We start from the raw sequence: 72,089 nt of genomic DNA, 5'->3' as shown, positions 1-72,089 counted from the left end.
TAGGAAGATACGCCATTTTCTTGTGGATACTGGTGTTTGCCTGTACGTGACAAGTTGAGTTATTAGAAGCCACGGTGATAGAAAATATTAAGGTTCCTCCATGTTCAGTTGCTTTAACTTTGGCCAAAATCCATGGTTGCCTTGGGAAGGAAATATTGAACCAAACGGGTGGAGAAGGGATAATCATTTTGCCGACTCTAGTCAATGTCGCACCCGACGGGTCTTCGCCTCTTTTGATTTGTAATTTGGAAAAGGGAAACCGACTAGTGAAGAAAGGTGCAAAGATTCGTTTGGAAATTAGGCTGCACTCCGCTTGTTAAGCACTGTATTACGAGGGTCATCCGGAAAGTAGTACCCGTTCGTGCCGCATGAAGTGCTGACGACGCGAGTAGCCGCTGGACGAGGTCAGATAGCTTCAGTGGCTTGTCTGCCTTCTCTGAGCCAAGTTGCGTGACGCTAGCATTGCCTGTGTTGTTTCTGTGATTGTTTACAATGTTTAAAAAAATTGAGAACGCCGCCAGTTGTGAAGTGAGGGCAGTGATTAAATTCCTCAATGCAAGAAACGTTCGCCCATGTGATATTCATCGCCAATTAAAGGAGGTGTATGGAGACAATGTAATGGACGAGTCGTCTGTTCGGCGGTGGTGTCGCAACTTCAACATGGGGAGGGGGAACACACACGACGATGAGCGTTCGGGGAGACCGTCTGTCATTACAGACCAACTGGTGAGCTCAGTTGACGAATTCGTGAGGAACGATCGGCGCGTCACAATTGATGACATCTGTGAGCATTTTCCCAATGTTTCTCGAACAATTGTTCATGAAATTGTTAAACACCATCTGCATTATGCAAAAATTTGTGCAAGATGGGTCCCTCGCATATCTCAATGAGCTGGCGGCGAAGGACTATGCAGCAGGAATACAGAAACTTGTCACACGTTATGACAAATGCCTTAATTTGCTTGGAGATTATGTTGAGAAGTAGTTTAAAGTATCCTCTTTCAAATAAAATTTTTTATGTTTGTTAATATTTACTTTTGTGTCTTTATTTCACGAACGGGTACTACTTTCCGGATGACCCTCGTAATTTAAATGACGCTAAGCCCGTAAAAAGACACCCATACCGAATTCACAAAGAGAATTCTCAAAGGAACGGTTCAGGAAATGCTCGATGAAGGAGTAATTGCATATTCTAATAGCCCATGGCCTTCACCACTAATTCTGGTTAGGAAAACACCCATAGATGGAGAACCTATAGGCCCTGTATTGACTATCGTGCCCTAAATAATATCACTAAATAGGAAGTATTTCCCCGACCGAATATGGACGAAACCTTTGACCAACTTGGCGGCGCTAAATATTTCAGTTGGTTACACTTGAGCCAAGGTTATTGGCAAGTAGAAATGGAGGAAAACAGCAGGGAGTAGTATACTGCGTTTAGTTCACCGGATGGAGACTTTGAGTGCAATAGAATGGCCTTCGGCCTTGGCGGAGCGCCTTCAACTTTTGTGCGCTTAATGACGACAGTGTTCGGAGAGCTTATCCACCGAGGAGTTCTTTTTTATCTCGATAATATTTTACGATTCGATACCACGATAGATGAACATATCGCGGGTCTGAGGGAGATATTTAGAAGACTAAGAGGAGCAAACTTGAAATTAAAACGTAAGAAATGTATTTTTTTAAATAAACGTGTGAAATTTCCGGGACACATTATTTTATACCAATCACATTGGGATGAAGAATTCAATTTCGCATTATTTGTGCACATGAATAGCAAACATGGGATAACAGGAATTTCTCCAGCTTATTTGGCGTAGGGAAGAGAGCTGCATATGCCTTGGGATTGCATACTTGAATTCTTACTCCCATGCTATTCTGAGGATCCCCCATATGGCGTTATCCTGATACATCTACATCAATACCCTGCGAGCCACCAAAAAGGTGTGCGGCACGGGGGGCAACACCAGGAGGAAAGGGTAAGGGATGAGGGGGTTAGGGTTTTTCAAATGGATGGGGAAAGGTGAGGGGAACCTGCAAAAAATATATATAAATAAATAATATATAAATACGTAGGCTTCAGATTCCTAATGCCAAAGCCACAGACTTAAATTCTATTAACACCGAAAAGGAGTATTTACGATGCCATCGAAATTTAGTTTTAACACCTATAAATTACGGTAAATTAGTGCTTCTCTGAAATAAGGTGCTTCCCCAGGCGCATTCACAAAAGCTTGCTTCAAGATGCATTGGCTCTTACAAGCGGGTAAGTGTTAGAAGCGCTGTCACATTTGATATTGAGGACGTGTAAGGATTCTGACCGCACACCACAGAAATTTGTTACCCGTACCACCTGATTCCGACCCTCCCCCCATAATCCTTGGGGATGAATCAGACGGTCGCGTCAATAAGGTTGATGACCACACGGGTATCCAGGAGGTAAAGACAGAAGGTTCGTCACCACCGAATGCGAGCGCCCCCGATCCGAACACAAGTCCCTCGTCCGTTCCAGTTCAACGCGATCCTGTGAACTACACGGAGAAGAGATACGGCTTGAGGCCGCTACCCGGGAGGAAGATACAATGACTCTCCGCTCTACTCGTTCTTGTGTCCTGCCATTTCTTTTTTTTTCGGTGGAGATATGGCCCGAGTTTTGCCTCGCAAGCTGGTGCGAAAAAGAGCAGTGCTGACGGAAAATATTTTAGACCTATTCGGTGATGATCCCCCATTTGACGGTCACCATCCCACCCCAGGGTTGAGCATCATCTCAATCAAGGAAGAGTGCCAGTACCCCCCCCCCTGCCCCAAGAAGAGGAACCCGAGAGATGGAATTTCCAAGGGTACAGCCATTCCCCACCTACTCAGGCCGATCCCTTTTGTCCGTCGCCCGTGCACCCGGGATCGGAAATATGCATCCCGTACACCAAGACCGCCAAAGTTCCGGAGAGAGAATGGACAACACACAAGAGGAAAGGATAGTAGTTTAGCAATCATACAACATCATAAAGGATAGGAACAGTGCGTTTCGTGGCACACATAGCCAGAAGAAGAGGCGACCCTAATAGGCGTAATTTCTCCTTTGGTGGGTGAAACAGCTCCCTGACGCATTCTCTTGGCCAAAGAATCGGGGCACTTGGTTGCATACAGCATCGCAGATCTCAGTGTAAATTAAGTTTCCTGGATAGCTGAAGTGGTTGAGAGTATCCGCCCGGCAAGTGGAAAGATCCGGAGTTCAAGTCCCGGTCTAGGAAATATTTTTACACTCGTGATTTGCCCGATTTCCCCCATCCACTGTGTTCGTACCTTCTGTGTTCCTCTCCCTTTTCCCTATATCTATTTATATGTGAATGATTATTTGTTCGCCGTTTGGCGGGATTTCGTGTTTGAATGTACAAATACATATAATATTTATACGGCACAATAGAAAACAAACAACATTGATAACACTTAAAAGGACATTCCCATAGTAGATTGTTTGAGCTTTCGGCATTCTCCGAGGCCTTCTTCAAGTAATCTTACTTGAAGATGGCCTCTGAGAAGGCCGAAAGCTCAAACAATCTAAAATGTGAGTGGCCTTTTAAGTGTTACTATTTTATTTGTGTTCTATTGTGCCGTCGTCATTCTTCGTCTGACTCTTGGAGTGAAAGGACGTGCTTCACCGACCTCTGGACCTTTTCCGCCGCTACCTGCAGAACCCCTTGCGACGCATGTAGAATAGCCACCTAGTCCTAGCTACATATTAAGAGTAGTGATAAGTAGTACATATTTATATATATATTTTAATAACCTCATTTTATTTCGTTCATGTAACATAAAGTGTTTTGCTTTATCGTTAGTTATACTATTACAAAGTTGATTGTTTCCCCGAATGTTGCTTTTTTGCCGTGATAGTTGATCGTTTGCTCCAGTAATTGTATTGTAGTTCTTATCTTAGATAACTGTTTTAACTTATATCTACTTTAGAATTTATACCGTTTGACTCTCTTAAAGTATTACATTAGCAATTTTCCTTACGTAGTAACGTCTTCGCGTTTTTTTGTTGTAGTAACATCGTTGTTCTAGTTGGCTTTACCCTTGCATATTATTTTTAGCGTATTTTTCTGGTGTTGATATTATTCAACTACCTTAACTTCGTGAATCAAATTCTTAATTCTTATGTAGGAGGGAATTTGCATTGAATTTAAGATAAATTATAAGTTAAGTGTTTAGAGTTGCCTGTGATTTGTATGTGTATTTACAGGGTTCGTCCGGAAAATAAGTGTACTGACTCCTGGGCTGGGCGCACCGCTCCAGGCGCGCCCAGCACCGCTCTGACGGATTGCGATTGGAGGGGGGTATGTTGGCAAGCGACGCTGAAAAAGGCAGTCGGCTCTGAGCTGTGGTGTAGTGAGGAGCTCTGTTAACGCGAACCTCCACGCTTCGACCCACGTCACGGTACGCGATGCCGAAGTTTTTGGAGCAGCGTTTTTTCATCAAATTTGCGGTAAAGCTTGGGAAATCGTCTACCGAAACTGTCGGTATGATTAACCAGGCTTACGGGGAGTCAGCCATGTCCAGAAACATGATCTTTCGGTGGCACAAGATGTTCGTGGAGGGCAGAGAAGAGGTCGACGACGAGTCTTCGAGAGCAACACGTGGCTGGGCGATTAGAGACCTACCCCGTGTCCCATCTCCCAACGAGGGAGTGTCTCACGTCCGTAGGTCGGACGATTGGAGGGTCGTCTCTCGGGGCAAGGGGAAGGTAACGCTGCGGCGTGGATTGGACTCTGCGGAGGCAGATACCATCCCCGTCTCCAACAGCTACCAGGTGCTGTCGGATGACAGCACCACCGTACCTGCAGCCCCTATCCCTACTCCGAGGGCACTGCCTAGGGTAAGACGTCAGGGAACGGGAAGGGAGGGAGTTGTAGTAATAGGTAGCTCGAATGTCCGTCGTGTAATGGTTCCATTGAGGGAAAGGGCGCGCCGCGTAGGCGCCGATCACCGGGTGACCGCCTGGTGTATACCAGGCGGAGGAGTCCCTCAGGTGACGAAGGCAATCGAGGCGGCGGTCAAAGGCACGAAGTGCTCTAGGCTGCAGGTCGTGGCCCATGTGGGCACCAACGACGTCACGGACCGTGGATCCGAGGAGGTCCTCCGTTCCCTTAGGGAACTGAGCTCCGAGGTGAAGCGCGTCCAGGGCGTCGAGGGGGTTCGGCTGGGACTAACGGTCTGCAGCATCGTTCCGAGGGAGGATCGCGGGTCTCTGGTTTGGAGCCGAGTGGAAGGCATAAACCAGAGACTATCGAGATTCTGCTCGGACATAGGAGCCTCCTTCGTCGACCTGAGGCCAACCCTCCGATCTTGCAGGACTCCCCTTAACCGATCTAAGGTCCATTACACGGCGGAAGCGGCGAATAAGGTAGCGGATAGGATACTCGACCACTGTAGGCCTTTTTTAGGATAAAGGGCAGGTCACTTAGTGGGTCAATAACATCTGGGGACAGCGCGTATAATATTATTAATAAAAATATAAAAGTCACCGACAACACTGACATTGATTTAGAAAGACATGTGACACGCACTTCCCCACAAAGGCGTCCTAAAAGACAGTCAGGCACAAATAAGGACGTTATTCAACATCAAAATAATTTAACTATACTTGTTATAAATTGCAGAAGCCTCAAGAACAAATCAGCGGATCTAGAACACTTAATCCAAACTCATTCCGCTGATATAGTATTAGGCACAGAGAGTTGGCTGTGCAATGACATAAACGACCAAGAAATTTTCACAATAGATTTCAAAGTTTACCGACACGATAGAGATACAAGACCCGGAGGAGGGGTTTTCGTGGCAGTTAAAAGTCATTTTGAAAGCAGGCAAGTTTCATTTGAAAATAATAACATAGAAAGTGTTTGGTGCACCTTAATACGGACCAATCAACCCAACATAAATTTATGCTCTTTCTACAGACCTCCAGAATTAGATTTGAAAACACTTCACACCCTCAACGATCAAATTTACAATTTTATACGTAAATATAATAACAGCATAAACATAATTGGTGGCGACTTTAATCTCCCTGGTATAGATTGGGACAACAATATCGTTAAATCTGGGACCCGCGATCGCGAATCTTGCAATTCCATGATAAAATTGGTTCAAAGAAACTCCCTCCATCAAGCAGTACGCATGCCCACCCGTGGAAAGAACATATTGGATCTATTTCTTACAAACACGCCTGAACGTACTATTAGTGTATCAACTGATGAGGGCTTGAGTGACCATAAAGCAATTAATGTCCACTTGGACATAGAAATAAAAATGATTGTTAAACCAAAAAGAAAAATTTATAATTACCATAAAGCAGACTTTGAATCTTTTGCCAATCAATTAAACTCTTCGCTACCCGAGTTCAAAACCCGCTTAAGTCATGTCAACGTGGAAGAAACTTGGACAGAATTTGTCAATATCATGCAAAAAGGAATCGTAGATTTCATACCTATAAAATACGTTAAAGCAAATCGCGACCCCAGGTGGTACAATAAAGACGTTAGAAAAGCCCTTCGAAAGCAAAGAATGCTACACTCTAGGGTAAAGAGGGCAGGCGTGAACACATCATCCCCTGAGAATAAACAATTATGGGACACATATAGATCCTCTAAAATTGAAACCAAAACAAAATTACGTAGCGCTTTACTGGACTTTAAACGCAAAGTACTTTGCGAGCACTTGGACACTGACCCCAAAGCTTTCTGGTCATATGTTAGGGAAGTAAATGGGAGTAAACAAACCGTGGTTTGCTTAAGGGATTGTAGCAATATAATTCATACAGACAGTGAGGGTAAAGCTAACATCCTAAATTCATTCTTCCAAAGCGTTTTCTCGAATGATGTTGCCACCGCATATCTCCAAGAAACAATACATACTCCACCCATGGAAAAAATAACAGTGGACCAACAAGGAATTCTACAATTGCTTAATGAGATTAAACCCAACAAATCCCCGGGTCCCGAAAATATACCAGTTAGGGTGATAAAACATTTAGCTCCAAACATTGCCCCGTACCTTGAGTTTATATTTAACAAATCCCTCACAGAGTGCAAAGTACCTAAGATTTGGAAAACCGCGCAAATAACGCCTATTTTTAAAAGTGGTGACAGGGAGGATCCCAGTAATTACAGACCTATATCTCTCACTTCTATCTGTTGTAAAATCTTAGAGCACAATTGTCAGTTCAATAATGAGACACCTTGACAATATTAACTTTTTAAGTGACAATCAACACGGATTCAGGAAAACCCGCTCCTGCGAGACCCAATTAGGATTATTTACACATGATTTACTTTTATCTGGTGAGAGAGGTAGGCAAGTGGATGCCATCTTCTTAGATTTTCAAAAGGCATTTGATAAGGTCCCACATGGTAAACTCATTCATAAATTAAAGGTCTCGGGTATAAACAAGGGCGCCATAAGTTGGGTTAAAGATTTTCTTTCAGAGCGGGAACAGAGGGTAGTCCTTGATGGCGCTAGTTCCGACAGCGTTGGGATCCGAGTGAAAAAGGCCTCATTCGGGAAATTGAGAAGGTTCAACGCCGGGCGGCCCGTTTTGTAAATTATTGTTACGATAAAACGCAAAGCGTCACCGAAATGCTCATGGATTTGGGGTGGGAATCATTGGAAGAGAGACGATTCAATGCAAGATTGAAATTATTAAAGAAATTCAGATCCACATGTTTCAGCACCGAGGTCTCGCAAATTATTCATACTCCTACAGACATTGGTCGCTTGGATCATGCATGTAAAATTCGGGAAATAGATGCCGGAACAAGCGGACTCAAGGACTCCTTCCCACGGACAATACGAGATAGCAACTGCAGGGTTATAGATAGCAAAAATTCCACTTGCCACCCTCAGCGACTAAAATATAATTCGTTCTACTTATATGCATGCTCTTCCACTAACCTTAGGTTTTTAGTTATAATAACCCATTCTTTCCGAATGACCTCATTCGTGTTCTGTTCATCTGTTTTTATGTTTCCCTTTCAATCCCTCGTCCCTCTCCGCGGGGGGAAATTCCTGCTACCTGCAACGTTGGGTCGCATTCCCTACCTTTTACAGTCTCTTCGGGGGGTAGAGTGTTTTGTGGTGCATGTTCAAGTGATGTTTCACATTCTTGGTTGTTGTGTCCTGGCTTGCGTGTTGTTGGATGGCTTTCGTGCTGCATCCGAGGGTGCAGTTGTTTGTTGATTTATGGTGTGTTTGCATGAGTGTTGGATGAAGGGATTTCTATCTATCTACATAATACCCCGCAAGCCACCGCGAGGGCGTGTGGGTCACCAACCGTAAAAAGGAAAAATACCCCATGCAAAACAACAACGTGGAAAATTACACCCACAGCAGCGCACCTACTCATGCAAAAATCCCTTCATCCAACACTCATGCAAACACATACCGCAAAACAACAAAAAACTGCCCCTCAGGATGCAGCACGAAAGCCAACCAACAACACGCGAGCCAGGACACAACAAGCAAGAATGGGAAACACCACCACCACATGAACATGCACCACAAAACACTCTACCCCCCGAGGAGACTGTAAAAGGCAGGGAATTTTGCATGAGTGTGTGCGCTACTGTGGGTGTAATTTTCAATGTTGTTGTTTTGCATGCGGTATTGTTCTTTTTCATGGTTGGTGACCTAACACCCCCCGCCACACGCCCTTTCGGCGGCTTGCGGGGTATTATGTAGATGTAAGAGTATCCATCTGAACTTTTAAACTCCTTGGATGTGCCTACCTTACCACCGCACAATTTACAGCTGAAGGTTGGCTCGGTGGCATGACGCTTCGAAACCTAAACCAAGCAAAACTATGCAATGGAACGCGTTTGGTGATAAAAAAAACAGCGATAATCAATGTGATTCACGTGACAATACTCAAAGGAAAATTCAAAGATGAAGAAGTTCTCATTCCGAGGATTCCCATGATCCCAACCCATATGCCCTTTGAGTTTAAACGAATTCAATTTCTAATTCATGCGCTATTTGTGATGACGAATCACAAGGCCAATTGTTGGGTGTTTTTGTGGTCTGAATCTAGAAAACCCATGTTTTGCTCATGGTCAATTATATGTGGCATGTTCACGTGTTGGTAAACCATCCGCTTCATTTGTTCTCTCGCATGATAAAAAAAACAAAAAATGTTGTATATCCGAAGGAACTTGACTCATCTACATCTACATCCCTCAAGAGAATAACCCGAATGTATGTATGAATAGATTGAATAAATAAAATGTCTTTCTGACAAGCCATTGTAATATTGATTTTTAAAGTTTTGTTGAATTTTTTTTCCTTACATTATTATATCAAGTCAAATATGATTAACATCGGTACAGCCGTTCTTGATTTATAAATAGTGTAACTAAACTATTCATTGATTGTACGGCGGTACGAAGTTCGCCGGGTCAGCTAGTATAATTTGATCTTCGGGTATTGATTCCAGATCTTTTCGTTCTAATGATCAATTAACACTACAAAGACCATCATAACGTCGTTCTCTATCTTTCGATTTGACGATCAAAATCGACAGCTAAACCGAATCCATATATACTAGAATATACACGTACTGAAATCAGATTGTTATAAGAGAAGCCTATCAAGTGAAGGAAGGCAACGTGCTTTCACCTTATCATCTCATATTCCCAGGACCCTTTCTATAAATCTGAAGTTTCTGTTACTTTTCCGCGGGTTTTCCGTGTATTACCCAAGAATCCAATTTCCAAGAGTCACACAAGTCTAAGATTTCACCAAGCGATAGCTGATTTGTAATCATCTCTATCTTCGCGACTGGTTTAGATCAATGGAATGATAGACTGAGGAAGAATCTCGGGGATGGCAAACGATCTGGTCATCCGTGGCCATCATTTTTACGCGCCAATCTCCTGTCTTTCACCTTTTTCGTTTCCAGTCGATATTCGCAGTCACTACTTGGCAAACAAGGACAGAAAAAAGGCATTTCCCACTCCAAAGAAATCCCACCGCACGTAACTCCGTCGACATTGTGACTCCGCATTACTGAAAATTACGACACGCAAAATGCCATGGAGCCAAGTCTCCCCTCGTCCATGATGCCACGGGGAAAGCGGACTGCACTCGCTCGAGCTAGGGAAAGGCGGGAAAATTTAAGGACATCGAGAGAGGGAGGGAGGGGCAGGCAAGCCTTACAAATGAAGTACTTTGTCGAAGGACATTCCTCGGCAGTGAGTCACTCTCTCTCCCTCCTGGGCACGACTCTAATACTCATCACTTTAAGGTGCTGCTTAATTTGGATCGTCACAGTTCGCCACCCCTTGACAATTCTTTGAGCCTTTTTTTGCTCCAAATAAACGCTTTTGAGTTACTGCCCCGTGACTCATGTGACCGCCCGCTTGAGTGTGGCTGGCAGTCTGCTAATCGCAATGGCTTAAAAGTTGCGGGTGTGGGCTCCCGAGGCGAGACGATTAGACACCGGAGACAGACAGATTAGAGACACTGAAAGGGAGTTTTCAAATAACACAGATCGATAATCATCAAGAGAGAAAACTTCAAGGAAGAAACCTGCAAGTCCAAGTCGATTGAAGTGATCCTATAACTTCTCCTTCGGAACTGGTTCCACTGGAGGCATGGAGTATAAGGGATAGTGCTAGGAAAAGGGGTTATATTAGGAAATGTGAGTGTTAGATATAAAGTGGGTTGTGGTGGTTTTTTTTTTAATTGGTTTTTTTTTAATATTTATTTTATTATCATTATTTATAACTTTTTTTTATTTTATTTATTTTTTTTCAATTATTTTTTTATTAGTATTTTTTTTATTTTTTATTTTTTTTTTGTTTTTTTTATTATTATTGTTATATTTTTATTATTATTATAGTTTTTTTTTTTTTAATACTTTTACATTTGGTTAAGGAATTAGGTTGGGTCAGGTGGAGTGAGGTGAGGGAGAACTGGAGCGCCTGGGCCTGGGTGGTTTGGTTGGTTAGTTGGTGACTTTCGCTTTCTGGTTTTGGGAAAGGTAATGTATGGTTGGTTCAGAGCAGGGTGGAGGGAGGTGGTTTGAGGAAATTTGGGAATTTTCTTTTTAGATGGAATATTAGGAGCGGATTTCAGGATTTGCTGGGGGTATTTGGCTTTACCTGGAGGTAGAGAGTCGGACCAGAGGGAGGAAATGAGAGGGTTCTTGGATATGCGGAGCGATCTGCTGTAACTCTTTGTGGCTCTCAGTATGAGGTCATTGACTGTGTACATGTTTAGTTCCTTCCTTATTGCGGTATTTGGAATAAACCACGGCGCGCCCGCTATGCGTCTTAGCAGCTTATTTAGCCACACTTGGATGCCTGCAATTGCAGTTTTTGGGGCATTTGCCCATACGGGGGATGCATAAAGGACCTGGGGTAAAAGAATTGACTGGAGAATTGATAGTTTGGAGGTTAAGGAAGTTCTGGATGTTCGGGAAAGTAGAGGTTGGAAGGAAAAGGTGGATCTACGGAGTTTCGCAAGTTTGGTAGTGACGTGGGGAGAAAAACTTAGCCTTTCATCGAGGGTGACTCCGAGAAAGCTTACGGTGGATTTTTGAGGGATGAGTTTAAGGTCAAGGGAAAGATAGGTGTGGGTGGTTTTGGAACGAGACCGGGAGAAGCAGAGTTTAGTACATTTTTCGGGGTTGACGGATAACTTCCATTCCTCAAGCCAGTCACCTATGAGGTAGAGATGGTCTTGAAGAGCATCGTCCGTTTTACTTGGCCACCAGCTTTGGGCCGCTATTGTGGTGTCATCAGCATATAAGAAGAGATGAGTGAGAGGGTGGGAGGGAAGATCATCTATAAATATATTAAATAGGAGGGGACTGAGCACAGCTCCCTGGGGAACACCCGTTAGCTGTTTTTGAAATGGGGAGTGGTAGGAGTGATGGAGGATAGAAAAGGTACGGTTACAGAGGAATGACTGAATAATTTTAATGAGGAATGGGGGAATATTTTTGCTATGTAATTTTAGTAGTAGGCCGTTGTGCCAAACCTTATCAAAGGCTTGGCTAATATCAAGAAATACCGCGGTTGTAATCATTTTCCTATTAAATCCTGATAGGATGAGTTCTGTGAGGCGATTGATTTGGTGAACTGTGGAGGTATGTGAGGCAAAGCCGAATTGTTCCTGCCTGAAAAGGGGGAACGGAAGGGATTTTAGTCTGGTTAGAATTATTTTTTCGAGGACTTTGCTGAAGGCGCAGGTAAGGGAAATGGGCCTGTAACTGTGGACGTCTGAGAGTGGTTTAACTGGTTTAGGGATCATGATGACATTGCTGCACTTCCAAGAAGAAGGGAAGTAGGAGGAGGCAAGGCAGGCATTGAAGATGTCAGTCAGGAGAGAGATACAAGAAATGGGGAGAAATTTAAGGGCTTTAGTGGGGATGTTATCGGGACCAGAGGAGCACTTGTTAGGCAGAGCAGCAATAATGGATTGCACTTCTTTTAGGGAACATGTCTGTGGTTCTGGAGAAGGTAAGTATAGTGTAGCGGACGCATAGATGTCCGCTTCAGATGTCGGTGAGTGGAGAGATGGAGAAGAAAAGGCACCTAGCATCCTTTCGAGGAAAGCTTCGCCTCTCTCGGTGTCAGTGGTTAGTTTCCTGTCTTGGTGTAAGAGTGGTGGAGTGGACTTGGTGATGTTTTTGAGGGCGCGTGTCATTTTCCAGAGGGAGTTGTCGTCTCGGTTGAGTGTAGTTATTTTGTTGTTCCACTGTGTGTTCTTATGTTTTTGTATTTCCCGTTTGACTGCTGCGTGTAGGCTGTTGTATTGCGTTTTTATGTGTGGCGATCTAGTCCTCTGAAATAATTTTCTTAGTCTGTTTCGGTCTGTTATTAGTGTTTTTATGTAAGTAGGGAGAGCGGATGATAGTAGAGGTGTGAGAATTGGGTTGTTGAGCGACTTATTGAGTGCGGAGTGAATGTGGTCAGATAGTACTTCTATGCTGTGATCTATGGACGGTTGATCAAGGGCTGTAAGGTATGTGTCAGGAAAGGCGGCTATTTTGCGTTGAAATTTGCCCCAGTTATGTGTGCGTGAGGTTATGGGAAGAGTATCTACGGTAGCAGTTTCGATGGAGTAGATTACGGGACGATGATCGGAAGAGTAATGGTGCAGGACTTTAGCAGGAATATGGAATGGGTAGTTGATGGATAAAGCAATGTCTAGTATGTCAGAGGTGTCAGTGCCAAGGTGTTGGGAGATGTGAGTATACTCGTTTGGTGTGTGAAGAGAGACGTCCAGGTCCTGACAGAACTTAAATAGTTCTCTGCCTTTGCAATTGGTGCTGCGACAGCCCCAGTTGCAGTGCTTACTGTTAAGATCGCCAATGATTATGGTGGGTGCAGTGGGGTGAGTTAGATGCTTGAGTGAAGAAATGGAGCTCTGTTTGGGGGGTATGTATACACTGAAGATGTTGACAGGACCAAGAAGTGTATGGAGTGAGATGCCAATGTGCTCGAGGTTTGAGGTTGTGTTAGGTAGGTGTGTGTGCTGAAGCGTGGATTTGATGCTGATGGCTACTCCTCCTTGCGGATGAGCGCCGTCAGCGACAGGGCGATCTAATCTGTATGAAGTGTAACCTGGGATGTATAGGGCGTGCTTGTGTGTAAGAAAGGTTTCGGACAGAGTGATTATGTCAGGTGAGTGCTTGGCAATGAGCAGGTGGAGTTCCGTGAGCTTGGCACGAATGCCATGGCAGTTCCAGGAGAGGACGGATAAGTGTGAAATTTTAGATCGTTGTGCTGCCATAGTTCAGAAGAGAAGAAGCTAAGGAGGAGAAGAAGTTAAGGAATAAAACCGCCCGTTCATGGGCCGGGGAACTGAGTAATTTTGCAAGAAATACGGTAGTTCTTTGAATTAATGCCGGCCAGTTAAAAAGAGGAGAGGAGGGATCAGAGGTGAGGTGTGAGGCAGGTATGTGAGTAGAAATAGGTTGAAGGGAGAGAGGGTGTGGTGTGTGGTCAATCAATTGGGGAAGTTGAGGATCAGGAAGCAGTGTGAGGGATGAAGGAATTGTTTTTGTGTCTTGAAATGAAGGAGGGGGGGGTATGACTTTAAGTCCTAGGATATCCTCGCCATAGTATGGAGGTGGCGGTGGCGGGGGTAGGTAGGATAGTTCTGGAGGAGGAGGGCAAATGAATGGAGTTACAGGGGCTGTAGATGATGGAGGTGGGGGAATAGGGGGGAATTCATCAATGTAGGGGTTAGTTTGAACCTTCCTATTACTGGCTGCAATTCTTTTGTCCCAGAAGTTTTCAGCGGGTGGGGGATGAGGGATAGTGCCAGGGTCAGGAGTAGGTAAAGGTTGGCCCAATTTCCGGGCCTTGGCTTCGAGAAATACTGGGCAGCCGCGATAAGTTGCTGCATGCTGACCGCCGCAGTTGCAGCAGTAGCTGGGACTGTCGGCGGGGAGCGGGCAATTAGATTTATAGTGATTGTTGCCGCATTTTCGGCATCTGAGTGGGAGGCGACAGTAGTTCTTAGTGTGGCCAAAGCGCTGGCATTGGACGCACTGTGCGGGATCGACGGAGGGAATGAACTCTTCAATTTTAATGTCAATACCGCAGTATGACTTGAGGTTAAGCAGATCGCTCTCTCGCGAAGGGTCCTCTAATGTGACTTTTAGATGGGTAAAGGAGGAGGCTTGGTGGAGGTCAGACTGCATTTTTACTATGCCTCTTAAGGTAAAGCCAGCTTCGTCCAGGTCTTTGGATACCTGTTCGGTCGAGGTGATGGGAGGTATGCCTTTTATTATGAAGGCTCGACGTCTTTCGGAGGGGATGGGATTGGTGAAATAGGAGAGGTGATTTGAATCTAGGAAGGATCTAATCTTACGGTGGTCGGATGGAGATTTCGGGTGGATATTTATATAGGAGTTATTGTAGGATATGCGAGGTTGGTAATTGGTTAGACGGGTAAGCTGGATAATGTACTTCTGATAGGATTGGGTTGCGGACAGGCGAATAGGCGGTAGGTTTTTGGTAGGACGAGATTCAAGTGGAAGGGTTGCGTCAGAAGGGATAGTGGGAACAGGGGAACAGGAAAATTTATTTTTCTTAGAAACTGTTTTCCAGCCATCTTCAGCAGCAGTTATCTGGGTCGCAGGCTCGGTGTCCAGCGGGATATTGCTGGAGGGTGACAATGTTCCGGAGGTAGGCGATGCGGGAGTGTTAATGGCCTGGGAATTAGAGGTGTCTTGGGCCGGTGCTTCATCGGCAGCTTCATTGGTTGCAGCTGGTCTTCCACACTCTGCTACGTCGTCTGGGGACGCGGGAGCTTGAAGGGCGATTTCCTTGCTGGGTACAGGAGCGGCCGCTCGAGGTTTAGTTTTCTTAGATGGTAGAGCTCTTTTGGGTTTGGGGTCTTCCTGTTGGAGACGCTTGGCAAGTCGGGTGACTATCTTCGGAGTTATGTCCGTAGGTTGAGAAGGATGAGGACCAGGGTTACAATCGTCATCGGAGGATGATGATTTGGAGTTGGCAGAGGAAGGGGAATTGTTGCAGGAGAACGAGGAAATTGAAGACGGGGAATCAGGGTTGTCAGGGTCGTCAGAGTCGTTTTTTCCCATAATGGGGGTCTGGGTGAGGGCAGAATCAAGGTAAGTATATAACCAAGGAGTTAGGTAGGTGGAAGTGGACTTGAGTAGGGCTATGTGTTACCCTAATAAGTGGACCCTTCGGTTCCACCAGGCGTGCAGTGGAGGTGCAAGCCCTCTGCCTGGTTTTCCCGAACAAGACGACCAGTGTGTGTCAGCAGCCGTGCACCATCCGGTGGTGAGAAGAGGGATCTAGTTAGCCCTCCCCACCGGACGTCACTACAACTGGATGGTTTATACCAGATATGCCGGAGCGTTGATGTAGCTAAGACGGCTTGGTCCTAGGAGGGTCGTACAGTGCGGGAGCGCTGGCTGCAGCTGAGGCGACTTGGTCCTGAAAAGGGCCGTCCACCTCACAGGATGTTCCAATTTTTGTAGTTCGCGGAGGTTGTTACTAGGAGAGCAGAGTTGTCCAGTAGGTGAGCGTCGGTGAGCAGAAGAGTACACAGCAGCGCACGGTGAGGTCAGGCAATGCTCGATTCTGGTACCGAAATTATTTCGGCAACCAAGAATCGGCGTCGTTGATTAGGGTTGAGCAAGAGGTGTAGTCGGTATTCAGGAGGTTGTACACGGCAGGAATGCGGAGTCTCAAAAGAAACCCAGTCTCGAGACGAATTTGGAGTCACGGGAGGGCTGGCTGCTACTGAGATGACTTGGTCCTTAAAAGGGCCGACCACTTCAGGAAGTAAAAATGTTCCAACAGTCCACAGGTGATAGTACACGGAGAGAAGAGTAGTCCAGGAGGTCCGGGTCGGTGTGCAGGAGAGTATGGAATAATCAAACAGGCGAGGTCAATGGTTGTCCAATACTGGTACCGAAGTATTTCCATCCAGGAATCAGCACTGTGAGAGAATAGTCCAAGAGGTCCAGGTCCGTAAGCGGGAGAGTAGAGTCAGTCAGTGGAGTGTCTAATCCCAGTATCCTAATCAGTGAAGTAGTCTAAGTATCCAGTCCAGTCCAGTATCAGAAGAAACCTGCAGCCACAGAGACATCGGGTAGTATAGCCCAGGTTGCAAGGCACCCGGGGCACCACTTTCTCACTCTCGGGTGGCGCTCTGCGCCTCATCATAAATAAAACGGTCGCCTCATTTCGGCTATCCGGGAAAATACTGACTGGGATTAAACATCTTCACTGGACTGACTGGACTGGACTGCTGGCTGGAAGAAGAGAGGCTGAGAAGGAGGAAACCTCACTAGAAGTGGATCGGAGCGGCGCATAATCCTGCTGTATTCCTGATACATACTTCAATATACTGACCGGACCGGATTTTGGACTTCTCTCCTGGTTGACCCTGCTTTCTCCTGGACTCCTCTAGACGCTTTGCACACTGACCTTGACCTCCTGGACACCTCTTCTCTCCTGGCACTGACCTCCGCACCTCACTGGACCTCTCTCCGTTTTGCAGCTGGACGGACCTTTTAAGGACCACCACTATCGATACCACCCACGTGGTTTTTCCGGCCCTTTTTAGGACCATGCAATTCATTGTCTACACCGCAGTTTAAGTACTACTGGTAATAGCACTAAGTGACTGAGGCACCCGGTGGGGAGGGCTAACTAGTCCCCTCTTCTCACCTCCGGGTGGTGCTCGCTCACTACACCACATTTTGGTCGTCTTGTCCGGGGAGACTTGGCAGAGGGCTTGCACCTCCACTGCACGCCTTGTCAAACCGGAGGGTCCACTTCTTAGGGCTGTACGTTAGGTCTCCGAACCCAAGATCATTGTTAAACCAAGATATAATACCCATCTCCCTGCCCGGCAATCACACTCCCCGGGATCAGCATGGGAAATAACGACCCGGATAACCCGGATTCTCCCTCATCAATATCCACCTTTTCCTCAGCCTCTCCTCCTGACTCACCACACTCCTTCCAATCCCCTCCGACTGATGAAGACTCTACGCAGGCATCCCTTCCTCAGCCCGAAACTGATCTGCACCCCACTCCCCAAATAGTCACCAGGCTGGCTAAAAGGCTGCACCAGGCAGAACCAGAGAACAATACTACAAGCAAACAGAAGAAAACGACTAAAACCCTTCGTAAGGCGATGATCCCCTCTTCTGATTCTCTCAACCCTGAAGCTGCTAAACCTCTGCCTACAAAGGACGACTCTGCGGTGGTGATACTTGACTGCCCCTTGGAGGTACGGCCCGACGACAACCCCACACGTCTGGAAAAAGCCGCTCGACCATCCAACGTTCCTGTAAAGCAACATACCAGCAATGACACAGCTGCTGCTGCCGTGATCTTGACTGCTGATACTGAACCCTTGGCCGCAGCAGGTGAAGAAGGCTGGACCACAGTTTCCAAGAAAAACAAGTTCTCTTCCCTACCCATCCCAACAATTCCTAACAACTCTACCTTACCTATTGAATCCCGCCCTACCAACAACCTCCCTCCTATCCGTCTATCTGCTTCGCAATCATACCAAAAATATATCCTCCAACTCTCCCGCTTGACCAATTACCAACCCAAAATTTCGTACAGTAACTCCTATATTCATATCCTTCCCAAATGCCCTAACGACCACCGGAAAATTCGCAAATTCCTTGATTCCAACAACCTGCCCTATTTTACTAATCCAACCCCAGCGGAAAGAAGGCGTGCCTTCATAATCAAAGGAATCCCGCCGATTACCCCAACTGAACAGGTCGCTAAAGACCTGGACGAAGCCGGCTTTACTCTTAGGGGAATACTGAAAATCCAATCAGGCCTACAATCCACTTCCACTTCCTTCACCCACCTCAAAGTATCCCTAGAAGACCCTTCCCGTGAGAGTGACCTGCTGGAACTAAAATCGTACTGTGGTATTGACATAAAAATTGAGGAGTTCATACCATCCACGGACCCTGCCCAGTGTGTACAATGCCAGAGGTTTGGCCATACAAGGAATTACTGTCGCCTTCCTGTACGCTGTAGAAAATGTGGTCAGAACCACCTTAAATCCAAATGCCCTCTCCCCATAGATAGCCCTAGTTACTGCTGCAACTGTGGTGGGCCACACGCCGCAACTTACCGTGGATGTCCCGCATTTTTAACTGCGAAAGCCCGGAAGTTAGGCCAACCCCTTCCTGAATCCTCCTTAGCTCCTATGCTCCCCCCCGCCCCACCTCCGGAAAACTTCTGGGACAAGAGGGCAGCTGTCAAACCCGCATTATCAAACTCACTCTTCTTGCGAAGCGACTTTCCCAGCCTCAATGACATACCTATTCCCCCTCCGCCCTCAACTACTTACCCAATCACCCCAACTATCTGCCCCCCACCTCCCCTTGATATTTCACTGCTCCCCCCTCCTCCACTTGCTCCCTTTGACCCTAGTATACTCTCGACACCCGTCATTCCCCCTCCCCCTCTCTTCCAAAATGCTTCTCCTAACCCTCCGTCGGGAACTCCCGTCACCTGTATTGATGACTCCCCACCTACTTCTCAACTCATATCCTTCCCTATGCCATTGCAGCCTGTTATCAGCAATTCATTCGCCCAGCATAATTTTCACTCGGACCTAGCCTCCCCCATCCCCGACTGGCCAGCACTTATTCAGAGGTTCACCTCATTTACGTCTCAAGTCAATAGTGCACCGACCCCCATTAAGCCCGTCTTACTATTGTCCTTGCTATCCTCCCTTACCTCTTTCATAATGAACAATGGCTGCCCCCAAAACGTGTAAAATTTATCACCTTTCTGTCCTTGCCTGGAACTGTAATGGAGCCCGCTCTAATCTCATCAACTTGCACTTGCTCATAGAAAAACATACTCCGGACATCATCACACTCTCCGAAACCAAGCTCACTCAGAAACACAACATTCACATCCCTGGCTACACTACATACAGACTTGACCGCGACAACACAAACAACACCAACCCGATGGGTGGCGTTTCGATTAGCATTAGATCCAGCCTTAATCACACTCAACTCCCACTAACTTCACCCAAACTCGAACACGTCGGCATATCCCTCCACACACATATAGGCCTTCTCAACATTTACAGTCTCTACATACCCCCTAAACAAGCAGTCATCTCCAACCTGAAAGACCTACTTCAGAGAACCATCCCAACCATACTTATAGGTGACTTAAACAGCAAACACACCAGTTGGGGCTGTCGCACTACCAACGAAAAAGGCAGAGCGCTTCTCAAGCTCTCGCAAGACCTAGACATCTCCATCCATGCCCCAAACGAACACACTCACATATCCGAACATCAGGGCACAGACACATCCGATATCCTCGACATAGCAGTATCCAACAACTACCCATTCCACATCCCAGCCACAGTCATACATCACTACTCCTCTGACCATCTGCCAGTTATATACTCAATCGAAACTGCATCAATAGCCTCTCTCCCCATATCCCCCAGAACCCACAACTGGCGTAAATTTGAAAAAAAGATTGCTGAAAAATTTATAGCTCCCCCACCCTCTCTATTAATTAACCAATCATCTATTGACCACTGCATTGAAATTCTGACAGAAGATATTAACTCAGCTCTAGACAACTCCCTCAATAACCCCGTCCTTCATCCCCTTCTTTCTGCGGCCTTACCTACTTACATCAGATCACTTATTACCGACAAAAACAGACTCAGGAAACTTTACCAAAAAACACGATCTCCCCACATCAAAGCACAATACAACACTCTACACACAGCGGTCAAATTTGAAATACAGAAACACAGAAACTCACAGTGGAACTGCAAGATAGCCACTCTCAACCGAAATGACAATTCACTCTGGAAAATGGCAAGGTCCCTCAGGAACACAACTAAAAAAACTCCACCTCTAATAGTAAACAACACCAGACTTACCACTGACTCCGAAAGAGGAGAGGCCTTCCTCAAGCGCATGTCAGACGCCTTCTCCTCTCCGCCTGCAACCTCATCTAACTCCGAAGCAACTGACTATGCAAATGCTGCCAAACTCATCCCTTCCCCTGAACCTCTGACTTGCACTGTTAAAGAAATCAGCCTCCTCATCTCTAAACTACCAAACAAGTGCTCCTCAGGCCCAGACAATATCCCAACTAAAGCCCTTAAATTACTGCCACTCCCCTGCATCTCATTCATAACGGACATATTTAACGCGTGCCTGGCCTCCTCCTACTTCCCGCTTTTATGGAAGAAAAGTAATGTAATAATGCTCCCCAAACCTGCCAAACCCCTCTCTGAAATCTCGAGCTACCGTCCTATTTCACTCACATGTGCCCTCAGCAAATTATTCGAAAAAGTCATTCTTAGCCGCCTGCAATCTCTCCCTTTCCCTCTATTCAGGCAAGAGCAATTTGGCTTTGCGCCCAACACCTCAACAGTACACCAGATTAATCGCCTCACCGAGCTTATCCAATCCGGCTTCAACAGCAAAATGGTTACAACTGCGGTTTTCCTGGACATCAGTCAGGCCTTCGACAAGGTCTGGCACGAAGGTCTCTTACTTAAGCTTGCCAAGAAAGACATTCCCCTCTACCTTATTAAAATCGTACAATCCTTTCTCAACAATCGCTCCTTCTCTATCCTGCACAACACCTACAAATCCCAATCCCAACCACAGCTGACAGGCGTCCCCCAGGGGGCGGTCCTAAGCCCAGTTCTCTTCAACATGTTTATTGACGACCTACCCTCTCACCCTCTAACACACATGTTCCTATATGCGGATGACACAACCATTGCTGCACAAAGTTGGTGGCCGTCTAAGACAGACGACGCCCTGCAAGACCACCTGCACTTGATAGGAGACTGGCTCGAAGAGTGGAAGCTTAACGTCAATCCTGACAAATGCGCTAAACTCTGCTTCTCACGCAACCCTCTTAAGATCACCCATACGTACCTCACCCTCAATCTCCGCATCATCCCCCAAAGAACATGTGCAACCTTCCTCGGCGTCAACTTAGATGAAAAATTATCCTTCTCCTCTCATGTCACTTCCAAACTAGCCAAACTCCGCTCAGCATCCTACGCTCTTCACCCCCTTCTCTCCAGATCTTCCAAAACCTCCCTAAACTCTAAACTTGCTATCCTCCATTCCATACTACTCCCCCTAGTCCTTTACGCGTCCCCCATATGGGCCACAGCACCTAAAGGAGCGATTGGCAAGATCGAGGTATGGCTAAACAAGTTGTCAAGACACATTGCAGGAGCCCCTTGGTATATTCCAAATACCCTCATTCATAAAGAGCTAAACATTCAATCGGTCAATGAGCTTATCCAAAAAGCACTTCATAGTTATAGCAGGTCCATCTCCAGCTCTAAAAACCCCCTCATATCTTCCCTATGGTCCTCATCCCTCCCAACTGGCAAAATTAAATACGCTCATCAACTCCTTAAGCCGCTTCCTAAAAAAACCCCGAAAAGAAAGGCACCCAAGTTTCCGCAAACCACCCTTCTCCATCCCACTCTTAATAAAAAATTTATCCCCTTCCCTAAAAGAAATAACCTAACAAGGAATTTGCAAACAACAAAAAAAAAGCGAACCGGTCCAGGCTCTCCTAACCTCCCTCACCTCATTCCACCCGATCCTACCTGATAAACAACAAGCAGATATTCACCAGCCCCTCCCGCAGCATATCCTTATCCGCCTTCCCTAACCTACTCTCTCTTCCTCCACATCTTCCTTGGAAAAAAAAAAAAAAAAAAAAAAAAATAATAATAATAATAAAAGCAGTATAATAAAAAAAAAATCAAAATCAAATAATAAAATATGTATTAAAAAAAAACAAAAAGAATATAAAAACATTTTAAAAAAAAATTATATATCAATAAAAAAAAAAAAATCTAATAAGCTAATAAATAAAATGCTCCTTCAACTATCACCTCATAAAAGCACTCCATGGCTCCAGTGGAACAAAGTTCCGAAGGAGTACTACAGGTTCACTACTCATTCCTGGTCCTGGTGGTTCGGCTATCCGGCGAAGCGCCCCCAGGGTGCATTGCACTTGCCGGTGAACCGGGTGGGTCCCCACGCTAGGCTTCCCCTTAAATAGTAATAATACTAAAAAGAAATACATAAGTACACCAGTGTATGACCACCACGATGTATCACCGGCTTTCTCCACGCCGGCTCCTTCCGCTGCCCAGCATTCCTGCTCTTCAGCGGTGATTCACTCGGCGCAGTGTATGAGTAGTAGTAGTTTTGAGGGGAGGCGACCGACAGCTGAGGTCATTTGCGCCATAGGGGATGGACAGGAGAGGATGAAGGGTGGAGAGAAACCTGGCGTCGGCATTAGCCTACTCTTAACGAAAGGCGCCAAGGGGTCCACAGTTTAACGTACCATCCGACGGACGGCGCACTCACTCAAAGTGCCCTCCACAAAGCACCTCAAGCAGGGATCGAGATACCTCTGAAAAATATTCAACACCGCCGGGATTTGAACCCGGGCCCTCAGGGTGGGAAGCCAGTACGCTAGCCCCCGCACCATCTCGATCCCCGCAGTGTATGACACCACGATGTTTCACCGGCTTTCTCCACGCCGGCTCCTTCCGCTGCCCAGCATTTCTGCTCTTCAGCGGTGATGCACTCGGCGAAACGCCCGGAATCCTGAGGGACTCCGTCAATATCGAACCTTTTCAAAGCATAAATGCCCGAAAAGGCCGAAAGGATGAAGTTCCCGAAGGACCCCGTCACTGTCGTACCATTTCGGAGCATGTGGCTCCGAAATGGCCGTTGGACTTTCTGCGTTTCGCCGGCGGCTGGTCTTCCTCGTTGCCGGTGCCCGCGCATGGACTTGGATGCTTATCCCACGGGAGAACCACAGCATCAGTGATGCTGCGGATTTCCCCGTGAGATGATGATGCCGCTCGATCCCGGAACATGGCCGTCCGCTCACGAAGGACAGCATCCAGTGGTGGTAATTTTCCGATTTCCCAAAGCGCCTCGTTCCCTGGTGTCCAACCAAGGCGCAGCGTCGCCCGCAGACTCTTCCTGTCCGCGGTGCACAGGATTCTTTCCGCCTTCTTGCCCATAACGCCGCACCACGCAGGCGCCGCGTACGTAAGGTTAGGGCGAAGCACCGCCGCGAAGAGTTGTAGCCGCTGGCGGAGAGGAAGGCACGGATGACCAAGTATGGGCGCGAGGAGATGTCGCCGTGATGCTGCAATCCCGGATGTCCGCTTGGCGTGGTTCACCATATTGAGGCGCTTATCGAGAAGTACGCCCAGGTAGAGAACGGATCTCTTCCAAGGAACTTCCGTGAGTCCGACGAGTATTTCGCCGGGCTCCTTCGGTCCCTTGGAAAAGACGATCGCCTGGGTTTTCTTCTCGTTGACGCCGACACAATAAATACGCCATAGCCCAGGGTGGGCTATCGTACCATTTCGGAGCAACATCGCGCTCCGAAAATCACTACGAAATGGCCGATTCGTCCCACTCGGCGAAGAAAGCCACCGATTTTTTTGACAAAACTCCGATGCCACCTCCCTTGCCGTTGCAAGGAATGTTTAAGAAGGTATATACATTCGGGATTCGGGCAACAGAAGATTCGCGCAAAGGACAAAACCATGAAAATGGTAAAACCGGCTCGGCCGGACAGAATCAGAGGCCAGAAAATTTAGAGAAAGAAGCATCTGTAATAACCATTAGCTCTTGCAAGCGAAACAATAAAATAGCGTCACCATCTCCTGCGACAGCCGCAGTCATTGCCGCCATTCAAAAGCGGCAAATTAGCAACAACAAAGAACAAACGGTCACTTTTGTAGGCACCTCCAACACAGCCGTTGAAATGAATAACACGGCCGCAAATAGCAATAACGAACAATTAAAAACGTCCACCTGTTCAGCGACAACCACTGGTACCCTCCCTCTCGCCGTACCGCTCAACACAGGCCCACATGCGCAAACACCGCATGGTCAAGGAGACGACGGCTTCACTGTCTCCTCCAGAAAAAAAAAGGTACCCCGTTAAAAAGGCGTAGAATCATAGACTCCCCGGACATCACTCACGTGAATAGGTTCACACCTATCGAATCTGCGGCTGGGGTGATGGAGACTCAGCCGACAGTGTCAAAATCTCCCAAAAATCCCAGCCATAACCGTCCACAATGTAAAAGGGTGGGTGGAATTGGCGAAGGAGTTGATGGCCAATCTGCTCTCACCGCCCAAATGCATCCTCAAAGGGTAGCAATTACTTGTGCCAGCGTAGAGGATTACATCAAAGCCAGACAAATCCTCAAAACCAGGGACTTAGAATACACGTCCTATCAGCTTCCAGCCAATAGACTAAATTGCATCAAAAATCTGGTGGGTGACGTAAATTCAAAAGACCTGGAATTAGAATTACATCAAATGGGATACAAAACAAAAAGTGCAGTACAACTCACCACCACAAAGCCAACTTACATGGATAGGGTAAACGGGAAAACTACTGGCATCAAGCGATTGGTGCCAGTATACCACGTAATTTTAACAAACGATCCACAACCAGGGGACCTTCTCAAAATTGAATATCTTTTGACCATGCGGGTGAACATATCAAAATTCACCAAACCTAAGGGCGTTGTACAGTACCACAAATGCCAGGGCTTCGGACATACAAAAAAATATTGTAATATTCGGCCCCGTTGCGTTAAGTGCGCCGGTCCACAGTTACCTTCCGAATGTGAAAAGAAAGATCGCAGTACGCCCGCGCGATACGTCAACTGCACAATGGAACACCCCGCCAATTATCGCGGATGTCCTGTTTTTAAATGGGAAAATCAGCGAAGATTGGCGAGAGAATAGCGCGACACAATTTCCCGAGGACCAGCCCAAGGGAAAACATTTATACCTGCCCCGGCTCCTGACAGGAATGCTTGGGCTCCACAAGCTCAAGGTCCTTTGCAGGACCAAACATCTTTTACCGCCACCAACCCATTTCCCTCTTTACCCCCTCCTAGAATCCCTCCTCCCCATGTTATCAACCCTCTTATGCCCGGCGGCGCTATTTCACAATCCTCTTTTTCCTCTAACAGTCACCTACCAAACCTCCCTGCTTCAGATTCCGTACACGGGGAACAGACACTGTTTGGATATTTCATGTCCATTCACAATCAGTTGGAATTGCAACGGCATACTCGGCCGCCAACGGGAATTCAAAAATTTTATAAGCTCTGGCAATTTCGATGTAGTCGCCCTTCAGGAGACGCATCTGACACCCAAACACAGATTCCACATACCCAACTATACCACATATCGGCGAGACCGTCCCACCGCTCGCGGTGGAGGCGTGCTCATCGCAGTAAAATCCTCTATTAAACACAAAGCACTGAAAGGATACGCCCTTAGTACATTAGAATGCGTCGGAATACGACTCCCAACTCCCATAGATGAACTTGAAATCTATTCCGTTTACCAACCTTGTGGTAAAACTATTGTTTCTGACGAAATTCGTCTCTTATTCCCGACTGACAGACGCGTCGTAGCCATCGGCGATTGGAATTGAAAACATACGGAATGGGGGTGCCGGTCCGCGAATAGTAATGGCCGGCGTTTGCATAACATTGTAAATTTCATCATGGTAGACGTCGAAGTGCCACGAACGGCGACGCACATTGATAGCCGTGGAGGGGAGGACATCCTCGATTTTTGCCTTAAAAAAAACTTACCTATTATAACGACTCCAACTGTACTACCCGATCTCTCCAGTGATCATTACCCGATTAAAGCCGACATTGCGACTGTCCCTTATGAGCAACCTCCTTCCACCCCTGTAAGAACGAACTGGAAACAGTTCGCCTCTCTTACAGAAGACGCCTTCTCAGCAATCCCCATCCCACGTTCCTCAGACCGGCAGGACATTGACACTCATGTCCTTGCCATCACAGAGGCAATGCGGGACGCGCATGCAATCGCATCGCTCCCGTATCCTCATCCACCTCCTCCTTCAAACGCCCTACCCGACGACATCCTACTGCTCATAAAACAGCGCAACAAGGCTCGAAGACAATGGGCGCGAACCAGGGATGGCGCCTATAAACGGCGCTATAACGTTTTCGCGTCCTGAGTCAAACGCGAGATTAAAAATCGGTTTAATGACCAGTGGAGAGACAAACTAGACAACCTCTCCTTCGACGACGGTTCCCTTTGGAAGGTTGCTAAGCAACTGACCCAAAAAGGCCGTCCTGACCAGCCCATCAGACACAATAACAACTTGTATTTCGACGCCAATGACAAGGCAGAAATTCTAGCCAACGCGTTCCAGGGAACCATGACTCTTAGAACCGACTGGCCAAGGACGGAGGAGGACGAAGAGGCTGGGGCTGCTGTAAGTAGCCTAAGTTTCCTTCCGACTCCGCCGTTCCAACCAGTCACTGAGACGGAGCTTAGAATGACTATTAAGTACTTAAACCCGAAAAAAGCCCCGGGTATTGATGACATTTCAAACAGGCAATTAAAGAACGCGCCACTGCCGGCCGTTCGTCATTTGCTGGGCTTATTTAACAACTATCTTTCCTCTTGCTATTTTCCAGATTCCTGGAAAATAGCAAAACTTTGCCTGCTTACTAAGCCAGGCAAAGACCCGACAATTCCTCTAAACCGCAGACCTATCTCTTTACTTTCCTCTATCTCAAAACTGTTTGAATCAATTTTGAAAGCCCGTCTAGACCTCTTCCTACGGACCAACAACCGGAACAAATGGCATTCCGGGAAGGACATTCTACTTCCCTTCAAATACTCAGACTAGCAGAGTATATCAGCCACGGTATGCAGAACAACCAACACATTGCGGTGTTGTTCTTGGATGTGGCCAAGGCATTCGACCAAGTCTGGCATGATGGATTGATACACAAGTTAATTAAAATTGGGGTACCAATACATCTCATCAAGATGTTCCAAAGTTTTCTCGCTTCACGAACTATACATGTCGCCGAAAACGGAGCTTTGTCAGCCGGGAAACAGATAAGCTGTGGCGTCCCGCAGGGCGCCATATTATCTCCTACTCTCTTCAACTGCTACGTCAGTGATCTTCCTTCTTCTCCACAAACTCTCACTTTCATGTTCGCCGACGATACTGCTATCGCGGCAAGATCTTGGAGCGGCACGTGTGCCTTCCGAAAGATCCAAAACCACCTCTATTTACTTGAAAAGTGGACCGTTAACTCGAAAGTCACAATAAATGCCGAGAAAAGCGTTGTTGTCGACTTTCGACGGAAACGAAACTATCTCCCAAAAAAAACTTTTAACCTTTCAATCCGTGCGTATTCCGACGAAATTCTCACACAAATTCTTAGGGATACATTTCGACTACAGACTGACATGGGCCAAGCACGTACAGCATGCCTTAGACATTGCACAGGGCACAAGAGCACTTCTGTCTCCACTCTTGTGCTCCAAATCGCGCCTCACGCACAGAACAAAAAGTTGACTATACCTATCATATATCCGTCCCAGGATGCTGTACGGTTGCGAAATTTTGGGAACGTGACAAAAACAGACAGAAAACGCTTAGAAACATTCCAGAATAAAACACTTCGCTACCTCACAAACCAGAGTAAAGTCGTTAGGATACAGGAGATAAGAAACGCACACAGAATACCTAAAGTACACGACTTCATTCGAGCGCAAGCTAAACGACTCGAGAGGTCCCTTCCACAAAACACACTTACAAAAAGCATATGGGATTACTCCCTACATAGAAAACGCCGTCCGAGCTACAGACTTCCAAAAGAAATTATATTTCGGTAACAAAACCGAATTCTTTCCTGTGACTTTTATTTCTTTTTAAGTATAGCAAATATTTAGTGCATTTAAACTAGGGTTTCTGTTTTGTAAATATTCTGTAAATACCTTGTCAAACTGTTTTTATTGTAAGTGTATATATAAAAGAGGGCATTGTACATATAACAGATGGGGCAATTGGCCCCGACTCGACCCGATGTTTGCGGGCTAGTCGGGCAACCAAAAGCCAAAAGGTCTCTGAAAAAAAAGATATTGAAATTTTTATACGAATACATAGTTTAAAAAAACAAGATAAAAGATTGAAAAAAAAAGAATAAAAAGATCAGAAAAAATAAAAATAATAAAAAACATGCAAAACAGAAAAAAAAGTAGATTGTAGACCAGAATTAATAAGTTAATGTTTAATCTTAAGGCTTACGATTAGTAGATATTATTCCGTCCTGTTGACGAGGAAATGGTCAAAATGTTCCCGCCCTTAAATTTAAGGTAATTTTAGTTCTTCCTTTAAGTTACGGCCAATTGGCAACCCACTAGTGGTCTTTCTTTCAATTTCTCCTTCACTAACACTGGAAAGGTACACGTTCGTCACTTACACTTTCGTTCGCCATTGTATCCCACGTGCCGATTGCACAAACACTGAAACTGAAGGGGTGGACGTTGTCGCACCGAAGCAGTTATTTAGGAAAGGGCAAACGCCCTCACAAAATGAGGTTCTGGTCTGGTCTGGTCCCGCATACATAACGTACCTGTATGTTTCGATACGAGGCAGTTCTTTGCGAAACAACCCCATCCCTCAGAACACGCCATTTTGAAGTTCCGCGTTGCACAAACCTCAACAAAGCGAAGGTTTTTGAACAAGGGTTAATTTTCAAGGAAACTCTACGCAGAAATAAGGAGGGATAAACATAATACGCTCATCATTGGAATGCACCGTTTTAGCTGAAGGCATTGAAGAGTGGGGGCCGAATTTCTCAATTCGGTGAAAAGGACGCAAAGGCGAAAAAGGAAGACTACGATGACCTCAGGTCTCCCCCCAGATTATCTGATATTATCCAATCACGGATGTCCACCGATCTAAGAAATGCGCGCGGCACTCCGAGAGGACTGACAGCTGAAGTGACCGCTACAGCGTGGTGTTGACCTATAACTGTGATCATTATGAAGAAGTTCCACTAAACGCAGAATCACTTCTGCCTAACTTTGGGATCCAGAAATAAAATTTCGACGGGATATTTTTACTGGTTGAATCAAACCTTCGTACTTAAAAGAGAGAGGTTTTAAATGAATGTATCTGTGTGATGCCAATTCTTTTAAATCCGTGGACAAGCAAGCAGTGGAATTCGCGTCATCTCCCGTTAAATTAGACATGCATGGGTTTTTTAAAAACGTATCTAACCTTCGTCTCGCGCATAGGGAATGTGATTCCTTATTCTGAGCTCTGCTCTTTTGAAACTCTTCAGGGAATTCCTCTGCACGAAATACGCATAAAGAAACGCGTTCGTTCCCCTTAATCCTTCAAGAATCAATCACTCGGGGTGCGAAGGCCCCGATGGAAGGAAAGCCCCAAGGCCCCTCCCTCCCGCCTATGCACCGAAAAACCTCGCTCGAAAAATTCGAAGATGGCTTTCTTGCTTTGAAAGGGAAGTCGGAGGCGGGTGGGAGCCGTTAAACCGGCCGCCCCGCTTCAATGGCGGTAGCTTGGTCCCATAAATCATCTCTCCCTACGCTGCGAAAGAAGCAGCGTTTGACCTCTAGGATCGAGTGGAATGGGAATCATTTCATAATCCTCCTCCTTCGTAACTTACCCTTCGCAACTTAACGCCTCCAACGTTCTCAGAAACCATCCAATTTTCTCGGAAAACCAACGCTTTTATATATACGTATCCATATCTCTCCATTCCTCCGTACATATTTAGCCCTGGCCTGCCTTTAACCCCACCCACTCCCGTTCTACCAGCCCTCTCTCTCTCTCCGTTTCTTTCTTCTCTCCCTCCGTTCTTCCCTTCGCGTCCTCGACTCCTTCCCCGCCCCCCATTTCGCTTGCCACCGCCGCGCATGCGCCGGAGGGCCTACCCCTCCATCTCCCCGACTCCTCGTTATTCCCCTTCTTGTGCAGTCCTTCAGGCGATTCTCACGCGGCGGGCGTCCCACACGCGTGTGTTGTAAGTGAGAGTGCGGACTACTACACTTCGGGGGCCACTGGGGGGGGGACCGGCCCTTCCCCTTGCGCGGCCATGCCCTCGGCCGCCCTCTTTCTCTCGCTGTCGGCGCTCGCCGTCATCGGAGCCGAAAGGCTGCCGGGGGCGGGGACCACCACCGCCGCCTCCCCCCCTTGCGAGGTCTCGATGAGCGTCACCGTACACTACCCCAGCGTCTTCGAGAATGGAAGCGTCTGGGACCCCGTGGGGGGGTCCCTCTACCCTCCGGGCACCTACTGGTTGCACGACGGACGGAGGGCCGCCGGCGGCTGGGGCCTGTACAGGGGCTGCCCTTGCCTGCTCGAGAATCCCTGCCTGCGCAAGTGCTGCCCCGTGGGCGAGTCCCTGGACGGCGTCGGGGGTTGCGTGCCGATGGAATCGCACTTCTTCAGCCCGAACGTGACGGATGACGACGGAGCGAACTCCCGGACGATCGACGCGGACGAGAGATTCGGCGTCCTTTACGGCCTCAGCTGCGTCGGCATGACGATGCTGGACCCAGGCGAGCGCCCCGAGGACCACTTCTTCGTGAGGGCCTCCGACGGCACGCTGTCCCTGCCCCTGAGGAACCACAGCTCCTTCCATCCCTCGGACTTCTGCCTCGACTACGTGTCCCCGAAGGGCACTTATCTACCCCTCTTGTGCGGCAGGGCGAGGCACTCTGGGTGGGGGGGCGGTGCGCCCCAATGGCTCTCCCTCTCGTTCCCACTGCTGCTCCTGCTCTCCACATCCTTCCTCCTGGTCACCTTCTTCTCGTTTGCTTTGGTCCCCGACCTCAGGAACAGTCTGCACGGGCGGAGCGTCATGTGCCTCATCACCAGCCTCGTGATGGGATGTGTGTTCCTCGCCATGGTGCAGCTGACTGGCGAGGCCTTGACGGTGAACAACTGCATCGCTTCAGGTGGGGCTCCTCGTGCTTGAACCCCCATCGATAGCTAATACCCTCCGACACCGATCGGCAATTCCGAATATCCGTCCATGCAATTCTGCTTGTGGTGCAATTGTTGTCATTGTTAGTCTACCAATCGGGTGCGACAGTTCGCGACCCAAAATTATTTTCCCAGGTGAGTGACCAATATAGAATGCAGTAACGCCGAAGTGAGTTCAAATAGATATTCTTACCGCTAGGAACTCAGCAGGATGGGAAGAGCTTTGTTCTTTTCGTCTCTACGATGGCGATTGGATTAGAGTGGTTTCTCCTAAATAAAAACCTAACTGATATGGTTTCAGTATCTCCATGTGTTATCAATGGTAACAATAATTTCCATAGAATACTGATAAACACAAGTTCACAGACAGCATGGGATTAAGGAAGGGTATTTTTTATATACTTAACTGAATTTCTTTCACATTTTTTACTCCTATTAGTCTTCAGCATTTCAACTCCAAACAAACTGCTCTGGTACCATTTTTCTTGTCTCCTTTTGATATCTCCCATAACCCTTTCTCCTTCCCTTATATGCATAGCACTTCTTCATACTGAAAATTCTCCTACATGCATCGTCTTGTGAAAGCTACTTCCAGTGAGATGTATTTGAAAAATTTGCCATGTTCTTCAATAAAATTTAAGGGTCCTTATCATTATCAAGTATTATCAAACTGATAATTTGTGTGAGGAAGCCCTCAAAACTGTCCTGTTCTCTGCTTCTCCGTTCATTTTCTCAATAGCACCGACATTTTCTTTACTTCTCTAAGATCATCCTTGGTCTTTCAAAAAGATAGTATGTTTCAATGGTGTGGTAGCATAATGGCTGGAGTTTTCAGCTGCTAACTCGAGGGTTTTGAGTTCAAAGCTCAGCTGATGCCTTTGGAGAACCATTTTAAGTCCTAAGTGCTGCGATGTTCTGTTCATGAAAACTTAGTGAAATGAATGTTGGCAGGGGGAAGGAAATAGTTCTCCAACCGTCAGTGTGTGAATTTCACATGTCTTATGTTCAAAATATTTCACATTGACTGTGATTTGTTGGCTAGTATGCGTTTCAATTGGAGGAAGGAAAGGAAGAACTAGCAACAAAAATAATTTAACTCCAAACAATATTTGGAAAAAAATAACAGTGGACCAACAAGGAAGTCTAAAATTGCTTAATGAGATTAAACCCAACAAATCCCCGGGTCCCGAAAATATACCAGTTAGGGTGATAAAACATTTAGCTCCAAACATTGCCCCGTACCTTGAATTTATATTTAACAAATCCCTCACAGAGTGCAAAGTACCTAAGATTTGGAAAACCGCGCAAATAACGCCTATTTTTAAAAGTGGTGACAGGGAGGATCCCAGTAATTACAGACCTATATCTCTCACTTCTATCTGTTGTAAAATCTTAGAGCACAATTGTCAGTTCAATAATGAGACACCTTGACAATATTAACTTTTTAAGTGACAATCAACACGGATTCAGGAAAACCCGCTCCTGCGAGACCCAATTAGGATTATTTACACATGATTTACTTTTATCGGGTGAGAGAGGTAGGCAAGTGGATGCCATCTTCTTAGATTTTCAAAAGGCATTTCATAAGGTTCCACATGGTAAACTCATTCATAAATTAAAGGTCGTGGGTATAAACAAAGGCGCAATAAATTGGGCTAAAGATTTTCTTTCAGAGCGGGAACAGAGGGTAGTCCTTGATGGCGCTAGTTCCGACAGTGTTCGAGTCACGTCGGGGGTACCTCAGGGAAGTGTGATCGGGCCGTAGCTTTTCTTGATTTTTGTTAACGATTTGAACCCGAAAGTGAAAAGTAAAATTAGGATGTTCGTGGATGACACGGTGATCTATCGGGAGATATCTGGGGATGAGGATCGTTTTATTCTAGAGCAGGATTTAGATTGCATTACTAAATGGTGTTCTAACTGGGGATTGACACTAAATTATAATAAATGTTCAGTGGAAAATTTCTTTATAAGATCAACGGGATTTGCTTACAAATTAGCTGGAGGTGACCTAGCAGTAGTTGATACGGTGAAATACCTTGGTGTTACATTCAAAAAAGACTTAACTTGGGGGACTCACATACGTAAAGTCTGCGGTCAAGCATATAAAAAATTGGGATTCATTAGACGCATTGTCGGCAAAAGTGACTCGAAGGTCAAGGAACGTTGTTACCACGCTCTTGTAAGGCCTCATTTAGAATACGCATGCAGCGTGTGGGATCCGAGTGAAAAAGGTCTCATTCGGGAAATTGAGAATGTTCAACGCCGGGTAGCACGTTTTGTAAAATATTCCTACGATAAAACACAAAGTGTCACCGAAATGCTCCTGGATTTGGGGTGGGAATCATTGGCAGAGAGACGATTCAATGCAAGATTGAAATTATTAAATAAATTCAGATCCGCATGTTTCAGCACCGAGGTCTCGCCAAACTATTCGTACTCCTACATACATTGGTCGCTTGGATCATGCATGTAAAATTCGGGAAATAGATGCCAGAACTAGCCGACGCAAGGACTCCTTCCCACGGACAATACGGGATAGCAACTGCAGGGTTATAAATAGCAAAAATTCCACTTGCCACCCTCAGCGACTAAAAAATAATTAATTTTTCTTATATGCATGTTCTTTCACTAACCTCGTGTGTTTTAATATCATAACCCATTCTTTCCGAATGACCTCATTCTTGTTCTGTTCATCTGTTTTTAAGTCTCCCTTTCAATCCCTCGTCCCTCTCCGCGGGGGAAATTCCTGCTACCTGCAACATTGGGTCCCATTCCCTGCCTTTTAGAGTCTCCTCGGGGGGTAGAGTGCTTTGTGTTGCATGCTGTATGGGGGTGGAGTTTCGCATTCTTGTTTGTTGTGTCCTGGCTTGCGTGTTGTTGGATGGCTTTCGTGCTTTTGTTGGAACGGTTAGTATCATAAAGTGGGAAGCATTCTGGGTAACTGCACAGGTATAATTTTATTTGTAATAATGAGGCAAAAGCCTAAGGGGCTCAATAGTATTCTTCATATTCTCAGTTTTAATTATACTGGGTAATGAACTTCTCAGTTAAACCAAATTCCACTTGAAAATGTAGGCCTTGTGCGTTGCATTTTGGACTTTTTTCCATCCTGTAGAATTTGATTTTTTTCGTTTTAATGCCTAGAAAGACATTACTTTTCAACACTTTGGAAGGTGTTCTCTAACTGATAATCTTCTGGGAACTCTCGGTGTTGGAATATTCATCAAATACTTTGCCCAAATTAGGTCAATTGGGAAAAAGAAATTAGCGTCATGGGTTGTGTACAATGTAGGAAACACTTTCAGATTATTCGGGGGACTCTGTGTTTTGAACTGCCACCCTCAGCGTCTAAAGAATAATTAGTTCTACTTAAATGCATGCCCTTCCACTAACCTTGTGTGTTTTGTTATAATAACCCATTCTTTCCGTATGACCTCATTAGTGTTCTGTTCATCTGTTTTTAAGTCTCCCTTTCAATCCCTCGTCCCTCTGCGCGGGGGGGAACTACCTGCAACGTTGGGTCGCATTCCCTGCCTTTTACAGTCTCCGCGGGGGGTAGGGTGTTTTGTGGTGAATGTTTATGCGGTAGTGGTGTCTCACATTCTTGCTTGTTGTGTCCTGGCTTGCGTGTTGTTGGATGGCTTTCGTGCTGCTTCCTGGGGGGCAGTTTTTTTATTGTTTTGCGGTATATGTGTTTGCATGAGTGTTGAATGAAGGGATTTTTGCATGAGTAGGTGCGCTGCTGTGGGTGTAATTTTCCACGTTGTTGTTTTGCATGGGGTATTTTTCCTTTTTACGGTTGGTGACCCACACGCCCTCGCGGTGGCTTGCGGGGTATTATGTAGATATGTAAGTAGATGTAGATTTGCTGGATTGTAATTTTATCTGTACTTTGATGCTATTAGCAACTGCATCCAGCAGGTAATCTTCACCCATGGTCTTAGTCCAGAAAAAAAGAACTGCTGCATTTTATTGCAGGTAATTCATGATTCTAAAAATATGGGGAAGTTGTTACTGGCTTCACATATTAACTGTCGATGTAAAACTGATGGCAGCAGCAAGAATTAATTTTAACATATGTGTCAAAAATCCCAGCACTCTAGCAGTTGCTTATTATAAATACTTAATTAGTTCCTAATAGCATTGTCATGTTGCTTAATCCTTATTATCTCTTATGTAACGTAGTATTATTATTTTTGATTTACTGTATTGTTTATATGTATATTAGAAAGCGCATTGGAGGCAGTAAGGTTGTAGTCTCAATAGTGGTCAACTGTTTCAATGCACAGAGATGAATTTAGTCTTGAATATGGGGGGAGAAAAGTCAGCATAAAATTCAAGAATATTCAGGAGTCTCCCAAAAGTTAACTTTAGCAAGATGAAATGCCTGAAATTTTTAACCATTTCTTTGCTGGCATATTACATACGAGGGTCATCCGGAAAGTAGTACCCGTTCGTGCCGCATGAAGTGCTGACGACGCGAGTAGCCGCTGGACGAGGTCAGATAGCTTCAGTGGCTTGTCTGCCTTCTCTGAGCCAAGTTGCGTGACGCTAGCATTGCCTGTGTTGTTTCTGTGATTGTTTACAATGTTTAAAAATATTGAGAACGCCGCCAGTTGTGAAGTGAGGGCAGTGATTAAATTCCTCAATGCAAGAAACGTTCGCCCATGTGATATTCATCGCCAATTAAAGGAGGTGTATGGAGACAATGTAATGGACGAGTCGTCTGTTCGGCGGTGGTGTCGCAACTTCAACATGGGGAGGGGGAACACACACGACGATGAGCGTTCGGGGAGACCGTCTGTCATTACAGACCAACTGGTGAGCTCAGTTGACGAATTCGTGAGGAACGATCGGCGCGTCACAATTGATGACATCTGTGAGCATTTTCCCAATGTTTCTCGAACAATTGTTCATGAAATTGTTAAACACCATCTGCATTATGCAAAAATTTGTGCAAGATGGGTCCCTCGCATATCTCAATGAGCTGGCGGCGAAGGACTATGCAGCAGGAATACAGAAACTTGTCACACGTTATGACAAATGCCTTAATTTGCTTGGAGATTATGTTGAGAAGTAGTTTAAAGTATCCTCTTTCAAATAAAATTTTTTATGTTTGTTAATATTTACTTTTGTGTCTTTATTTCACGAACGGGTACTACTTTCCGGATGACCCTCGTACATTTTGATGAAAATTGAAATTAAACCACTAAGCTTTTCCACATAGAAAACATTTTTATTTACTACCTAGGTTTCATTATGGTATAACATCATCAAGTATAACAACATCAGAAAAGCCTAGTGGTTTAATTTCAATTTCAATGTTGAAATTTTCCACCGAGTGATACCAGAAACTGTTTTATTTATCACATTTTGATGATTAAAAAAAATTGATGGTTTCAGCTTTCAATAGAGTGAACAAAATATAAGAAATTTTAGTTGATATTTTGAAATATATTGCCTAGGTATACAGCTTATAACTGCATCTTCCACTAGATTACTTTCATTTATTCATATGGAGTGTACTAATATGTTTTACCATTTTTTTCAAAAAGGAACCTTTTATTTCCTCATAAAAATTAGTGCTACAGGAATGTGCATGTTTTAATATATTTCCTAATAATTAATCTAAAAACAATTGCATGTCCAAAGGAATGTGTTGTGTTATGTTCATGTAAAATTAACTTGCATAAATCATCCTAATTGGTCTTTAAAGTTCATTTTGAAGTCTGAAGTCACATAATTTATTAATTATTTCCCTTAAATCAAAAAACTAGCAAGGAATTCTTTGCATTAATATTCTTTGAATTAAAAGTGGTGATTGTAATTCTGCATTGTATTTTTATGAGTAATGTAAATAATATGCAGACATTTTGTTTTCATTAAACTTAATAAGTGAATTTATAGAAGAGTAAATTATAGTGAACTAGACATTCCTTCACATTTGATATCATAACGGATGCACAAAAAACTAATTCCAACATCAGAGGAAGATTATAAGAATAATGAAATTTTTTTCAACCTTTACAGCATATGTCATGCAGTTTTCTTTCCATGCAGCCTTCTTCTGGTTGAATACAATGTGTTTTGACAGCTGTAATGCATTCAGGTGAGGATTATACTGATAAAATATCAATTATGAGATACAGTGTTGCAATTGTGAAATAGGAAAAAGCTATTTGTCAGATGCTTTTCATTTATTATTGGCAGTAGTTACTGTTAAAAGTAGGTTTTCAACCAGTGGCTTAGCACTGGTTAACTTTTAATCTGCACTTTAAATGACACTAAATGCCCTAACATACTGATTCTATTAAGCTCATTTTAAACTCCACACACTTTCTACCTCCCTGCATCTTGTCAACCATGCATGATCTTGGTCTTCCCATACACCAACCAAGCTTAACCAACTTCCTACACCCTATCAACATCTTCAATATTCCATTTTCACCCAATATGCCCAGCATCAGTTTTTACTGCCTTCTTTGAATTCATTCCAACTATCTCCTCTCCACCCAAACCTTCAAACCTAGCCCTTCTTGGTAGTTTTCCTCTCAATCCATTCCTACCGCTCACGAGACTCCCAAATCTGCACTTCTCACCTCCAGTCCCATCAGACATGCCCTCTGGTCATTCAAAACTAAACCCCACCTGAAAAGTTTTTCCTGATTTCTTCTTTACTCTTGGGGATCAAGATGGTGCGGTGGCTATCGTACTGGCTTCTCACCCAGAGGGCCCAGGTTCATATCCCGGTGGTGTTGAATATTTTTCGGTGGTATCTCGATCCCTACTTGAGGTGCTTTGTGGAGAGCACTTTGAGTGAGTACGCCGTCCGTCGGATGGGACATTAACCTGCGGACCCCTTGGTGCCTTTCGTTATTAAGAGTAGGCTAATGCTGATGCCCGATCTCTCCCCACCCTTCATCCTTTCCCATCCATCCCCTATGGTGCAAATGACCTCAGCTGTCGGTTGCCACCCCTAAATACTACAACTACTACTTCTTTACTCTTCACTCAAGGATGCTGCTTACTTTCTCTCTTTCTCTATGACTCAATAATTTGGTGTTTGATAACTTATAAATATAAGCACCTTGTGTTCGTGTCTGGCAAAACAGAAGACGGTAGCAATTACGATCCCTCATTTGAAGCATGTGGAAGCTGTGATTATGTCCCTTAACTACGTCAGTTCAATCCTTAGCAACATCTCAGATAACAAGTAAAATATCATATGCCTATAGCAGGACTGCTATAATTACGAGTCATTTGCAAAATCATTTTAAGGTGGACCACCAAAGGTTAATCTCTGGATTATACATAAGGTAAAATAAGGGACTTCCAATCATGCATCCATTTCAAAATAAATTGCAGGGATGTGAATAGGCAAGATGTCACTATACAGGCAAAAGTGAAAAGTCATTATCAAGCTTTTATTGTCCAAGAACCATGTCATAGGGTAAGTGGATAATTCATTGCTGAATTGAATGCCACATAGCCTCAAGTGTTCATGAAAGATTTTAGATTGAACCCTTAGAGTACTTTTATAGCCTAAATTAAGAGTGACTTAAAAAATCTTAGTGTAGCATACTTTGTGACAATTATTACTATATTATCTCTCTTTCATTACATAATCTTAAAAAAGAATTTTCTTGCAGGCATTAGCTTGTGTTATATTAAGTTAACGACTATTCATTTTACCTTTATAATAATTCAAATTTTAGCATGGGCCATGCAAAATGCCAAAGACCACAGCTGTCATAGAACCCATTCAAATCTTCTACCTGTGAAATGAGAATTAATTTCAGAAAATGCCAAATTTTCTGTTTAATTATCATAAACTATTGATGATTTCTGGTGAACAAATTTCTGTCCCCAGAAAAATACATCAAACAACATTTTCAATGAATTTATTTCAGGAAGCTGAAACCTAACCCAAGCCTAGCCAGTAAAAAAGAAGAGAGGTGGTTCATAACATATTCCACTTACGCATGGGGGGTGCCATTGGTGATTGTTTCCATTGGTGTCGCCATGGACTTTTATCTTAATCCGTCGGTGGATGTGGTGAGGCCTAGATTTGGACAACCAAGGTGCTGGTTCTTCAGTAAGTACCTAGAATATAAAGCAGAAAATAGTTGTTCATTTAGAGGTTTCTATGGATGGATTTCATTTCCTCTGCATGTTTCTCATGTTTTCATCATAGTCATTGGCTGTGATAGACAGCAGTTTTAACTTGAGTATGCCACGAAGAATGATGAGAAAACTTGTCTTCTAAAGGCAAGGAATGCAATTAAAATCCAATAAATGTGCAGAGCCTACTGAAAGTAATATTTTACTGAACAAGTTTAATGGTTAATCTTCTGAAATGTTGCCATGATTGTAAACTATCCTGATTTAGGCATATATTAGGAGTCTCATGGGATCCGAGCCTTTGTTTGCTGTGAACCACTGTACACAGTTGCCTGGTGACCTTGATACACAAATTCTCAGTAGGAGACTAGGAGTCATCAGAAATGATGAAGATATGCCATTTCAATGCATCAGTTAAACATGTGTGGTATTTCATTTATAGTATCAATAAAATATAGTATAGGTGCTATGGTAGCCTAGAGGTTCCCCTTAAATTAAAAAAGGCCATTATTGACTTTTTTACTCCTCCTCTGTCTCTTGGTAAGAATTAATAATAATAATAATAATACTTTATTCATTTTAAAAATGGTACAACCATATTAAATGTCGTCAATCATAATATTACTTAATATATAAACATAAGTTCTTAAATGTGATGAAGATTGTCACAAAAGAATTCATCCAATGAGTAAAGTGGGTGAGCAAGTAACCAGGTATATACCCTATTCTTGAAACTCTGGATACCATCTGATTTCAACTGAGTAGGCAGATAGTTATACAGTCGTATGTTCATATTGTGAAATGTGTTGTAAGTTGATGACAATCTACAATAAGTAGTATTTAGATTCGATTTACCTCTTGTGGAATAGTTATGGAGGTTGGATCTTAATTGGTAAGTTTCTAGATTAACTTTCACATGAATCAGAGCCTTAAAGATATACAAACAAAATACAGTCATGATTCTATACCTAATAAAAAAAGGTTTGCAGGAATCACGTGGTGGTATATTAGCAAGAGAGCGAATAGCTCTCTTTTGCAGTAGCAAAATTTGTTTAACATGAGGGGAATGACCCCATAACTCAACACCATAATTCAAATGACATTGAAAGAAGGCATGGTAAAGTGTTAAACGATACTCATTTGAAATGATAAAGTTGAGCTTTCTTAACATATAAACAGCTTTACTAAGTTTATTACAGGTCTGACTGATGTGAGTCTCCCAATTAAGTTTTGTATCAATATAAATTCCTAGTATTTTAGCAGTTTCAATATTAGTTGTTTTTGATTTAAGACTGCACACAATATGCTGAGTTTTGTTAGTATTTAATTGTAAATGATTAACATCAAACCATTCCTTAGCCTGTTTTTGGGTAGGGCTAGATCGTAACTTTGCATCTTCTGGATGTTGACACTTTTGTACAAAAGTAGTGTCATCAGCATATAAAACAGATCTAGGTTTCATATTACAGGGCAAATCATTAATCATGATAATGAAAAGTACTGGGCCAAGCACAGAGTCCTGTGGTACACCACATTTTACTTTAAGAGCTGCAGACCTGATCCCCCATTTTATGCATTTAATTTTTTTATTTCAGTGAAATTGGAATGCACTCATGGTGAAATGAAATAAAAATTCCCACTTTTTTACCAGGCTGAGAAAGGCTTAAATAATTCTCTAATGATGGTTTCATTAGTGAGCAGTTGAATAAGTGTATTTTGTAAATCACAGATAATTACAATTTTTTGTGAAAAAGTGCTGAAACAATGCAATAATAAACCTTACGCAAGATAACCCCTTCCTCTCCCCAACATAGAGAATAGGAATTAAATGGCCTCCTCCCCCTAAAGCCTGATGCCATTCTAGGACAGCTGCTCCCTTGAAAGGTTCGAAACTTGGGTGGTGGAGAACGTTTCATCTGAAATCCAAGTGGTGTATTTCTGAGTACGAGAGCTAATTGGGAAAACTAATGGTGACACATGAAAAGGAAGTGCCCCCCATCCTTAAAATGTTAATTTTAGATTCCAGTGGACTTACTTTGGGGTGAGCTTCATGCACTAAAACTTACCTTTGAGATGAATGCTGTGGTGGATGAAACTATATCTTCGTGGTGTTCTACAAATGACTTCATTCCATTTGGGTCAGATTTCTAAAAATAAAGGGTGAGACATATGAGGAGGATTGAAGTAGCTAGGCGGGTGATGATGCCTTCCAATTTTTAGATATGCCATTTCTGTCAATCTCTTTCTTACATAACAATTTCGGGAATGATACGAGCAGCAAGATGGTTATTTCAATGTGCATTCTCAGTCATAAGAGACATTTTGTAATTACCACCCGAGCCTTAAATCAAGGGATGAAATCACAACAGTAATCAGCTCAAAGGTTAACTTAATGGATTCAGAGCTCCCTGTTCACTAGTAAAATCCATCATAGCAGTATTGATCATAAAATATTCATGCATGGTGTATTTTGTAATTTTGCATAGTGCACTGTATAGTTCAACATGAGTTCTTGCTATAAGGTCAAACAATTAGCAAAGAGTAATACTTAAAGTTCAACATCATTTGCGTTAAGCAATACAAAACAAGCCCATATTTTTAGTCAAACTGCATTGCAAATGCTTTTGCACCATGCTTTTTCCATTCACTACTTTTGATAATGGTTTTTATATTCACTTCTTTTGATAATGCTTTTCACTTCACTTCACTGCTTATCGGCATGAAATTTTGGCCAAAAAAAGCACTGTAGTAATGATGTCTCCATATTTGCCAGACATGGCCCCGAGGGACATGTCTGGCTTTTCTTTTCCCAAAATTAAGAGCATCTGGGATGTTAAGATTCATTTCATGGGTATGAACTCAGCGCCCTATACTCCTTAGCCCATCTCTTGACCTAATGGACCACCATACCATTTGTTTGTTTATGGCGATATATCTACGTAGTTAAAAAATTATCCCAATACAATAGATCTTTATACTTAATATATCAGTGCGTTATCACTCTGGATTGGGACGAATGTTTACTTCTGAATATTTTAATGGTGCATCTCAATGAGAGAGAGCTTTGTATGATTGCAACAAATATTACCAGGAATGAAAAGGTTAATAGGAGTCTTTATTGAAATACTTCATATATTAAAATGCTTTGTTATTAAACACTAAGTAATAGACTGGCTTGCTGAATGAATGTTTTTTTGTCATAAAATGTTCTTCGGCAAAAATGTTTTGGTTAAATAGTAATGCATATCAATTTTGTAAGGATTGAGGAGAGAGAAATGATGGGGTTGTATGGTTGTGGAAAGTGGAAGGAGGAGCAAAAAATGAAGAACAAAAATTACATTTGTGGGCGTATATGAAATGCCTTTATGACTTACGTTAATGAAAATGGGGTGATTTTGGTGGAGTGAGAACAAAATGTCTGGAGAGAGACAAGCACGGGAGGATATGATTTTTTTTGTGCCTCAATGTTCATAAATTTAAATTAAATTTGTTAAATTAAGCATACAACTGTCTCTTGCTATCTACTCCATTCTTTCAGCTAGTTTTTCAGAATATATTTTATGTATATTCAAATCTCGTTACTATGCCACCTGTAGGGACCGAGCAAGAGTGTCATAGTAACGAGGGTTTGTAAGAACAGCTTTATTTTCTCAAGTTACCCATCAATCCAAAGCTCTTAAGAATCGTCGGCTGGCGCATCTTCTTTTGGTGGATCTTGTGCATCTCTTTATCTCGCCGATCGCACGCTTGCGTCCCACTGGGCTTCCCGCTTCTCTGTTGCATCAACTTCCAGATGGTGCTCCAAGTGTGCTGGGCTTCCTCAACAGTTATCTCATCGCCTTCGCTTTCCACCAGCTCCGCACTGCACAGCATCTCCTCCAGCAAGAAAGACCCGCCGGTCGCGAGGTGCTCGTCAGCTTTGAGAAAGTCAGACAGCTCGATCTCGACAGTTCTTGAGTATCTTTTCCTCGGCAGGCAGAGCTTCCTAGATCTAGAGCAGCTCTGCATCCTGTGTCTCAGTTTGGATCTCTTTGATGAACTTGGCCTTCGTAAAACAATTCCTAATTGTTGACTTGCCGACCTGCTCCCAAGCATGCCGGGTGGCTAGTAGAGCATCAAGCAATGTGAACTTGAACTCCTTTCCCTCGTCCATGGCCTCAAGCCGGCGGCATAGCAGGAGCTTCTTGTAGTGAAAATTGAGGTTCTTTATGATTCCTTGATCCATTGGTTACAAATTGGCTGTCGTGTTAGGTTGGGAGAAGACCAGTTGGATGTTGTTCAGCTGGAGAGGGTGGCCAGAGAAGTGATTGAGACAGACCAGCACTCTGCGTCCTTGCTGGCCGAGTCGTCCTTCTCAAGCACGCAATGTCTTCTCGAACAGCTCCGCCATCATCCACGCCTTGTCCAGGTTGAAGACGTCGTCTGTGGAGACCTGCCCAAGTGAGGGCCGGAGAACCTGTTGCTGCCACTCAAGAAGGGATTGCGAATCCACGGCTCCAGCTTTGCCCTGCCATGTCTTGAATGTGATGCCGAGGCACTTCTTGAAATTGTCTAACCAACCGTCGCTCGCCATGAAGTCCGGGATGTGCATCAGCTCGGCCAGTTTCATCGCCTTCTCGTTGATCGCCGCTGACAGGCAGATTCTGTCCACTAACTTGCTTCAGCCACATGAGCACTCGCTCTTCAAGCTTCGGGTCGTGAGTTGTGCATCAACTTCATGCGCTTCGATGGAACTCAAGCTTTAATCGCTGCCTCGATTGCATCCTTCTTGCTGGAATGCCCTTCACGGTGGTTCTCTTAACTTCGACGCTCCATTTCTTGCAAATCTCCCTGGCAAACTTGGACTGATTTGGCTCCTTCTTCGCAGCATTGATGATCTCCTTTTTCTCCTTCAGCGGAAAGTAGGTTCACTTGCATTTCTGATCTGATATTATACATTTCTGATGTGATATTATCGGCTGAATTAAAAAAAAATTCACTGTTGCGCGCGTTCGTATTAAGTTATGTTGTGTGCAGCTGGGCTATAGTTCATCGCTTTGCCTTTGAGACATGAGTGTAATAATCGAACACTGCACAGAAATACAGACTTTTTCACGACTCGTGCCTTATAACATTCACACAATAGTGGCATAGTAGTGAGAGTAGGGGGTGGCATAGTAAATTTATTTTGTATTGATTTTTGTCGGGAGCGAGCAAAAGTGGCATAATAGCGAGTGTGTCGTAGTAACGAGATTTCAATGTATTATCTAATTCTAAAATCATTCACTGATGAACTGCTGGAGACCAATTGACGTTTTCAGCTGATGATTCTCTAATTCCAAAGAAAATCTTCTCCAAAAACATGATATTTTTCTATTCCTCTTTAATCCCTCAATATACTTTTGTTATATCCATCTGGAATGGCATTGTCTTTTAGCTTTGTAAGTCACCGAATGTCATTCACTTTTCCCTTAGAACTCACCAATCAGTTTTTGACTGTCTGTCAGTTTCCCAGCATATTTTCCTGTTTTCAAAACAACATTCTGGTTGATTCAGTCTTGCACTTCAATGCTCTTCTGGTACTTTCTCAAATTTCAACTCAACTTTTGAACCATTTCAGCATTCATTAACCTAGTTTCTTCGAAAATTAGGTATGTATTGAAATGAAATTATAGACTTTGTAATTCCACACACTTAATTTATAAACACGATCCAGGTTCCACGAACATCATCATCAGGTGGTCATCATAGAAGCAAACTTGGTATACATACGTTCTGAGCAGAGCAAGGAGGGTTGGTCAGAGACGGAAGGATAGGGAGGGTGGAGGGGTATAAAGGTTAAAATGTAGGTGGGAGGAAAAGAGAATTACATCTTTTGGTGTCAATCGTTGACTTGGAAGAGTGGTAGATCTAGGAGTGGGGAGTGGCAGGGCTTCAAAATTTTGTTGGCAAGTTCATCTTTGCAACAGACGTATTGCAAAATTTCCAACTGCTCCAAAGCATCAAGTCTTTGTCCTTTGTTTTCAAAATGAAGAATTTTAATCACAAAGTCACTTTTGTGGTCATTCTCGATGAGGTGCTTTGCAAAGAGGGATGCTATATTCTTATTCTTTGCGCATGTTTGGTGTTCTTTTATTGCTTCTGTAAATTTTCGTCCTGTTTGCTCGATATACATACTTAGTATTACACTCTGAGAACATTAACTCATACACTCCACTACTCTCCTTTTTGGGTCTTCTTCTCCTGCGTCTTCTGTCCTGCTGCTGCTGGTCTTCCCCTTCAAGGGTTTCGTGGGATGACGACCGCAGAGGGCTTGCCTCCCCCGCTGCCGGGCACGACACACAGCTGATTGGGTTGAGCCCCGTAGTTGCCAGGGCTCAAAATATCTGTATAGTCCATCATATTTATTTTGGGAATGATATTTGAGGTGGTTTCCCGTTGCCTTCCTCAATAGTGTTCTATTGAGGAAGGCAAATTTCTATATATATATGTATATATATATATACTATATATATGTATGTGAGTATATATATATATATATATATATATATATATATATATATATAAAATATATATGTATATATATATATATGTATTTATATCTAATGAGTATATTGCAGAATAGGAATAGACTGGAGGGAAAGGAGGCTAATCCGCAACCTGTACATGTCTCAGACTGCTCAGGTGCGGGTGGGAAACGGGGAGTCCGGATGGGCAGTGTTAGGAAGGGGTGTACGGCAGGGTTGCCCATTATCACCGTTGCTGTTCAACCTGTATGCAGAGGAAAAGATCAAAGAGGCATGGGAAGAACTCGAGGTAGGAATGAAAGTGGGCGGGGAATTCGTAAATTCAGTTAGGTTTGCTGATGATCAAGCTTTAGTTTGTCAGTCAGCCAAGGGGCTGCAAGCATTGTTTAGGGAATTGGAAATTCAGTGCGACAGGTATGGGATGAGAATCAATATTAATAAAACAAAGGTTATGCGATTTTCTAGAAAGAAAAAGGCCAAGCTTAACATTAAAATAGGAGGGCAAAAACTAGAGCAGGTAGAACAGTTTACGTATCTCGGTAGTGTTTTGGACCAACACGGTCAAAGTAGTAGGGACGTAAGGAGAAGAATTGCGCTAGGCAAAGAGGCTTTCACAAGGAGGAGGGAGTTGATGACGGGGACGTTGAGTAAGGATATTAAGAAAAGACTCGTAAAAACTTTGATATGGATCGTAGCTATGTACGGTGCGGAAACGTGGTCATTGAAGCAGGAGGATAGACGTAGACTGGAGGCTTTTGAAATATGGGTGTGGAGAAGAATGGAGAAGGTGAAATGGACAGAGAAGAAAACAAATGAGGAAGTACTTGGTATGGTGGGCGAAGAGAGGGGTTTGTTGGGAGCAATCCTATGGAGGCAGGAAAAGTGAATGAGGGGGGTGTTGACCGGCAGTGGGATGTTGAAGACTGTGATAGAGGGGAGAATGTTGGGCAAAAGAGGAAAGGGAAGGAACAGGAAAGGGATGTTGGACGGGATGAAGGGAGGAAGAAAGTACTCAGAGATGAAGAGGGACCTGATATAGAGTAGGATGATGGATTTTGTGTTTTGTTAGGAGTAATAAAATATTTGTTTGGTAGTTGTGTCCATCCAAAAACCCACCTTAACTGGTAGATTACCTTAAAAAAAAATACACACACACACACACACACACACACATATATATATATATATATATATATATATATGTACCAAGTTTGCTTCTATGAGGACCACCAGATGTTGATATTCAATGACTAAACCTGGGTCGTGTTTTTAAATAAAGTGTGTGGAATAAAAAAGTCAATAATTTCAATATGTTATGCAAATTTAACTAAGTTATGCCAGAGACAACAAAATTTGTTAGGTATGTAAATTGCCCAACACCAGAAGTTGTCCATTTTTCAAGGAAAATTGGTTTGCGCGGAACTGTGAGATTATGGATGCATTTGTAAACTTACTTTAGACTAAGAGTAAACCCATACTTTTTTCTTTATAATGCAGCTAGGGGAGGTGCACTGATCTATTTCTATGCACCAGTGGTAATCATATTATTATTGAACCTCATCATGCTGATAGTCACGGCCGTGAGGATAACAAAGGGAAAGAAAGAGCCAGCCATGCTGAGGATCACTGGGAGTACAAATCCGGACGAAAAGAACACAAAAAGGTACTTAACCAAGGATATATTAATGCCCCCATGGCAAAATTTGAAGCTTACTAAATTTTCAGACTTTGGCTACAATATTCATGAAAATGTTACTTTGAGTGCAGATTAATGCCAGAACTACAACCGGTGCCTCTTCAAAACCCCTTCCAATATCCTCAAAATACAGATTTAATAATAAAAATGTAGCTGAGTTAATCTCATTATGCCCTAATTGAATGAGCTTAGTTGCAGGTTTAATTCATGAAATGCTTAAGTTGGACAAAGTATCTCCAAATTAACTGGAGAATTTTATTGGAGTCAGTGTGTGTTGAGCATTTGGTCGCAGCATGTAAATGTTGGTGATGCCACAGAACACCTCCTGCCAAACCCAAAATGTGTGATTAAATGGTTTCTCAAATGCAATTAAATAGTCAGTTCTTTGTGACCAAAGCTGGATCAAGGATCATGGATCAAGGAAATTGACCATTTTTAGTAACTACTTAACTGTTAACTTTTAAATACCCTAGTGTAATGGAAATATTAGGGGGGTAACAACTATTCTAGATTCAGGAGTTGATCCTCCTCCACATGATTTAAAACTGAATGCTACATTTGAAAAATTGATAGTACATGAGAAGCTATATATGGATGCTAATAACCATATTCAATATCTTAAAAAAAATCTAAAATGTCACTGGGATTTTATTATTTATCTCTTAGTATTTTACTGTCAATATATTTTGTGCAAAAATATTTCTCTATCCTTTTTGATAAATACTTGAATCAAAATGATAAAATGTTAAGGTACAATTCCCTTATCAGCTCATGGTTTTATGATCAAATATTCATCGGTGCTCCCTATACTCTGAACATTTTCCCAGGGAAAACCAATGTCGAAAGGAATTTCTACAGACACATGAATGAGGGTTATTATTTTTCTCAACTTGGGACCATGTAAGGGCAGAGAAATCTATCCAGGGGCTATCTGCAGGGTTTGGAATTTTTTTCTTTTAACTCGGGTAACTGGTTTGCTTGTCTCATCTAGCAAAACTTTCCTTTTTCATTACAGATACATACTGTACCTCAAGATGTTCATCATCATGTCCATCAACTTTGTGATGGAACTCATCTCTTGGATTGTTGGTGGTCCAGATGTTTTCTGGTACATCTCTGATATAGGATACACTTTACAAGGCATCTTATTTTTTGTAATCTTGGTCTGGAAAGATAGAATCCATCATATTCTGCTGAAAAGACTTCAATTCTGTCCAGCCAGCAATGAGGTGCAAGAAACTGCATTGAGTGTAATTTAATGAAAGTTTAAGTTAGAAAATTTAAGTGAAATATATGGAGCACGTCACATGATAGCAAGTTGGATTGTGTGGACTGTACCAAAGGTGTGCATATGTTTGTGAGTGAATGCATTTTCTGAGCCCTTTCACTCAGGGACCTCAGCACTGTGACATAATTATGACTCAATCCAGCAATGGTACACTTGAGATGCCTGCATTTGCTGGCGTGGTGTGGTGGGGAGGCCTGCAAGAATTCTAGAAGGTCACTGGACTCCGGAATTGTTTCTAAATGAGGAACATTATATGTAATTATTTGTTACCACTTATATTAAGTGAAATATATGCATGAACATTTAATTTTATTTACCATTCTGATACAATGTAGTGGACATCCTAAGTATTTGCTGTGAAAACAGGGAGAATTTGGATCTGTTCAAAATAATTGAAAATAAACTGTTTGGAAAAGGAACTGGATGATTTTTTAGAGCAGTTTATGATATTAAGATGCAAAATGTAATTATATTCCCTTGAAAAAAATAAGCAGCCAGGGTCAATTTTTCTTGATTTAAACTGGCATTTTGTTCTCTACTTCACCATAACAAATTAAGTAGGTCATTCTTTACTTATTTTCGTCATCTGCCATTTCATGTTTTAGAAAAACTCTACCAGAGTAAATATTAATTTGATCAATAGTGTGGTTCAATGGATATCATAACAATGATATTTTTAATCCACACATTATTTCCTTGGAAATATATCAACCACAGCTAACTGGCACTCGTTAAAAGAGAAAATGTTAACAATTTTAGGATATAATGCATACATCTAAGCACTACAGATAAAATGTTATCCATTACTTATTGTTGGATCAAGTTTGGAACTTCTGAGTGATCCACATTCAATAAGACACTCCCATGGCAAATTGCATTGCTCATCTTTTCACATCCAAATTTTAATGACAATTATCATTGGTGAATTTTCAGTTTCCAACTAGTGGTGTTCAGTCCCTGGGAGATGTACCCAATTTAAAGCTAAGAATGGCTAGTTAAAATCCCAGGGATGCATGAGTCCCCGTAAACATTTGGCTAACTTTAAAATACATTACATGGGCCTTCTAAAAGAACAAAAAGAGTAGATTAAAAGAATTGCAAAAGTTTAAGATGATTGGAATAATATGCTACCATTCATCCAAAACTAAACGTATGATAGTATTGACAATGAGGTCTTTGCTGAGGTACTTACTGTGATATGTTTCTGATATTTTCAATGTTATTCATAGCTTATTCATAGCATACTTTTGGCATGGTTGACAAATTAAATCATATTGATTCATATGCCCACAAGCTTTGCATCAAGTGTCAAATCCTCTTCAAATATTAGCTACAAAAAATTCATTTGTGTTTCCCGATGCTGTAGGCCAGCGGTTATTTTTTTCTTAAAAAATGAACGATTACAAAGTGGAAATGAATATCAGGAGGCAAAGGCAAATGTCTCATTTGAGAGAGAGCATAAAGAACACAAGCAAAAGATATTATGCCTCCCATGAATATGGCATTAAGTGTTTATTCTCGAGGAATATCATGATTCTAGTTTTCTCTAAAGTTAAGCTTTAAAGTGGGAATGAGGTGAGTGAGTCAAAATGTACTGATATATTAGTTGATATTGTTTCAATAGAACTATTGCCTGAAATAACTGCAATATTTTTAAAATGAGTCATTTGAAACATTTCCTCAAGTTAGAAATAACAGAAACTTCTCAACAGTATTACCATAGTTCGATGACATATAAATCGTTCAACTGTAAAACAGTATCAGGAGGGCATTTAAAAAGGTCAGAAATAATCATCCATTGCAGCACGCCAAGGGATAGTTTCATGAATGTTTCAAGATTTTGGTACACTGTATAACTGCATTTAAATCTTTAATTATTATTGTGTGCATCCCATTAGCGAGGATTTGTCACAGATGATATGTACACATCTGCTGTGTGAACATTTCCTGCATTGTTACGCCCATTTTCAATTTTTCAACTACTCAAGGGTTTAGTATAAATAATTTACAAGATGCTGTGTGTCAACAATACTATTCTATGATTTGAAATCAATGATTGTATGATATTCATAAGTTTTTAATAATTTTTGTATTTATTTCTTTAACATCAACTATGCATTTTTATATACATACATAAATAACTTTGTATACACGCATATATATATATATATATATATATATATATATATATATATATATATATATATATATATATATATATATATATATATATATATATATATAAAATATCTTCGAAATGGAACGCTCTTCGGCGACACACAAATATATAAAAACACAGATGTAGATTTTTAGAATATAGAGACACAAAGAAAGGACACTCACAATTTGTTATTTGACGTTTTGACAGCACGGCTGTCGTCTTCAGGTTCTGAAGACGACAGACGTGCTGTCGAAACGTAAAATAACAAATTGTGAGTGTCCTTTCTTTGTGTCTCTATATTCTAAAAATCTACATCTGTGTTTTTATATATTTGTATATATATATATATATATATATATATATATATATATATATATATATATATATATATATATATATATATATATATATATATATACATACATACATAAATCCTAAGTATGATTGGGAAAATGTGTTAGGATTTTTTACCATTACAACAATTTATATATGTAATAAAATGCAAGAAATACAAGTAGTGCTTTATATTATTTAGCTACAAACATATCAATAAAAATCTTGTAGAAAAGTTAGACCATCATAGAAAGAAGAAATGGTAGTTTTCTAATGCCCATGGTGATTCAAGGAAATTAATTTTTAACGAAAGTCAAATTTTCATATCCTAACCTATAATAAATATCATTCCTATTCTAAACCAATATGCAAGTCCCAATTATTCTCTATGCCACATAAAATTGATCCCTTCAGTACCTATGATTCTTTGCGTTGGTTAATTAGAATAATAACTGCCTTAAGTCGTGAAACATTTAGTCACCTCTTTTTTAATGAACCTTCATTTTCTTGAGGATGGAGCGAAAAGCACTTCATCAGGTTCATATGCTATCATGTCCCATCATCTCCATAGATCTCAGTTTTTAATATATATTAGCCACTGTCTCTCAGATATTTACTTCAGTGTATCATCAACTCATAAAAAAATCAAATGCACTCAGTGCATAATTTTAAACATGCATGCCCGGCCATAGCAACTAGAAATGGGAATGGTTTGGTAATTATAGTTGTGATTATGAATAACAAGCTGAAAGGGAAAAATCTGGATATTCTGGCAAGCAGTAGTATCAGAGTTTCCATGAAGAGTATGTACTTCTAATTGTACTCCTTGCTCATTCCAATATTTAAATCAGAACATTCAGAAGACAAAAGGATTACAAACAGGGCAACGAGTGCTAATATTTTTATAGAATCTCTAGGTAAAATCTTTGGGAGAATGGAAATGACATTAAACATATAGAGGCGAAACAATGGTAATCACAGTAGATTACAAAATACTGCTCTCACAAGTATGTGAATATCATGTATTTATGGGAAATCTCATTTTTTCAACATTAATTTTAGAATGTTTTTATACTATGCCCTAATTTGGAAGTCCCCAGCTATCATGATTGCTAATGTTATAAGGCCAGTGAATTTATCTCATTGGTTATGCACTGAAATGGACTTCAGTCTTACCAGACCATAATGATCTCAAAAAATTTTCAACTTTTAATTTTCATCATTCAAACAAGTATAACTGGTCCTCATATAAAAAACTCTTCATATTATTAACACAGGTTCAAGGTAACATGTTTTAACCTGCTTCCTTACTTCTCTTTCCATTTTTGTGTCAAACAAACTTACTTTTGAATAATGATTATTAAAACATCATTGAATATTGTGCTTGACTAGGGTAAAATTACAGCATTATAGTCTTCAATGAGATTAAACAATTTGCATGTACTGTATTAAGACACTGTTGGCCAGGAAACAGCTTTAGGATCACATAAAAGCAAACGTTTCTACCATCCAGAAGAAGTAATATACATGAAGGCCAAGCTGGTCTCCTGAAATATGAAACTCAAGGGCCAAGCTGCGAACAATACGAATTTTAGGCAAGCAGGGGGCTGTTTTAGGATTTTACAGAGATGATTGACATTGACAGTGTCATGAGACATGGGTAGACAACAAATGCTGATAAGAAGCCACTGATAAATTTATTAAGAAATTTTGGGCAATCAGGAAAGATGAATAATAGCTACCACAACATATACTGCCAAGAGTAATGAAACTGGCCTTTTCTGTAAAATGTGCTATTTAAAATGTTTGTCTTACGGGCAGAAGAAGTTCTACTAGGTCAAAAGCCTATGAAGGATAGGCAGACCCTCTCATTTACTGCCAAAGCAAGTGGATACCTGAAGGTCAAGCCTATCTTAGTGTAGCATTCATAGGGTGAAAAACCATGAGTATTGTAAGAGCACTCAATTTTAAAAGATAAACTTGGGGTCCTCTGGAAATCTAACCCAAAATATTGGATCACGAAGCTTCTTTTTTAGGATTTGGTAGATGAAGTCTATACACCTACAAAGAAGAAAGAGAGTAATACAAATAATAATGAATAACTGGAGGAAAATTCAATGCAACAATTTCAGAGGGCAAAAATCATTCGCCTTGACCGGGATGGCGAATGATTTTTACACTCTGAAATTGTTGCATTGAAATGCACATTAGCGGATGACTCTGTTTAAAGTTACTGTTGAGGAATCTCCCGCAGTTTCTTTGGAATGAGGATAACTATTCCATACTTAGGACTGTACTCGTGCATGGATAATGAACCTGGTAACCTACTCGATTTAGAAGTTACCCTGGAATTTGAGTTCAACTTTTTTAAGTGTTTTCCCATCTCTAAAAATTAAATCTCTAATTCAACCAATGGATCAAAATGTCATGTAACACTTCAAGAACGCCTGCTTCAAATCATTTTTCACTAGGTACTTTGAAGTAACTAGTGCAAAATGGTATCGAAAACAATGGTTTCTGGCTCAAATTTGTGGAAGTTCATTTTCATTAAATGAAGAACACAATGTATTTTTCCACTGTTCTTGAAGAATGATAAAAATATAAATAATTGAAAAATAAATTCTGATCTTCATTTAATGAAGTTTATATGCATCTAGAAGCATGGCAATGAAGACATTTTGGAAGGAAGAGATTAGCTTGCATACTATTAGGTTACCAGGAAATATTTGGGGAAATGTCTCAGTCAAGGAACCTAAACTTTGCGAGGCGTAACCTATGGACACCCAATATTGAAGAAAAGGAACCTAATAATGGATCTCAGGCCATTGATCTGAAGCAGCAGCTTATGGGCCTAAGTTTTGGAAGTTGAAGAAGAAGACGTAGAGGAGATAGCATGGGCCATGAAGTAGAACTAACCATGGAAGAACTGAAGAAGTGGCATGAATACGATCCTGGGGAATTTTATAAAAATGTTTCCTCAAACGAGAAGAAAGAGGATACAATCATCAAAGATCCAATGCCTTCAGCTACATCAACTCTTACGATAAAACGCAAAGCGTCACCGAAATGCTTATGGAGTTGGGGTGGTAATCATTGGAAGAGAGACGATTCAATGCAAGTTTGAAATTATTAAATAAATTCAGATCCGCATGTTTCAGCACCGAGGTCTCGCAAATTATTCGTACTCCTACATACATTGGTCGCTTGGATCATGCATATAAAATTCGGGAAATAGATGCCAGAACTAGCCGACTCAAGGACTCCTTCTTCCCACGGACAATACGGGATAGTAACTGCAGGGTTATAGATAGCAAAAATTCCACTTGCCACCCTCAGCGTCTAAAAAATAATTAGTTCTACTTAAATGCATGCTCTTCCACTAACCTTGTGTGTTTTGTTATAACAACCCATTCTTTCCGAATGACCTCATTAGTGCTCTGTTCATCTGTTTTTAAGTCTCCCTTTCAATCCCTCGTCCCTCTGCGCGGGGGGAAACTACCTGCAACGTTGGGTCGCATTACCTGCCTTTCCCAGTCTCCGCGGGGGGTAGAGTGTTTTGTGTTGCATGTTGTATTGGGGTGGAGTTCCGCATTCTTGTTTGTTGCATCCTGGCTCGCGTGTTGTTGGATGGCTTTCGTGCTGCATCCGAGGGTGCAGTTGTTTGTTGATTTATGGTGTGTTTGCATGGGTGTTGGATGAAGGGATTTTTGCATGAGTGTGTGCGCCGCTGTGGGTGTAATTTTCCATGTTGTTGTTTTACATGCGGTATAGTTCTTTTTCACAGTTGGTGACCTAACACCCCCCGCCACACGCCCTTGCGGGGTATTACGTAGATGTAGATGTACATCAAGGAGTATCTTCAGGACTGGCAGAGGCTTCACAATAATGGTCTCAGAACAGCCGAAGTGAAGAGTGGGTAATCTCTACAATGACAATGATAGCGCTTTCGTACTCCAGACATTTATGTAAAATGGAAGAAAGGCAACCAACATTGGATAGCTTCTTCAATGGTACAATCCAGAGATGGAAAAACTTGAAAACCCAGCTTCTGAACTTTAATAACCTGTAATAATGAAACTGTAATCATTAAAAAGAATAGTGCGTGTATGTGTTATTTTTTGATCAAGAGGTCAACATCAAGTCATTGAATTCCAGCAGGGTAATGGGAAAATTGCATTTCAGACCATGGACTTTTCATTGCATGAACCAGTCTGTGGTATGAGGCCCTCACTGGCTGGTTAATATGGCTACTCTGACAAAATTCATGGTCCAAAATCATGCTTTTGGTCGATGGGTAATTTATACAAATAAAAATATTAAATTTTTATTTAAAATGTAGGAAAAAAACTCACAATTGGCACAACAGGGTGGGATGAAAATTTTGAACGAAAGGTGAAATGCACAAGTTGTCATTCATATTCATTCCACACAGACTCAGGGAATCATGTTTCACTGCGGCATCTCTAGACATTGAGGTGATATTCTGCGGATTTGAGAAATGTTTAATGTTCACAACAATCCACCAAAATTGTACTGCAATAGGTAATAAAAAATTGGATAGCATTGTACGCATCATATTGAAATGAAATAAATAACTTTGTAACTGGATAATGACATCTAACGTCGAAAACTAGGTCATGTTCTAAATAAAGTGTGTGTGGAATTATAAAGCTGCTTTTTTCATTTCAATATGAAGTCAAAGAATTCGTTATTGCACTGACTAACTTAAATGGTAGATTGCAAGATTTACAATACTCTATACATTCAAAAAATCAGATGTTATAATTTAAAGGAAATAACTTTGGTAAAATGGATTCAGGTTTTGTAAAATTTTGTATTCAATTTTCTCTTAAGAAAATCGTGTACAATTAGTAACACTAAGTAATGTAGTTGACTTTTGTGATTATACAATAGCAGTAATATAGTATACTTCATTCATTTTGATCAATGGTACAACCATATTAAATGCATATATATTCCATTGTTTCAGGCTTCACTTCGTGGAAGTATTTAATATCCATACTAAAAAGAAAGACTCGTACTTTTCCACAGATTTTATTATGCGGTACAACGCGTTTCACCGACTTGCGGCATCATGAGGTGCAAATTTGCAAAACAGACAGAGCAAGAATATATACCCTCAGGACAGAGTGGGGGTGGGGAGGGTTGGAAGGATTTGAGAGGGGTGGGGGCTCCTGGGTGTCTTTTCCATTGGCTAGAAGTTTGGAGAGGGTTATGGGTGGGTAGAAGGCTGCTTTGAGTGAGGTGGGTAGGCAGTTGGAAATCCTATATGAAAGATCTCCCAGAAATGGGATGGAGCACCACTTAAAATCTTTAGATATTGCGGGCTGTGATACGAAAATGCTTTTTATGGCCATTGCTTTTTGTTTTTTCCGTAGTACTGTGTCAACTAGTTTGGGGTTGTAGCCATTGTTGGTAGCTATATTAGTGATATTCACGAGTTCAATGTTGAAGTTTTTGGGGGAAAGGGGGATGTGTAGGAGGCGGTGGATCATGGAGTGGAGGGCTGCGTGTTTGTGAGAAAAGTGGTGTGCGGAATCATTAGAAATTATATGGTCTGTATATGTGGGTTTCCTATAAATTGCAAATTCGTGCCTATTATCCCTAATTGTGATTGTCAAGTCGAGGAAGTTGATGGTGCCGTTGACGTCTTTTTCCATGGAGAAGGAGATATTCCGATGAAGAGTGTTTAGGAAATTAAGGAAGGAGTCTAACTGTCGGTTGGCTCCGGTCCATAGGCATAGTATATCGTCAACGTAACGAAACCAATAGCCCACGTTTTTGTTATGCTGATTGTCAGCATTAAAAAGATGTTCTTCTACAGAATTGAGGAAGACTTCGGCTAGGAAGGGGGACAGTGGGGAACCCATAGCTAACCCATCCGTTTGGCTGTAAAGAGTGTGGTTGAAACTAAAATAATTCTGGTTAACTGTCATTTTGATGAGGGGGACCAATTCGTCTGAGATATTTTGGGCAATGGTGGAATCCTTGAGTAGTTCTTCCACCCTAAGCAAAGTTTCCGATATTGGTACGCAAGTAAATAAATTGCTAATGTCAAAGGAGGCTAGTCTTGCTTTTTCCGGGACATTATATCTTTCGATTTTCGGGCTAGCTCTATAGAGTTTTTAACTCCATATTTAAGTTTAAAACCTGTGAGATCTCGGAATAATACGTCTAATTTTCATCTAATTAAATGCCATCAATATAGAGATTACTCAAAATATAAATAAATTCTTGCATGTGATGAATATTGTCACAAAAGAATTCATAAATTGAGTACAGTGCGAGTACAGTTGAGCAAGTAACCAGGTAGAAACCCTCTTCTTGAAATTTGGGAAGCAGCCCGATTCCAACTGCGTCGGTGGCCCATTATACAAATGAATGTTTTCATTATGAAATGAGTTGTAAGTTAAGGACAATCTACAATAAGGAGAACTCAAATTTGCTTTACCCATTTTGTAAAAAGGGGGGAAAGAGGGGAAAAATTTCATTGGTCGGTATAATTTGAGTCAATGGGAGTTAGGGGGAAGGGGTTAGAGGTTCTGTTTTTCTGTTATTGCTAGGGAGGCTTCCAGGAGAGGTGATACGTTTTCAAACAGAATGTCATTGAGTAAAGGATGTTTCTTCATTGTTCTCCGGATCTCCAACTCTTCCTTCTTGTCCATCCTCCTCCCTTTTTCTTCACGATGTAGAATTTTGGGGATGAAATCACTGGTGTGATTTTCCTCCCACAGGTGTTTGGCAAAGTGGGATTGGGCTAGGTTACACTTCTTGTAGCACCTCTTGTGTTCCTCCGCTCTTGTCCGCACCGCTCGACCACTCTGCCCGATGTACCTCGCACTGCAATCCCCGCAAACCATTTCATATATCCCACTATTTTCCAGTGGCTCAACTTTATCTTTAGTTTTATTTATGAACATTTTTAGATTTTGTTTGTTATAGAAAGCAATTCTGAATTTGTCTTTCGGGAACAATTTGCTAATTTTTTCGGACGGGACACCATAATAGGGCAATTTTACCCACTTAAGTTTTCCCTTAATAGTTATCCCTGAATTGTAAAGTAGCCGTTGGGCTCTTATGGAGCGTTTCTTGCCGAGCATTTTGTCCACCATTTTTTCACTGTAGCCATTTGTAGTTGCTATAGATTTGATTGTCACCAATTCCTCGTTAAATTTTCCTATCGAGAGGGGAATATTAAGTAGTCTATTCAGTAGGAAGTGAAATGTGGATAACTTTTGGGATATATGATGGCGGGAGACAGCAGGAATTACATGGTCTGTAGTGGTGGTTTTGCGATATAATTGAAACTCGAATCCTTTTTCCCTTTTAGTAACTGTAACGTCAAGAAAACTTAGTTTTCCTTCATTTTCTTTTTCACACGTAAACTTGATATTATTACACTGAGAATTTAAAACCGACAAAAAACTGTGCAGTTGTCTTACAGTGCCAGTCCATATTGCAAAGATGTCATCCACGTAGCGGACCCAGAAGTAAATGTTTTTTGTGTTAACTGAACTATTCATAAACAATTTTTTTTCGAACTCGTCCATGAAAAGGTCGGCTAGGAGCGGTGACAAAGGTGACCACATGGCTAAACCTTCTGTTTGTCTAAAATAATCACCATTAAATTTAAAATAGTTTTGCTCCACACACACTTTGGCAAGGGTCACTAGGTCACTGACGACGTTTGTGTCCGTCACTGTATTTGATAAAACTTTCTTTGCCACATTGACTGCTTCCATCGCCGGGATGTTGGTAAAGAGGTTCACCACATCAAAAGACACTTTTTTTTTTCCCCTCTCTTAACCCACCTTCCAATCCCCCCCACTCACTAACGCTTTTCCTGGTGTTTCCTACCCTCTCCCACATTCTTTCGTACCTACCCCCGTACTCCCCTCCCCGCCCCCTCTTCCCACAACTCCCCCAACCTTTCCAGAAGAGGGTATATATACAATGATTGTGACTTTAAACTTTGTACCTGAGGATGACGCCGTAGCGTCGAAACTAGTCGTACCTGTAATAAAGTGGTGGATTGGAACAAAGTGTTTCTTTTTCATTTATTAAAATGAACTTCCACAAAGTTGAGGCTGAAACTATTGAACTAAAAGAATAGATGCTCATAGTTACGTAAATGTTTGGTACAAACCCATGAACATTGGCTGTAACATTGACATGCAATCTCAAATTCAGAAAAATCATTGATCATCAACATGAAACAGACCATGACCAATGCTAGAAACTAAAAGTATGAACTTACTGGCTGGGAATATTGGTGAGATATTCATCAACCGAGTAAAACATATTGCGCTGTAGATATCTTTTTAATTTATGCCTGAATGCAGCAGTTCCCTTTGTATCCTTGATACTTTTGGGTAGTTGGTTATATAATCTGATGCCCATTTCATTGGGCCTTAATTTCAATGCTTTAGCTCTTATATTCCCACAATGGAAGTCATTCCTGCCTGTGGTATAATGATGATGATAGGCAGAGTTAAGAGAATAGTTGCCAATGTTATTTTATATAAAAAGAAATAAAAACATAATGTAGATGCACGGGAGTGGTAGCAAATTTAATTCACGGAAAATAGGCCTTGATGGAGCATTGTGAGGTTTCCCGGTGATGATTCTAATAGCTTTCTTTTGCATTTTAAAGATGGTTTGAGAAATAGCAGCTGATCCCCATAATATTATACTCTAGGTTATATTTGAATAAATTTCCCCATAGTACAAATTGAGTAGTACAGTTTTACTTGTAGTTTCATACAGGTGTCTTAATAAGTAGCAAGTTGAACTGAGCTTGTGTTGAAGGGCTTTAACATGAGTACCCCAAGAAATATTTGCACATAGAGAAATACCTAGAAATTTGCATTCTGTCACATGCTCAATTGATTGGTCATTGATTTTTACCAGCAGATCATCTGACACGTTCTTATTGCGTGTAAAGTATACTATTTTGCTTTTATTTACATATAAGTCTAGAAGGTTGTCTGTATCACCCTTGTTTATTGCAAGTGTGACAGACTTAGATTTTTCCACAAGGCTGGGATATGTTTGTGTTGATATTATTACATTAGTGTCGTCAGCGTACAACACTGGTATTATTCCATCATTATTTGGCAAGCAGTTAGGGAGGTCATTGATGTAAATCAGAAAGAGGAGTGGCCCAAGGGTTGAGCCTTGTGGAACACCTTTGTTAACTTGGTATGCTTCGGATGAATATTTTGACCCATCAACTGATAACACTACTTTCTGAGTGCGATTATGAATATAGGGCTTGGTCCAGTTTAAAGGAATTCCTCTAATTCCTATTCTATTGAGTTTAATTAGTAGTCCATTGTGGTTTACATTATCAAAAGCCTTTGACAAGTCAAAAAACATTCCAAGAGTTTTGCGTGTAGCTTCTAATGAATTAAGTATGCTGTCGATTGCCTGACATATGGCAGTTGTGGTAGACCTTTCAGATCTAAATCCATGCTGAGAATTTGAAAGTAGGAAGTTTTTTTCGAGATAAGATGCTATTTGCATATACATGGCTTTTTCAAATATTTTAGCAGATGTATTTTGGACGGCTATTGGTCTGTAGTTATTCAAATCATTTACACAGCCATGGTTTTTATAAATGGGCACTACTTTTGATTCTTTTGAATGGGATGGGAAAATCCCTTGTATCAAAGATTCATTAATTAAAAATAAAAGGGGTGCTTTTATGGCTTCAAAACAATGATGAACAACTTTACCGGGGATTTCATCTGGGCCAGTACTGGATTTGTTTCCGAGTGAGGAGACAATAGTTTTTAGATTGGTTTCAGAACAGGGCTTGGCAAACATTGACGATGGTGCATTTGCTAAAAGCACATTGGCTGGAGAAGTAGTTAGGCAAGGAGCTGATACGTAGTATTTGTTAAATTTATTAGCTAGAGATGAATAGCTAATGGCAGTGTTATTTTCAGGGTTACAAAGTTTTGGGAGAGTGAGTTGTGGATTTTTCTTACCTCTACAGTCATTAATTATTTCCCATGCAGTTTTGGACTTGTTATTGGAATAAAGTAACTTATTATCATTATAGGTTCTTTTCGTGGTAGAAATCAGTTTACGGTAATACTTTTGAAATTCCTTATAGAGTAACCTTTGTCCATGATTGTTTGAACTTTTACTGGAGATAGCAAGTTTTTTAAGGATAGTTGAGTAGTAACGGATCTCATCAGTTAGCCATGGCTTACATTTAGTTCTATGAAATATTTTATGATGTGTTACTGGGAAACATATTTTAAAATTGTGTTTGAAAATTGAATAAAAGTAATTGAAACCTTCGTCTACTGACTTAAGGTCATAGACATTGTTCCAGTTTTGGGACTGTATAGTAGAAGGAGCGGAAAATGCTGCATATTTCCATGAGTGAGAGGCCGCCGCCTTGGGTAAGTTTTATCATTTGGACTATCCATTGGTTGGTTAGTATCGATACTTATTTTCACCATGCAATGGTCTGTTATACCTAGGTCACTAACAGTTGTAACTACTTTTTCATGGTTAAGGTTGGTCACAGCGTAATCAATTAGGGTGGCAGATGTGGGAGTGACTCTGGTAGGATTATTGTTAAAACATTCCATGCCATAAGTTTTGAACAGATTCAACAATTTGGATCTGTGAGGGGAGTCAACTACGAGATTACACTTGAGATCGCCGTTCAGCACGAGTATCCGGTTGCTTGCATATTGAAGGAGCAAATGAGTTGGTCCAGTTTTTTAATGAATGAATGAAAATCACCAGTTGGTGATCTGTAGATGGAGATGAGCTCAAGCAATCCCACTGGAGTTTCATGGAAACACACTGCACATTCAAAAGTTTTTTCTTCCTTCACAGGCACGTCAACTGAGTTAATAGTCCCCTTTATTCTACTATGCACGAATATGGCCACACCTCCATTTTTATACGTGGCCCGGCAGAATGACGACACTAGGGAGTAATTTGAGAGTGAAATAACCATTAGTTCTTCGTATTTTAACCTATGCTCTGTAATACACAAAATGTCTGGTTCACACTCATTCATAGCCACTTCCAGCAGGTTTACTTTGTTCCTAAGGCACTGAATATTTACTTGCGCGATTGTTAAAGGCTGCCTAACTTTGACTAACCCTTTGCGGAGGTCAGGCGGGCCTTCAGAAAAAAAAACCTACTGACACAAACATGTTTCGGCCAAAAGTCGGGACTTTCCACGACATCTTTTAAGTCTTCACCGACAGATACACGAAAAGAGGTATAGGTGCCTCTAGATACCTTTAACTGCTCGATCTCGAAGCACTTGCCAGGTATTTTACTTGCTACATACTTTTTAACTGCTTCGATTGACGTGTCTTCTTTGAATCGCCAAGCGTGTATGTGGACCATTTTCGGCAGCCCGACTAAATCACTGTCCAAGTTTGACCCCCCCACAATTGGCTTTGGCCGAGTTTTCCGCTTATATGAGACCATGGTGTAGCCCTCATCATCTTCTTTCCTCATGTTGCACGTAGTGGCATGCGGTTCCACAGGTGGTGGCTGTAAATTTCCTTTGCGAGCAACGGAAGACGACGCCAGTGTCACCTTAGGAGCGCGCTCATTAATATTAGTATTACTATGAGTAGCTACGACTTGAGAATAATTAAACCGTTCCATGTTACTTTTCTTCTCTTTCACAGTTTTTTCGGGAAGTTGCAATCGCTCACTTTCCAATGAGTTTGTGATCGATATTTTGACATCACCCGGTATTTCCCTCCGTTTCTCGTGCGTTTTCAGTGGACTCGTTTTTAGAATGGCGATTTCCTTTGACTGGTTATTTATTAAATTCAAACAGTCCTTTAGCTTGACCTGTAGATCTGTCATAATATGTAGGACTTCGTCTTGTTTACACTCAATTTTTTTAATTGCGTCACATGGACCAAACAAACACTTTTCACATCGATAGAGTAATTGCGAGTTGTTAGCTATGGAATTCGCCACTGATTCCGTTAGACCAACACATCCGTAATGGAAAAATGACACAGCCAAATCCACATTCCAAATATAACTGGTTTTCGGGAATATTTTTGGAGCAAATATCACACTTATTATTGGAAGTCACCATCTTGAAAATATATCCGATGGGACGTCAAGCTGTGGATCCCTCGGCATGCCTTTCATAAAGAGCAGGCTAATGCCGATGCCGGGTTTCTCTCCACCCTTCATCCTTTCCTGTCCATCCCCTATGGTGCAAATGACCTCAGCTGTCGCTCGCCTCCCCTAAATACTGCTACTGCATTGAAAGAAGGGATGGTTAAGTGTTGGATGACACTCATTTGAAATGAGAAGGTTGATGTTTCTTAACCCTCTTAGTGTGGCGGGGATTCCAGGAGTACTGGTGAGAAGTGCCAAAGGTTAATTTAGGAAAATGTACCACCTAGGAAAAAAACATTATGAAGTTATTTATTTAGATATCCATATGCAGTTTTTTTATTTTAAAATAAAATATTGCAGTTAATAATGATGTTATACATTTACATCATCTGAAAAATAAATGTAATTATTACAGTATTATAAATTTGAAGAATATTTTTTTAGCGATAATATTTCGATTTTTAGACACAATACTAATATTTTTTTAAAACATTTTTCAATAAAACTACCACATTTAAATATAAGAAAGAATCAAAAAGGCATGTAGAAAAAATGATAAATAAATAAAGAAAAACCAGTGAATTGCAAATTTTTTTGTCAGCCTCTGCATAGTCCGATTTTGTTGAAAGGCTGATCTCACTAAGTCAAATTGGGACTTTTCCCCTTTCCTTGAGACTGCGGCAATGTGCTTACAATCTAAAGGCAGAAAAAAACGAAGTTCTAACTCACAGAGAACTGCTGACAATGTAACTAAAATACACAGGGCGCAAATGATTAGATAGGATGGAGGGCAAGAGAAACCAAAATGATTACAAAGCAGTGCTCTCATTTCCATCATATCTGCCAAGTCTGAATAAGCAGTTATATATCAACACCACCACACCATAACACATTCATGAGATTACATATGAAAACAGATTAGTAGCCTTTCAGTGGCTTTTCATAGTGGAAAGACCACTCAGAAAAAAATGAGCAGACAATTAGGCTGAGCTTCCCGACATGTACAAAACTGAACATAAAATTATAGTAAGAATTATACTTTTTGAAAAGCATTTAAAATCGCTAATAAAAAATTAAAAAATGTTATATAATTATATGGAATTCACCCTATCGATAGCACAAAAACCATAAATTATTAAAGAAAAACCATGAGTTACAGCGATTTAAACGATAGCCTACGCAAGAGCCGATATATCGGCCCGCCGCATTAAGAGGGTGAATGATACCCTAAGGTGTGGATAAAATGAAAACTGGATCAAGAATCAATTGAAATTGTCTGAATGTGCAATTTTTAGTCATAAGTCATTGCTGACTGTAACCCTTACACTCTTTGAATTGAACAACCAATCAGGATATTTAACTCTTATTATTTAGTACTCCACGAACACATCTACTTAAGTACAATGATTTTTCTACCAAAAATATAAATAAATGATTTAGCACAAATAAAATCTGAGGTATCGTGCATTTGAATGGTCAAATTCCAAATCCCATGTGCTAATCACAGGGGACTACAACATGTCAATTTCTTTAAAGCATATATGTATCTTTAAAAAACTGAAATTATGTAATCTTGAATAATAAATAAAAGTTATATTTAACATCTTTATTTAATCAAATAGGTATTACATTGTTGGATAACTGTCGCAAGATCTATTTTACAATAGAAGTATAAAATAAAAATGTATCACACTGGCCTTTAAAAAAATAAAGTTGACGTGACACTCCAATGCTATGTACAAATGGCACGAAATGACGCCCGTGTCATTTCACGCAATGCTTTCACTCTTCCCATCAATCTCTCAGACACACACACACACACACACACACTTGAAACAGGTATTGGATAAGATGTGTATTTCATAAAACTCAACCAACTTGACAAAATTGAAAAATGTTGTACTGTGGAGATGAATCCTTCACCATATCATTCACAACTTATCCTCTCCAACACTCCCTTTCCTTCAGTTCCATGTGGAGAGATGAAATGCCAAACAAAGGGAAGTCTCCTCTAGGCATACATATCCTCTCTGTCGGCACCCACCCCATCACCATCTTCGAGGGAGGAGAAATTGAGGAAGTGCGCTGGCCTGTGAACCTCATGATAGAATTCCTTTGGATTGGCCAGCTGGAGTTCATACTTCATGTTCGGGTCGTGGCGCACACCTGGTGAAAGAAAATAAAACCAATCGTACCTTATCAGCCCATAAATGTATCCTCATTTGCACTAGCAAAAACAATACTGTTTACTAGGCTATGAATTCTTATTATTTACATAAGAAACAAACGACAGATGAGACAAGGACACGTAGCAAAAAGCTGGGTTAAAAAAAGATGACAAAATACTTCAACACAGAATGCACGTGTTACACAGCTCTGAAAAATGGAACATGATAATGCAACTTACGCATATATATTTATTATTCTAGTATGAAATACAAATAAGCATTATCATAATTATCTCCAAAACAACAGATAATGGAAATAATATCAAAGTCTAATTTTTGTTAAAATACCCAGTATCACAAACTATTACGGGTGGTGATATTTATAATGCACAAAAAAGTTGCCAATGGCCAAATCCCTGGTTATTGAGGAGAAGATGAGGCTTCTGAGATGTGGGTGTGGATAAAATAGGCTAGATTGAAAATGTGATGACCAAAGGGTTAGGCATGGTTGAAGAGTAGAAGTTGTTGAAGGGACGTGCTTTTGGCAAGTGTAACAGAAGCAGCCACCCGCCTAGGGCTTATCACCATTCACTGCCACCCTCATCTGACCATGATGAATTTATTCCCATCGAAAAATAACTTCAAAATAACCACTTCTTATTCTAGTTAATCAAAATTTTGTACTACTTCCCAAAAAGTATAAAACAAGTCAAGAAATATTTTTTTTATGAAAGCTTTTTTATTATGAAAGGAATAGCTCATATTTTGGAATTGAAGGAGTGACTTTAGTGTTTTTTCATGAAAACGAAAACAACCACAGCTCAGATCCTGAAGGTCTAGCGATAAAACTGTTCTCATTGGTTTACTGGCCCAAGAGATTCACTTTTTCTACTCCAAAATGCGCTCTTGAATCACCCTACGAAAATCTTATCAGCCGAGGGTATAGCACAAGGCAATATTTATCTGGGATATTAGCCACTTACCTCGTACACAATTTCATCTTCCCTTCCATCAAGTGCATTTTAAACTCCACATTTTTAGAGGACTTCATGATAGTGTCAAATCTCATCTTCAAGTTTAAATGCAACTCTACATGACAATTTGCAGTTTTTGATTCCCGCCTAGGTGGGCTTTCCTACATCTAGGGTTTGGGTATTTGTAGTTATCTTTAATTGTTTTAGGTAACCCACGGGTTAAGGTGGGTTTTAGACCGACCCAAGCCACCAAATATTTCACTTAACACAGCCCAACATCTTATTCTACAACAGGCCTCTCTTTAACTCGGTCAAACATATCCTACTCCTGCCCCTTCCTATCATTCTCCCCTCTCTCACGGTCTTCAACATCCCACTACCGATCAATATGCTCTGCAAATTCTCTCTGTATCAATGTTAAAAAGCCCAAAAGTAAAGTTGAGAGGTTCTGTTTTTGGATTAGTACTAAGTTAAATAAATTAAAAAGTTTGTCGGCATAAATATAAAATACTTTAAATGCATGCTGTAAGTTTTAACAGGTCTGAGTCTATTGAAAAATATTTTTATTCATGATCTCTGTGCACAAAAAAATTGTTTACCAGGAAACAGTAAAATGGGTTTCAAATGTAGAAATGTTTCCCTGATATGGCCCACTAACTTGAGGGTGGGGAGCATAGCTTACAGAGAGAGACAGAATACTTAGCCTCGTAAACAATCTAGAACGCTTTTACATAAAGTATACAAGGTGTACAGGAGATATTTCAAGATAAAATAAGCAAAATGAAAATTCAAAAAATCACCGAACTTATCACATGCATGCATAATTGTAAAAAGAGATATTTAGAATTACTGGAAAAAAGTAAGTGTGCATCTATAACAGCAGGCTTATAATTGGGGCAAATATAAGTATCAATTCTCATTATGGGATAAACAAAATTTGCACTTTTCCACAGATTTATTTGTAACGTACAATGCGCTTCAGTTCATCGAACCATCTTCAGGTGCAAGAAGATGGTTTGATGAATTGAAACGCATTGTACATTACATATAAATCTGTGGAAAAGTACAATTTTTTTTCTCATAATGACAAACTTCCACTACATCTCACCTGAATCTGTTGAATATATCAATTCTTAACTGTGGAAAACGTTTTGGCAAAAAAATTAAGGTCAAGATTAATTATTCACAGAAAGTTGACAAATCCAGATCTTAATGGGAACAGCAAAATTATGTACATTTAAAAATAAAAAATAAATTAAAAAACAGCTCACCCATGAAATTGTAATTCCAAGAACCCTGGGTAGGCACCATGAAGAAACCAAGGAACCTATCAGAGAGAAGCATTTGGACTTTCTCATAGTGAGATGGAAGATATCCTTTGGGATTATTTCCTTTGTCCGTGTTCTGCCGCCCCCACTCATAACCACTCGGAGTCAACTTGTAGGCAGTCAGGGAACATGAACCAGGAGTGAAGCTGCAAGTGATGATCACTGTCTTCTCCCCATCCCAGACAGAGTTTTCAGCCATTACTTTGGCATGGGTGGTGATATCCTGCAAAGCAATTACAGCACTCAGAATGAAACATTGCAAACAACCTCCACACGTAATAGGCAAAGAAAAACTGAATACACCATAAAAGCAACCCCATATTTGACAAAATACAGAGTAAAATTCAGTCAATACACCAAAAACTCTTTAATTGTTGTAAAATGATTTCATTTTGAAACGTATCATAGCATACATATGATTTTGAAAGAAGCTAGTATACACAGTGCGCTCCGAAAGTAATGCAATTAAATTTCCCAAACCGCTCCTATTGGCGAAGTGGGATCGAACCAATTGGTGGAAAGGACCATCAGCTTTGCCGCAGAACCGGTCTCGGTGCTTTCCAAGCTATGGAAGCGGCAGGACATCAGTTGTAAACCTGTAGGTGCCGACCATGTCACGAAAAAAATGGAATCGACAATCTAGCAACGCTACGAGATAACCGAGTCTTAACTGAAAACATCTCATGAGGAGACTAACAAAATGATTGGTGAGGCTTACAGGGACTCTGTTCTGTCCTACTCACAGGTTTCGAGGAGGTGGGTAAAAGGCCTTTAAGGTTGGGAAGGGGCCGGGAAGAGGCCGGGAAGAGGTCCATGACGAACAACGCTCTGGGCAGTCGTCAACCAGCAAAACTGGCAAAAATGTGGCTCGCGTTCAACAACTGACGGACTCTGACAGTTGATTGAGTATCAAGATAGTTGCCAATGAACTTAACTTGTCGCCTACTGTTGTGTTTCTCATTGCTACTGAAGATTTAGCGATGAGGAAGGTGTGCGCCAAGCTCGTGCCCTAGGTGTTGTCAGACAATCAAAAATCAACCGAGCAGAAACTTCAAGTGAAATTTGGCAACGTTTTGAAAACGAACAGAATTATTTCGACGACGTCATCACTGGTGATGAAACCTGGGTTTTTTAATACGACCCCGAAACAAAACGCCTAAGCTCTGAGTGGAACACCCACCAGTCCCCCAAGCACAATAAGGCAAGAATGAGCAAATCAAAAGTGAAAAAAATGCTCATTGTCTTTTTCGACAATCAAGGAGTGGTCCAAAATGAGTTTTTTCCTCAGGGACCAACAGTTAACGCGGTCTACAAGGTGGAGATGTGCTGGACAGACTCCGAAAAAGGGTCACCAGGGCAAGAAAAGACATCTCCGCTACCTGGCAACTCCATCACAACAATGCACCTTGTCACAATGCGCTATGAGTTTGCAAGGTTCCTGGCCGAACACCAGGTGCCAATGCTGCCCCCCCCATTAGTTCTGAAGTCGCCTCAGCAGACTTCATTTTGTTCCCTCGGATTAAGGCAGCCCTGAAAGGAACCAATTTTTCATCCATAGAAGAGATCCAATCAGCCGTTACGAAGACCTCGCGAGAGGACCCCGAAGACACCTTCCAGGGCATGTACCGGTCATGGCAGAGTCGCTGGAAAAAATGTGCCGAGGGCCAAGGATAGCATTTGAAGAATTTTAAATGTTTGTGCAAATCTGCTCAATAAATTACTCTAAAAAAATAATTGCATTTCTTTTTACACACACCCTGTAAATCTAATCAATAATGCTTGGAGATTTAATAGATTCACTTAAAACACCTGAGATGCCACCTTTTCAACCATTTCACTACCGAAATAGAATACCTTAAATATTAATTACTTAGAATAAAAAACTAAAGTTAAAAACCTAAAGTAAAAATTCCTGATAGGTCTATGAAAGTAATAATATAATTGTCAATACCGAAGCAAGAGCTTAATGAGTTACATATAATAGTCGCTAAAATGATTTTTCAAGTCAACCATCTAAGTTAAGAGTTTGTGTAGCCACAAGAATGAAAAGGCACACCAATGAGGGTAAAAAGAAATTTAACATTTCCAACAAAAGGATTTAATATTTCAAGGCCATGGTTTCGACGCTGCGCATAATCATCAGGTAACATGCATCTATATTTTTCAACTTATATGGTGTGGCTCCAAGAGGGGAGGTAAGGGAGAGGAGAGGGGTTACGGTAGGGGGAGTAAGGGAGAGGGAGGGGGTAAGTTGAGTGTAGGTGCATTAGTGGTCCAGGGGAGGGGGAGGCTATGTATTGGAAGGTTACTGGCTCAAATTTGTTGCAAGTTTAAATTAATTAAGTTATCATTAAACCTCATCTCCCTTACTCCCCCTACCTCCACCCCTCTCCTCTCCCTTACTCTGATGTCGATGTACGTCACCTGATGATGATGCCCACCATCAAAACCATGGTCATGAAATACTCAATCCTTTTGATGGAAATAATGTTTCTTTTTACCCTCATAATGAAGGAATTCCACCAAGTTAAACCTGAAACTGCTATGTTTATCAAGGTACAACCTGACAAACAACCCCTTCAAATCTGCTCATCTCTTACCTATTCATTCTATTCCACACCAATCATTTTCCTTCACCCATCTCACTTGCCTCGAGTTCTCCCTTCTATCACAGTCTTCGGCACGCCATCACTTGTCAAAATAACTTCTTCTCTGCCTCCATTGCATTTCTCACAACAGTCCCCTCTCCTCCCCCAGCACTTCCCCGTTTGTTTTCCTTTCTCTCCATTTCACCTTTCACATACCCACATCTCAAAAGCCTCCAATCTATGCCTGTTGTATTGCCTGAATGACCCAAATTTCCACACCATATATTCTAAGTTTACAATGCTTCATTTCACAAATTTTCAAAGAACTTTTTTAATATCTTTACCCAATGTCCCTCTCATCAACTCTCTTTTCCTTCTCGAAGCTTCTTTAATTACTGAAGTCCTTTTCTTTTTATTTCCCAACTACTTTGACCATCTTGGTCCAAAACACTTTCAACATAGCCTCTAACTTAGCCTTTAGCCTTCTTGAAAGCCTCATAAACCTTGCTTCTTCCCATTTACCTACATCCAATATTTATCACACTGACTTTCTAATGTGCTGCACAATAATCCATGAGTTGACTGGCTAACTTAAGTCGATGATTTGAAAATCTAATTGATTTTATGAATTCCCCAGACTTTCGATCTTCCCATCACCTCTTTTCACCATGTTCTGTACTCATAATCTTTATCTCATAGACCCACTATGTATTCTTTCCATTCCTCTAGTATTTTTCCTGGGAAATTCAATAATTTTCCTGCCATATCTTATTGCTAGAGAGTAAACATATTTTCCCTTCTTACTTTCTGATAGTGCTTTCACCTTCCTGTAGAGCACACCTATTTCACCCTTTAATTTTCCACATCCTTGCACTGTGTCTGTCATTTGCCAGGCTCCTTTTTCCCTGTACGTTTCCCACCTCTCTTTATTTTTTCGTTTCCTTCCCTTTTTCATCTTTGTAATAATCTCACTTGTAATCCATTGTTTCCCTGTTCTTTTCCTTATTTTTAAATTATTCCCATTAATATATTTTTGGCTTTCAATATATACTGTTTCACACATGTTCTCATCTCTCTCCGCCTGTGCCCATCATCCAGTCTTCACTCAAAAATTTTTCACCGCCTCCTATTACTCTATTTTTTTTCTACTAGTATTACTTTATAGTCCATTTTCTCATCAGTCTTCCATATTCTGCCCGATTGAATCAGACACCAGACTTCATTAGTGCTAAATTATGCTTTCATTCTACATCTTCTACCTAGAAAATTTGAGGATTGATTATGCCATTCCTAAATTATACCCAACCACAACAGTCTTAACTCATATTTCTCTGAAAAGTTGGGCTAATTCCACAAATACG

General features: G+C 41.7%; 2 protein-coding genes across 2 annotated transcripts in view; one reads left to right on the top strand and one right to left on the bottom strand.

Annotated features, from left to right (window-relative positions):
• The first annotated feature begins 30,601 nt into the window (after positions 1-30,601).
• On the top strand, positions 30,602-49,387 carry LOC139698458 (probable G-protein coupled receptor Mth-like 1). Its single transcript, XM_071597341.1, has 5 exons — positions 30,602-31,384; positions 37,446-37,524; positions 39,326-39,510; positions 47,540-47,705; positions 48,754-49,387. Exons 1-5 carry the CDS (start codon positions 30,631-30,633, stop codon positions 48,995-48,997), a joined length of 1,428 nt encoding a protein of 475 aa, XP_071453442.1. The 5' UTR covers positions 30,602-30,630; the 3' UTR covers positions 48,998-49,387.
• Positions 49,388-65,267: 15,880 nt separating this feature from the next.
• Prp8 (pre-mRNA processing factor 8) overlaps positions 65,268-72,089 on the bottom strand; it is a 62,021-nt gene continuing 55,199 nt past the window's right edge. Inside the window, exons 39-40 of the mRNA XM_071597344.1 lie at positions 68,084-68,363; positions 65,268-65,836 (exon numbers count right to left, since the gene is read on the bottom strand). Of these exons, the coding sequence (XP_071453445.1) occupies positions 65,682-65,836; positions 68,084-68,363 (435 nt within the window). The 3' untranslated portion in view covers positions 65,268-65,681. The remainder of the gene's footprint in view (positions 65,837-68,083; positions 68,364-72,089) is intronic.

The sequence above is a fragment of the Hetaerina americana genome, unplaced genomic scaffold (assembly GCF_022747635.1).
Source record: "Hetaerina americana unplaced genomic scaffold, ioHetAmer1.1.p SCAF_86, whole genome shotgun sequence".
NCBI classification, from domain to species: Eukaryota; Metazoa; Arthropoda; class Insecta; order Odonata; family Calopterygidae; genus Hetaerina; species Hetaerina americana.
This window is presented reverse-complemented; position numbering and strand designations above follow the sequence as displayed.

What these genes read in the sequence shown, in the direction of transcription:
- LOC139698458 (XM_071597341.1), top strand. Translation starts at nt 30,631, where the DNA reads ATGAGCGTCACCGTACACTACCCCAGCGTCTTCGAGAATGGAAGCGTC. An exon ending in GACAGCTGTAATGCATTCAG is followed by an intron (nt 37,525 to 39,325) that starts GTGAGGATTATA and finishes AATTTATTTCAG; the next exon opens with GAAGCTGAAACCTAACCCAA. An exon ending in ACCAAGGTGCTGGTTCTTCA is followed by an intron (nt 39,511 to 47,539) that starts GTAAGTACCTAG and finishes TTTATAATGCAG; the next exon opens with CTAGGGGAGGTGCACTGATC.